General features: G+C 36.5%; 1 protein-coding gene across 1 annotated transcript; it reads left to right on the forward strand.

The window, feature by feature from the left end:
- The first annotated feature begins 4,573 nt into the window (after window positions 1–4,573).
- LOC133336927 (uncharacterized) lies at window positions 4,574–37,999 on the forward strand. Its single transcript, XM_061545195.1, has 9 exons — window positions 4,574–4,708; window positions 6,998–7,182; window positions 31,413–31,592; window positions 31,661–31,830; window positions 31,894–32,573; window positions 32,764–33,203; window positions 33,307–33,634; window positions 33,711–33,812; window positions 37,555–37,999. Exons 1-9 carry the CDS (start codon window positions 4,594–4,596, stop codon window positions 37,995–37,997), a joined length of 2,643 nt encoding a protein of 880 aa, XP_061401179.1. The 5' UTR covers window positions 4,574–4,593; the 3' UTR covers window positions 37,998–37,999.
- Window positions 38,000–63,536: the final 25,537 nt, after the last annotated feature.

Genomic DNA, 63,536 nt, shown 5'->3' on the forward strand with positions numbered 1-63,536 from the left:
AAAAAACAACAAATAGAAAAATTTTTTGGAAACCGAATTGTCTTGTATAGACGCATGAAGCAAGTTCAAAATAGAACGACAAGAATTGCCGCAAGTAAACTCGCCTAATCTAAATCAAGACTAACCCAAAATAAAGAAATATATGCAATTTGATTAAAACATGATCCCAAATTCCGCAAAATACCGATTTTTATTATTTTCAGTGAATAATCAAAATACCAAATTACAGTTGGCATATGGGGGAGAATTGAACCGATATATCACAAAATTTCAAAGCTCTATCATAAATATTAAAAATTCCGAAAAGAGGGATGGCCTGTATATGGAAACCTTCACAAACTATGAACGTATACTGAAATGTCTTACAATAAAAGTTTTTATACTTTGAAAATCTAATATTCCATTTTTGCCAGTTCGATTGGAAAATGCGGATAGGACCTAAATACACTGACAAAAAACAGGTGAAATGATCATTATCGCTCACATTTACATGCTCTCGGCATAACCTGTCGTTTATTTAACATAAATATTTATAAACTTGTTTACAAATATAATTGTTGAATTAGTTTTCGGGTTTGATTTAGGGAGACCCAATTGCCCATACACAAAATTGTATAACAAATTAAATCCTTTCAAATTTATTATCTACCTATAATCTTAATAAATTTCTTCCCCAAAGTCATATCAACAAATAATTTTCTATTAATTTGTAATAATTTCATAATATTCACTACTCAGAATGTTTATATACGTACATCATCACAAACTACAAACCGATTTGCATTCCTTCCCTAGTTGCACAGATTTGTATAGATTAGTGGGCGTTGAAAACAATTCCGATGACACGCAAACTTGGTAATTGTTTTCTGTATTTTTTCTTTCTCTCCTTTTTAATATTCAATAAGAAATCGCCCCTATTGCTAGGAAAAAAAGTTGTAATCAGCAGGATTTGTTTACATCTATAGCAGCGTGTGTCTCTTTACCCTTCTGCAAGCGAAATAATTGTTCTTGGCATTGATTCAGTGTCAGACAGCAGATGCATTTTAATTTATTTTTCTTTTCTGTTTTTTTTTTTTTTAATATAAAGTGAATGTTTTTTTATTAAATAGTCTATTAAGACAATATTGGAGAACAGTTGGGAATAGTTTATTTTATACTCAGGGTATATCATCTATAGAATTTATATGCTATTGAGGCGTATTAACTATATTCAATACTTTTTAAAATTATTTTTTAGCAGTTTCTTAGGCCTGCATTTTTTTACAATTTTTTGAGGATTTATAGGCCTTTTAAAATTGTTTTTGAGTAGTTTCATAGGCGTGGACTTTTTTGAAAATTATTTTTTAAGTACTTTCGTAGATGTAGGTTTTTAAAAATTACTTTTTGAGTAGTTTCATGGGTATGGATTATTTTTAAGTTATATTTTGAAAAGTTTCATAGGCGTGAATTTTTTAAAAACTATTTTTATTAATATAATGTATGCGTGAATTTTTTAAAAACTATTTTTATTAATATAATGTTGGCGTGGATTTTTTAAAAACTATTTTTATTAATATAATGTTGGCGTGGATTTTTTAAAATTACTTTTTTGAGTAGTTCCATAGACGTGGATTTTTTAAAATTATTTTTTATTATTTTTATGAAGGCGTGGATTTTTTTAAAATTATTTTTTATTATTTTTATGAAGGCGTGGATTTTTTATAAAATTTGAACATTTTTTGAAGGCGTGGATTTTTTTTAAAATTATTTTTTTAAAGGCCTTATGAAAGGCGTGGATTTTTTAAAATTATTTTTTATTATTTTTATGAAGGCGTGGATTTTTTTAAATTATTTTTTATTATTTTTATGAAGGCGTGGATTTTTTAAAATTATTTTTTATTATTTTTATGAAGGCGTGGATTTTTTAAAAATATTTTTTGAGTAGTTTCATTGATTTTTCTTCTTATTAAATTAGCATAGGGGTGGATTTTTTTTTAAATCAATTCTTATTAAATTAACATAGGGGTGGATTTTCTTTTAAATTAATTTTTATTAAACATAAGCGTGTTTTTTAATTAATCTTCATTAAATAAACATAGGCGTGGATTATTTAAAAATTAATTTTTATTAAAAAAAATAGGTGTGGAAAAATTTTTTACAAAGTTCTTATAAGTACCACCCGCTGCCTCGCATGTCCGTCTGTCGGTTGTAATCACTATAGCGTCTAAACGAATTGAGATAGATCGCCAAAATTTTGCATAGATTCATCTTTTGTCTGCAGGTCACGTTAGAAGATGGGATACATCGGTCCACGTAGCACATAGCTCCCATTTAAGGGTACCCCCCAATTTTCGGTATTTCGAGGTTCTTGAGCGCGTTTTTCAACTGAATTCGCTGAAATTTGGTACTTTGGGTCCATTCTTTTGGATAGCCCCCATATAAGTGTACCCATAATTTTCGGTATTTTGGGTGTTTTTTATCGCATTTTTCGACGGAATTTGCTGAAATTTGGTACTTTGAGTTCTTATTGGGTAGCAAATCTCCCCACTAAATATTATAAATATAGATACATTTTTTTCGGATAGCCCACATATAAGTGTACACCCAATTTTCGGTATTTTGGGGTTCCGAACGTGTTTTTATCCAAATTCTTTGTAATTTGATTTTTTTTTTTTTTTGTAGTCGTATATGGTAACAAACCCTTCTTCCCAAAAAATATTAATATACGCCCCCTTTTTAGGTGTAGTCCCCATATAACCCCTTTTTATACTCTACACAACTATATTGTCAGGATATTATAGCTTTGTGCAGCCCCAAGAGTTTGTAACGCCGCGAAATATTGGTCCTAGACCCACCTTTAAGTATACCAATCGTCATACCTCGACTAGCTGAGTCGATCTAGACATGTGTGTCCGTCCGTCCGTCTGTCCATTATAATTTGTAAACACGATACAGGCCACAATTATGGACCAATCTTCACGAAATTTTGCATGTAGGATGGGTTCGGGCCAATGAAGACCCCTATTGTTTTTGATAAAGACCGGTTAAGATTTAGGGGATGAAATGGACCAAATACTTAATTTTTGTCGGTTTTTCTGGTCGCCCCAGAGGCCGCAATTATGGCCCAAACATCTCGAGTTTTTACAAGGAAAAGGGGATTGGGCCAAAGAATAAGCATGCCTGTTTTGAAAAAGATCGGTCAATATTAAGCGTCTCAAATGCACCCTGACTTTTGTGTGAAAAATTACAAAATTTGTATTCTATGGCATATATATTTAGTCCTGAAGGACATATATCTTAGAAGTTGAAAGTATATCCAAGAGGAGTGGTTGACCTTTAAATTGATACCAATTATATTCTCGTATGTACTCGGATGCGGCAGTTACACATAAATATTTACAGGTGCTTACGTATTCAGAAGGGAATCTGGACAAGTACTTAGAAGAGCTGTCAATTTGGTCAAGAGGGTGCAAATATCGCGAAATATTGCCCAAGCTAAACTTCGTGGAAGTTGTGTAGGGTGTCACATGTTCGGAACCGTCCGACTATACTGCTCCGCTCACTGGTTATTTAAAAAAATAGGAATAACAATTGTCCGTCATGTAAATTGAAACACTTTATTTTTCAAATTCTGTCTCACATACATAAATCATGTCCGATAATGCTTTTCATATGGTCATTCCTTTCTTTGTATTTTATGTATCGGTGGGTGGTTAAGGGTCGTGGATTTATGAAAACATTGCCAAACGATTGGCGGCTACAATAGAAGCGTCTTCCACATAAAAGACAAAAGAAATTCAGTTCGTGTCAATCTTTTATTTGGCTTTTGTTGAACTATTGCCAAATGAGCAGACATCCGGCAAAAATACTACTAACCCATAAACAATTAAATTTTTATGGTGGCAGAGGATAGTGTGTTTAAATCATAGACATAAAACGTATGTGCACTATTGTAATGAGTCCAATAATTATGTACTAAAATGCAAAAATAGTCGGAGAGTAATGAACAGAATCAAAAAGCAAATTTAAAATGACAGAAATAACCATTGCCTTATTTAGGCAAGACTGGTTCTTTTAGGTATATTAGCCTATTTTCCTAATTAATATCAAATTTCCTCAGTCTTGTTCAATAAGAAAGCGACTCCATCGTCGGATTCGTATAATTTTTTTTTTTTTGATAAAAACCTATTAAATTGAGATATATCATTTATCACATCAATAAATTTCGGATTTTATTTTAGTTCGATAAAAATGATTTGTATTTTAATTTACTTGTGTGTTCCTTTTTATTTAAATTTATAATCTAATTTTATTTCCAAATTAATCTCCAATCCCAAATTACCCTTTCATTTACTTGCAGATTTCATAAACGTATTTCATATCGGATAAACCTAATCGAAAAGAAAAAATCATAAAAACCCGCAAATGATTTGGATGCGTATCAAAGAAATCACTAAATTAAGAACCAAAACTCTTTATACCCTTTAACGAAATCTGTCGTGTGTGTTTGAGCTCGTGTCATCGCTCCTGCACAATTACAACCACAACACCAAAACATCCTTCCTCTTCCACATACGTATATATATAGCCACAGACGAAAAAAACTCGGTCAAAATGCGTGTCGTTGCCATGGTAAGCGGTGGCAAGGATAGCTGCTACAATATGATGCAGTGTGTGGCTGAGGGTCATGAAATTGTTGCATTGGCCAATTTACATCCCAAGGATAGAGGTGAGTAATCAATGTACATATATTTAATAAATATTTGTAGGCAATATTAGGAACTGCAATCGGACTGCTTAATACCTTTGTTATAATTTTTGTAGTAACAGAAGGCAATTGATTCCTCTTGCCCCATATTCAGGAAGGTTGCCAACTATATGGGCTTTGTTTGTAATGAATTTGGAGACAAGTAAGTAGGCTCAGCTAGCCAGTCGAATAATTGCGACATGTCCTGTGCTCCTAGTCTACATAATAGACATGTGTTAAGTTTTGAAACATCAATTCGTGCCCAATTAAAAGTAAGGCAGTTGCACCATCATGGTCTTAGCAGCGATAAGACTACTCGTGAAGATCTATTTGGTCGACTCGGTCAACCAAGGGAACAAACTCAGAGCTGAAATTAGAATTAATGACAGGAGTCAATATTGGCCATTGCAATATCAGGGCATTTACCAGTAAAAAGCACCATGATGTTATTGATTACTGAAGACTCTGTGTTGACGAGGTGGAGACGGAGACAATTGAGCATCTCCTGTGTCGCTGTCCAGTCCTGGCCTACAGATGGCACATACTAGTGGGTGCTCACTTTCCTTTTCAACTGTGGAACCTGCTTTAATCTACAGCATCATTAGAAATCTAAAGTAGTGCATCCTAGCACGTAATATGATTTCCGTCCAATTTCTATAGCCACCGAAACTATTTCCTACCTACCTCCTCATACTTCCTTGTTAGCTTTTTATCATTTCTATCCCCCTTTCTCCCCCACGGTCTCAAAGTGCTGCAGTAACATTAGTGGCTGCACATCTCCAAACCTAACCTAATCTATGGTATTATCTTACTACTTTGAATGCTCTTCAGGACAGTCTGAAAAGACAGTGACTTGCGCATACGACTTGAAAAGGATGTCTATCATATTTCTCAGTCACTAGATCAGCTTTATAGACATTTATCCTCTCGGGTCAAAAATGAGATTCGACGCTATGATCCTACAATCGTTCGCATAAATTACGATATATATGCCGCGCAATGTTTGTAAAATATCAGAAAGTAAGTGGTTGAACAGTTTCAGAAAAATCAGTCTACCTTGAGGTATTTCCCTGTTTTGGTCTTACTTACTTTACTTAACTGGCTTGTGACAGAACATTTGTTCTATAAGCCGAGCTTAAAAAAGATTTCCCGGCGCGTCGGCCTTGCGCGCAGCTTTTCCAATTTGAAAACCATGTTCCCAGATGTTGTCTTCTACTTGATCTTTCCATCGGAGTCGTGGCCTTCCCCTACTGCCTGAACCATCACTTGGCTCGCTTTGATATGCCTTTTGAGTGGGGGAATCCTCATCCATTCTTACAACATGACCTAGCCAACGTAATCGGTGCAGCTCGATACGTCTGACTATGTCGATGTCCGAGAATATATGGTACAACTCATGGTTCATTTGACGGCGATATTAACTGTCGACGCAGATCGGCCCATAGATCTTCCGGAGAATTTTTCTCTCAAACAGTCCAAGAGGTGCCTCATCGGCTTTTGCAAGTTTCCAATGCTTCAAATCCATACAACAGCACAGGCAACCTGCTGCTTTATTTTCTTCAGCCTATTAATTGCTACTCTGGCCTCATCTTGGCTATTTGGCATACAATCTATACCGTCATCTCTTATTGGTTCTGGGGTATCTTCTTCACCGTCACTATTTGATACCAGAAGCTTTTCAAAATGCTCCTTCCAGATTCTCAACACGCTATCTGTAACTGTCATTAGCTTTCCATATTTACCTCTACGGGTGGATATGCCTGCACCAAAGTCTTCGGTTTGATGTTTTAGTCGTTGGTAAAATTTCCGGACTTCATTCTGACTCCTGTACATCTCGATTTGCCCACGCTTACGTTTTTCTTGTTCTTTCTTATTTTTTCTGAAAATACGATTAGCCTCTTTCCTTTTCTCCCGATAATTCTCCATCGTATTACGTGTTGCTACTGTCTGCAGGGTTTCTCTTTATAGTGCGACCAAAATTTTCTGGCATTTTGGAATAAAATGCCGCTCATAGCAAAATTGACTTCCAAATACTTTTTCTATTTGTTGAGGTCAGCCTCTTATCGAAGTCCTCCATTGAGTCAATCATATGGATTTGTGAGCCACCTTGATATAATTGAAAATTTTTATATATATTTATATTCTAGGCTCAAACCCCAACAGGTGTCGTAGTAAATTTTAATCTATTATTGTTTAATTTTTATAACTCTACCTTTGTCTAAGTTTATTATTTCCTTTTTTAATATTCAATTTACTTTTTTCCCATTACAGATGAACTTGATAGCTTTATGTATCAGACCGTTGGTCACATGGGCATTGAAATTCTGGCAAAGGCCATGGGCTTGCCATTGTATCGTCAGGAGACCAAAGGCAAAAGTACACAGACGGGCAAACATTATGTGCCCACGGACAATGATGAGGTGGAGGACTTGTACAATTTACTGGCCACGTGTAAGGTAAGTTTCGATGGCTACTGGCAGGATTTTATATACATGCACATGTTTGTCTAGTATTCCCTTTTAGATGTTAGGGCAAGGAGGACTCCCTTTTTTTATTAAAAGAAAATCAATTGTTGCGTAGCCAATCAAGAAAATATAACCTAACAGAAAATTGCCATAGATGGCATAGCTAATGAAAACATACTTCGTGGAACCCGGCAGTAATTATTAATAATGGCAATTAGATTGTGATTCTATTTTCTTGCTTTATTATTTTTTCTATTTTATTTCTGGGAGAACAAAAAAGGTACTGACTGAAAAGCTATTTCAATGATAATGCATCCGTTGTCGGCTGTCATTTGAAATAGTGCATTTTTCCTCATTGGGCGCCGTCTCCCTCTCTCTCAGCCTCGACATGTGTGACCACAGTTAATATGGGCTAGGTCGCTCATACGTTCTGTTCCGTTCGATCGGTCCATTCCTGATATGGCAATCATTTATTTAGCTATATATGCAGCTCTGTGCTTGCATAACAATATAATATTGCGGTTACCGACAGACAGACAGTCAAACAAACAAACCGAGCAACAACATCTTGAGAGAATCGTTCGAGCTCTCTACATTGTTGCATCACTATTAACACATCTCTATTTGTTTATTCTACTGTCACATGCCATTTTATGGCACGTTTCTAGACACTGGCGCACTGGCTGCTTGGTTGGTAGTATCTTGCTTGTTTGAGTTTGGTATGCATGAATAATTTGTTCTGTTTTTTGTTTTTAATATTTTTCCCACAATCTCTATAAAAATTTTAGATCATTTGTTAATTTTAAAAATACCTTGAAATGTCAGAAAATGGACCGAAGACGATGTCTACAAATATTATGCAGATGTGCATGGTTGCACGGAGAAGAAATTACTTTAACTTTTGGGTTCGCAGCTACGTGGAATTAAAGAAATTAGAACATTGGTATTTTTATTAATGATGAAATTATTCCATCTTAGAGCCATCTATATTTGACGGACCAGGTAGAGAGACACTTGTCCAGAATCTCCTTTTCGTTATAATTATATTGAAGTCGTCAAAGTCGTGATAGGGAAATATGAATCCGTCGGGTCTTACATGATTTTCGCCTTGACGGTTTTAACCATTGTAGATATATGCGTCGACAAACGCTCTTGGTGCAGTCCGCCGGTATCAATTCGAAGATCCACCATAACGGCTTCACTCGAAGACTATCTAAACCTCTGCCTTTCTAAGAGCCAAGCATTTACTTTATAATGCAAATCCTCATTGAGCCATAGCTTTTCCTGCGAACTCTTTGGACTAACCAACAACCACCACATTTCACACAATAGGGGCCAATCCCTAATCTTCAGGCTGAAACATTCAGGGGCTCCTGACATCGGGGGCTGCGGTACTAATAACCCTTTAGGAATATATGTAGTCACTAACTTATCTGTCGTAGAAAATGGCGATTTCCAATCATGTAAATACACCAGTATGTCCAGAGCGCATGGTTCACCAATTTACTGTTTCTCTTAGTCGAAGAGCACATCTTGTTGCTTGGTTAAGTTCCAAGCTGCAAGCAATGATCTAGTACTAGCGATTAAATATTACCTTCAAATTTGCTTGGGGTGTAGTTCTGTTGGTCCCAAGTTATAAGAAGCCATGCCGATCGCTCCACACGATTTAGTTTGTCAAGTACCTACTTCCACACATGACATCTATAGTTAAGTATAGAGAGAACCACCTATGATTTCCCTGATGATTCTGCTTTCCAACATTCCATCAATCCACAAAATTAGAATCGGGGTTTGCCTATGATATAGGTATGATGCTATGAGTTTCTTATTTCAGTGTTCGAAATTCCGAGAAGACCAAGCTCATGGTATTAACGCGCAAGACAGCTTTGAGATAGTCTGAGATAAGGTTAGGTTAAGTTAGGTTTGGGGATGTGCAGTCTCTTATGTGGCTGCAGCACTCTGAGACCGTTAGGTCCGTTGTGATCATCCACGAGAAGAAAAGAGATAAGGACACATCTATAGGGGAGAGAAGATTGGGGAAATAAAGGGAGATGAGAAGCTTATAGAAAGATATAAAAATGTAAGATTGAAGATATATTACAGAAGATATATTACGTGTCAAGGTTGCACTTTCCCAACCACTTTTGGTTTCTAATTATGCTGTAGATTAGAGCAGGTTCGGTGGTTGAGAAGAAGCTAAGACTCGGTAGAAAATGAGCATCCACTAGTCTGTGCCGCCTGTAAGTCAGGGCTGGACAGTGACACAGAAGATGCTCAATGCTAGTCTGAGATAAACAAAACAAACATTCGGAAAAGGAAAGCTTTGGCCAACAAATGACATTATGGTATAAGTTAGCAATTTAGAAACAAGACCACCTCTCGCCAGACCAAACTCACACTCTACAAGACACTGGTACTATCCGTCCTGTTGTATGGATCTGAAGAATGGGTACTCGCGCAAGCAGATGAGGCTGCTCTTGGAGTATTTGAGAGAAAAATTCTCCGAAGAATCTACGGGCCGATCTGCATCGATGAACCACGAGCTATACCATATGTAGACGGACATCAACATAGTCAGACGTATCGAGTTGCAGCGACTACGTTGGCTAGGCCATGTTGTGCGAAGGGATGAGGATGCCCCAGCTCAAAAGGCATATCTTCTGGTTCACGCAGAAGGGGAAGCCCAAGAATAAGATGGAAAGCGAAGATAACATATCGAAACATGGTCTTTAAAATTGGAAAAACTGCGCACAGTATCGACGAGCCTGGAAATCTTTTTTAAACTGTTTTTTACCATCTGATCCTGGAGATTTAAAAATTTAAAAAATGTTATCGCCTATACCAGTTAAAAAGTCAAGCAATCGAATACGTCGATAGCTTCAGAAATAGAATTAATTAAAAGGCTAACAAGCGATGGTTCGGAACAAAGAATCGAATTTTCAACAGAGCACGCCACAAAAAATTATATTAGGTTTCAAATCTTACGACCACCGCCGAACCCCATATACTTTCGAAAGAAGTTTGGTAGACTGATCAAAGATAGGGGTTAGGATGACAGGGGAGATTCGGAACAAAGGAAAAAACCGAAAGCTTTACAACAGAGTACGTCGGAAAAAAATATTTTATACTGAGCCATCTTCCATTGTAAGTGAAAGAGTGAGGTTAGAACAGTTTAACTATGAATGCTTAAATACTAATGACATAGATAGGAATTTCAACAACTTGGCGGAAACAATGAAGAAGAAAGTTGTCGTCTCCGAGAAAGTAAATATGCCTTCGAGTAAACCTGGATGACAGGGGAGATTCGGAACAAAGGAAAACAAAACCCGAAGACTTTACAACAGAGCACGACGTAAAAAAATTATTTTATACTGGGACAACTTCCATGTTAAGCAGGAAGAATGCAACAAAATTACTAGAACCTCCAAATGGAACTTTTGGAAATTCTTTTATAAATAGGAAGATAGAAGATAGGAAGATATACATCTCAAAAATCAAAAGGTTTCTTTAGAAAACTCGTGCTCTCAAACTGAAACAATGGTAGATGATGAGGTTAGTAGGATAGAAACTACTAAAGAAACAATAAGGCTTCTAATGAAAACTCACTTCCCACCGAACACATTGATAACTGAAAATGTAACGTCAATATGGGAGGTAAAATCCGAGGATCCTAAAATTAATGAGTCCGTGGTATGAGATAAATTAAAAACCATTTAAAATGGCAGGGTCGGACAACGCTTTCCCTGCTTTATTATAGACGTAATGCTTCAGAATAGACGTAATTAAAAAGCTAACAAAATCGAGAGCAGCATTCGGCCGACTGCAAGGTGTATGGAGGAGCTCACATATATCCAGGAAATTAATGAATTTAGAATTAAATTTAGCTTCTTCTTGTTTACTCTATAAGTTCTAAAATTCATTCAGTGAGGGTAATTAAAAACTATAGAATTCTTTTAGCTTTATCCAGTTACTACATTCTTGTACAAGTATGGATCGAGGATTTTTGCAATGTCGATACTTGAGGTGCTGAGGGTAAGGAGCGTTTTTAGCAGTTACATTCTTACAATCGATGAGGTTTATCTGCACCAAGTTTCAATGATAAATAAAGATTAGTTTCGAATATAAGAGTCCTGTAAAAATGGTTTCTATTCTATTAGAATTGTTACTCAATGGAAGACTTTAATTTTCCTCCTCTTGTTCTTCCAAGTTTTCTAAACAAAACTTCATGGTCAAAAAGCAACAATAAAATCTTCCTTGTAATAAAAAAAACTTTTCTTATCTTATCACAAAGTCAATTCAGCAAATCATATCCGCTTTCTCAACAAGGACTCATTACAATATATTATGTCCTTAAATGTCTTAAGCATCCCGTCTAGTAGCGATACAATACAAATAGCTGATTATGTACAAAACGAAATAAAACTAACAACAATAATAACAAAAATTAAACAAGAAAATATTCATAGCAACACAATAATGTCAAGCCAACATACGATGTCAACGATAGACAAATTGGATGAAATAGAAATAATATAATGAAGCCACCACCAATGGCGGTAGAAGCGCCTCCCCATCTCTTCCTCGTCCTCCCAAACTATTAAAACAATTAGTTGAATCAATAAACAGTGCCATTTATAAAATAGCATCTTTCAACAGCAGGCTAGCTAGCTGGCTTGATGTCTGACTGCCTTTCTGGCTCTGGCAGGCGATGCATTGTGCACCTTGTTATTTAAACTCATGAACCCACCTGAGACAATGTGTATTAGGGTGTTTTTAAAATCAATTTGGGAAAAAATGTATAGATACAGTTTATTAACTCATCAATATACATGCTGTGCTCCCGCACTTTTTTATTGTAACACTAGAGAAATATGAGAAATATGTCAACATTACTCTGAGATAGGTGTGGGCTAAATTTGCCAAGAAAAAGAGAAGAAGCCACTTTCCTTTAAGTTTTCTTAAATCGAACTAAATAACTTATTTCTGTAGGGCTTTCTTCTAGTAAAAATGACAAATTCCATCAAATTATTATATAATTCTATGTTCTGAAACATAGCTATATTTTTTCAATGATCTCATAAGGTGTAGCAGCAATAAACCTATATGATGTCACTGATACCTCTGTGATAATGTTTAAAACCTGTCAAGGTTTTATGACGCACTCCAGATATGGATGATTCACAATGGTAAAAAAACTACTTCGGAAGATAATCTACTTCAAAATTGTCATTTAATTATTAAGACATTTATTCGAGAGTCCTCTTATGTTTATATCACCTGCAATCTTTGAACTTAGTCATACACCATCCCGATAATATAACATATAACAATAAATTTTATGACCATCACAATATAGGATCTATAGAGAAAGTATAGAACGACTTCCTGACATTGATGGCGAATTAAAAAGGTTTCTTTAATAAAATTCGTGCTCTCAACGCGGAACAATGGTATATGTTGAGGTTAGTAGGATAGAAACAGTAAGGCTTCTTGTGAAAACTCACTTCCCACCGAACAAATTGATAACTGATAATGTAACGGCAATAAGGGAGGTAAGATTCGAGGATCCTAAAATTAATGAGTCCGTTTAAAATAGCGGGGCCAGGCTGACTATGCTTAGCCTTCAACACGTGCATAAGGTTTGCGAGCACCACGAAGTTCTGGCAGGAAGACAGTGTAGTTTTTATACCCAATCTACATTTCTACTCCAAAGTATGGGTTGGACAATCGATACCATGAAAAAACATATCCAACGATATGCTAAAATATGAAATCGGTCTTCGAAGATTGCTTCGCCTTTGGAGCAGATCTTGAAGATTCCTGTGAAGACTTTGTCCGACTTTCGTTTTCTCAATGACAGCCTTCCCACTCAGGCATTGGGATATCATCCCATATGTCAGCTGGAATGCTCTCCTGGCTTAGGCGGAAGCTGTTGTATTCCTCAATGAGGCTGAAGTGGTATTCACTTTGTGGGGTCAAATTTTCGTTTATGTCCCGTTGCGACATGTGAACATACGCTCATTGATTTGATAGTAGAGTCCGAAGAATCCGAGTTCATATTCCGAGTATTTGCGATTGTGACATTTAAGTTTGAGGGTGTATGAAGCGTCAAAAACCCTTCGCCTCGTCGGTCCAGAAGATCATTAGCATTTCATCTGAGACCCTCCCTTTGAACCCGCTATGACTTTCCGCGACTTTTTATTCAATTCACAGCTACCCAATAAATAGTATTGGGGTTTTCACTATCCTCAACCTGTTGAGGCTCCGTTCGAATACAGTCGAAACCATGAATGCTAGCTTGACACTGATTGACACGAGTTCTCATAACATCACAGCGTTGGGGAGTCATCCGTTAGGGAAAGAGACTAGAAACCCGTAAGTTTGGTTAATTATAGGAGCGCCAAAAACACTTCAGCTCGTCGGTCCAGAAGATAATTGACAATCGATAATTTCCACCGAGACCCTAACTTTGAAGCCGCTGTCCGTGACTGTTTATTCAATTCAGAGCTATCTTATAAACAGTATTGGGCTTTCCATTATCCGCATCCGATAGTATTCAGCTTTGATTCTGATCGAAGGTATAATCTTAAGTAGCACTGTATCAGTGTTTTAATACTACATCCGTGATCGGTGGAATGCAGGGTTGAGATCAGTGGAAATCACTTTACACGAGGTAGTACACCACATTGAAGGCAACTTCCGCACAATGTACGCTTTAGTTATATACATTGAAATTGATGGTGGCTTGAACAATTTCGGCACTGAAAAGCTATCCAATTCTTAGAAGTCATATGACCCTACAACACATAACTATCAAGGACTATATGTCACCACTCCTGTGGGTCACCACTATTAATAATAGTCTCCTAGTTCTAGAAGGGATTTGAACCAGTTCCATATGTTATGCACAGACGTTATACGGCTTCTTAGGGGAAAGTAGCTAATGTTAAACGTCGCCTTTAATTGTTACGGGTCTTAACGTGAATTCTGATGTTTTTTTCATCAGAAAGACAAAAATAGGACAGTATTAAGGAGCCCATCTTCCAAAACAAAGAGTCGTCCTAGACCGGAAACATTAATGGAAATACCACAGGACTGAATCAACACCGGACACAACATGCCTCACAAAAATATAATACAGGTTACAATTGGATCCTCAATCCTCAGATTTGAATCAGAGACAGAGACTTATGGGATAGCGGAACACTATCACAAATGACCTCTGTAAACTGACACAGATGGAAAGACGAGGCTATGAGTTTTTGTTGAAGAACCATGGACCGAAATTTCACTTTACTTGCCAGATTACAGTAAGGTCCTACGGGCAGGGGTTAAAGCTATAAGTGAGTGTCTAAATAACGCCAAACTTTTTTAAGGGGTGATCCGGACTTATAGCATAGTACAGCAACGGATCGATAAAGCTCACATATGCTGGTATAAATGGGGTTTCAATTCAAAGATGATGCGACAGTAGTCTGTTGGACAGCAATGCAGAAAAATCTAATAAAAATCACGACAGAAAGTCTAGAGAACATGCTACAATGCGGACAACACCAACTAGGGTTATGGAGGCTATAAAATATGAAACGGGCGCCGCTATTAGACTTAAAGCAATGAACGAGTGGATCGACATCGGATACTCTGGCAACTGTTGTTGCACAGATCCGCCTCCCGGCAAGCAGAAAAGACGGGACTGGACTTTCTATTGAAGAACCGGATTACCATACGCCCGCTAAATTACCATACGATCCTACTGGCAGACAAACTTTTTAGTGCAACACATCGAGAAATGAGATCATGGGCTAAACAAAAACCCAGATAATTATTTGGTATAACGGGGAGACTGGAATTTTATGGGGATACCCGCATATATCGATTGATGATCGAAGGACCAAAATATCTTGATTTTTATTGAAACGCATCTAGAAATGAGATCATGGTCTAAAAAGACCCTCAAAAATTTATTGACATAACGTGGAGATGGGAATTTAATGGGCGAGACCCGGACATATACGCATATATCAATTGATGATCGAAGGACCAAAATATCTTGATTTTTATTGAAACGCATCTAGAAATGAGATCATGGCCTAAAAAGACCCACAAAAATTTAATTTTTAATGGGCGATACCCAGACTTATACGCATACATCAATTGATGATCGAAGGACCAAAATATCTTGTTTTATTGTTACACTGTGTAAAGTTGTTTTTTCTACTATTATCGTATTCTCAAACATGTGGAACAATGTCCACTATATTCGTATGGATGTACGCGATATGTATGTAACAGCATACATTGAATATTTCTTTATTAAACATATTGTCGCCATTCGCCTCCCGCTCGCTCCCTCCTTTCCTCTCCATCCTTAATATACACACCGATGGCAAATAAGAAATCTTTTGAAATATCTCACATACTTTTTTATCTTTCTTTCTATCATTTTGTTGAACAAACAAAACAATTTATTTTGACGCCTTTCCATCCATCCCCCCACAGCCGATAAAGTTGCGGATGCTGTGGTGGCGGACGGGCATAGCATAGATGCTGAGTAGACGCCAGTATTTAAAAGATGACAGCAGCTAATTCTATTCATAGCTCAAATTTATTCATTATTTCTTCTTTTAATTTTTGGGTTGGCGGGGGAGATTAGTTTATTGTTTGATATTGTCTTGTTGTTTTTTGTTTGATGTTGTTGTCGTGGTTGTGGGCATAACTTGTGCGGAGGATTAATTAAACATGAACATATATAACTGGTAATACTAGGCATGTGGATGACAAAATTTTATTAAACCAATCCACAGAAATATTTTGAATTTATGAAAGGATTCTATGAAAATAATTTCAGTTATTCAATGACGGGTCGGTCACCCGAAGAGGCTAGCGAGTTATTTTGAAAGCCAGTTTGTAGAGCACCCAAAAAGTGACAGGGCGAAAATGAGTGTGCTTTCTCGTACGAATGAAGAAGCTGCAGATGTCATCTTAATTGCTCAGTTATCCAAAGGTTAGGGTACGGTCGGAATATCTATGGTAATGCTGAAGGAACTGGCTGAATGGGAGGTGAGGTATTTGACATCAGGTCTCAAATTGTCGTTATCCACCACCTACATAGTTCTTTAGCTTTTCCTGTCGTCTTTTTGATGAGATCTTGAGTTATCCCATTAGCTTTCTTCTGAAGTTCTGCCATTTCTAGTACTTACTTAGTTAGCTGGCTTTTGACAGAACTTTCGTTCCATAAGCCGAGCTTAGAAAAGATTTCCAGGCGCGTCGGTCTTTTGCGCAGTTTTTCCAATTTGAAAGACCATTTTCGACAATGTTGTCTTCGACTTGGTCTTTCGATCGTATTCGTGACCTTCCCCTTCTGTGTGAACCATCAGCTGGTTCGCTTTTATATACCTTCTGGGCTGGGGCATATTCATCCATTCTCACAACATGACCTAGCCAACGTAGTCGCTGCAGCTCAATACGTCTAACAATGTCGATGTCCGAGAATAGCTGGTACAACTCATGGTTCATTCGACGGCGATATTCACCGTCAACGAGGATCGGCCCATAGATCTTTCGGAGAATTTTTCTCTAAAACACTCCAAGAGCTGCCTCATCTGCTTGCGTAAGTACCCATGCTTCAGATCCATATAACAGCACGGGTAGTATCAGCGTCTTGTAGAGTGTTAGTTTGATCTGGCAGAGGTGGCATTGCTTTTAAGTTGTTTGCTCAGACCATAGTAACATCTGTTGGCCATCACAATCCTTCTCCGAATTTCAAAACTGATGTCATTCGTTTTGTTTATGGCGGTACCAAGGTATATAAAATCTTTGACTACCTCGAAGCTGTAGTTCTCAAGTTCCACAGTTGGTCCGAGTCTACTGGACGTCTTGCGCGTTGATACCATCAGCATGGTCTTCTCGCCGTTTACTGCTAGACCCACTTTGCCAGACTCCTTCTGAATTTGTTCAAAGGTGGCTGTTACCGCTTTCAATGTTCGACACATTATGTCGTTGTCATCGGAGTAACATGTGTTGTTTGGTGTACAGATTGCAATTTCTGTTCACTCTTGCCTCTCGTATGACCTTTTCCACCTTGTCTGAATCCTCGTTCGGTATTAAAGTGTTCCGAGAGGCCCTTTCCGACTTTAACTTCTGATCTTGTGCCTGTTAAAGTTATCCTGCATAGCCGAATTAATTTTGCAGGAATGACAAACGCAGACATGGCTTCTGAACGGATAGGACTGTCGAATGCGGCTTTATAGTCGACGATTAGGTGGAATGTGTGTATGTGTTTTTCGTGGGTTTTTTCCAGGATGCATGCATTCTTCTAGCCAAATTGTACTAATCAGCAGGTGAATGCTCCTTGCCAGCATCTGAATACCAGTCTCGAATAGTTCGGCTTGTAACCACTTCAATGCTACTATTTGATACCAGAAGTTTTTCAAAATGCTCCTTCCAGATCCTCAGCAAGCTGTCTGTATCTGTCACCAGGTTTCCTTCTTTATCTCTACAGGAGGATGTACCTGCACCAAAGCCTTCGGTTTGGTGTTTTACCCGTTGGTAAAATTTTCGGACTTCATTCTAAATCCTGTACATCTCGATTTGCTCACGCTCACGTCTTTCTTGCTCTTTCTTTTTTCTGAAAATACGTTTATCCTCTCTCCTTTTCTCCCGATAGTTCTCCATCGCATTACGCGTTGCTACTGTCCGCAGGGTTGCCCTATACGCTATACGCGTTTTTCATATCAGTAGCATTACGACACTCCAGATCGTACCACGGATTTCTTGATGGTGGTCTTTGGTACCCAAGTGTTACCTTTGCTGCAGTTTGTAGGGAGTGGGCAATTCTCTGTCATAGTGCCTGTTAACCATAAATCCGCAGCCAAATTCATGTCTCGTTTCATGACAGCTATAATACAAGGCGTAATCATCTGATTTACTTACCCCAGTCCCTTTCCATCGCATTTCCTGTAAGGCAATAATATCGGCTTTGTACTTCTTGAGTACATCCGCCAAAGCGAACACTGCGCCTGTTCTGTACTGCGCCATTTCTAGGCGCTTCATTAAACTGAAATCTAGGAAATCGCTGCCGATTGCTAGTGAAACCTCTTCGTTATAATACAAAAAACGATAATATAACCTCACTATTTAACCCTCTACCTAATCGTAATGGAATTTTTCCACACTCATTACACCTTAATTATCACAATTATCATGTTAATTATATCTTACCTTGAACTTTAACCCTGTTTTATTGCCATTGTTTTTACTGCCGGATCTCCTGTCTTAATTGTGTTATTTTTTTCGGCTTCTGCCAAAAATAATATTTTACCAGTAATTGAACGTTTTTCATCGTCTACCCTTCTTAGCCACCACCAATGGCGTAAAAATGGTCAAATATTTGCCAAATACACAAAATGAAAATTATCTAATTGTCAAATCTCATGTGGCTACAACCGCGAAATGTGTTAATAATATAGACATACAGTCAGCTTGGGATAATTGGAATATTAATAAAGGCTAGAGGAAAGCTGACCTTACATAGACATGAAAAAATATTTTTTAAAAAATCCACATTTTATATAGACCCTTGAAAAATATTTCTTAAAAATTCACGCTTTATATAGACCCTTGAAAAATATTTAAAAAAAATCCACGCCTATTATAGACCTATGAAAAAACATTTGAAAAATCCACGCCTTATATAGACTTATAAAAATATTTAAAAAATCCAGTCCTTATATAGACCTACTCAAGACTTTAGAAGGGTTACTAGACTCGGAAATTAGAAACACTATTGATAAAAGTAAACTTAGCAACTCACAGCATGCATACATCAAAAGCAGATCAGTGGATACAGCCTTATATGAGGTGGTTGGATGCATCGAGACGAATATAGAGTCCTCTGGCTACAGTTTGGCAGCATTCTTCGACATTGAAGAAGCTTTCAACAATGTGAAGCTGGATGCCATCCATTCTGCTGTCGTAAGCACAGGTATCCCCTCAATCCATACGGAATGGATTGATAGAATACTGGAGAGCAGAATTATCAACACATCTTTAGGAGAGAGTTCCGTGAGAAAATTTGTCAACAGAGGCACACCACGGGGAGGAGTACTATCTACCCTTCTGTGGCTTCAGGTGATAAATGAGATACTTCTGAAATTCAATCATCTCAGGATAAAGGTTGTAGCCTATGCTGATAATGTAGTCCTGCTGTTTGGGGGTAAGTTTCTAATGACATTTGCAGACATCCTCGATGGCGCCCTTTCAACCCTGTCTAACTGGGCATACGCCAAAGGTCTTGGTGTAAACCCCACTAAGACAGCCATCACTGGGAGAAGTGACTCTAACCCAAACTAACGTGAAATAGGAATGTTGAGGAACACCATAGGTAAGAGAACTCCATAGGAAAGAGCTGGGGATTAAGACCCGAGATAATACACTGGTTGTATGTGACGATCGTCCTACCCATTCTTACTTATAGTTGCCTTGTTTGGTGGCAGGGGGTCAACGAAAAGATGCTGCTGACAAAATTAAGTTTAGTACAGCGATCGACTTCAGTTCTGATAACCGGAGCGTTAAGAAGTTCACCACAGGCAGCCTTGAATGCAATCCTGAATCTACTGGTTATTCTGATTAAATTCCTGGCGGCCAGGTGTGTCCTGAGGCTCTGGGAAACGGATGCCTTGAAATCGCTGAACTCTGGCCATGCTAGCATCCTAAACATAACGCCAGGTTGTGACCTCTTGAGGGGGAATAGTCATATTAGTGACTATGTTCCATCTCACAGAGACTTCAATGACATCAAAGTAGAGTTTCCTTGTAGGAAATCCTGGACTAGTGACTCCTTACCTCTGTCAGGTCTGTCATTCTTTACAGACGGTGACTATATATGTCGATAGTCAGTCCCTTAAAGCGGTGAAGTCGCGTACTATAAACTCAAAAGCAGGTCCGTCCTGAATGATATACGACAGATAGTTTCTGTTGGGTTCCAGGACATAGTGACATTGAAGGGAATGAGATAGCCGACGAGCTTGCTCGAGGGGGCTTACAGTCGTCCAATCTTCCGATTGAGAGATCTGTGAAACCTCACATTGGCTATTTCATTGGCAGAATCTCAAAATCTATCTGGTCTGAAGTCTTACGCAAAATAACGTCTTCGCTGCTGGCACACAATAAGAGGGAGATCAAAATCGTTGTGGGGATCATAATAGGTCACTGCAAGATTAGATCTATCACTTCGAAGTGGGACTCCAGTGGAGAGGATTACTGTCGTTTATGTGAGGACGAAGAAGAACTGGAAACAATTGAGTACATCCTCTGTAAGTGTCCTTCGCTGATTAGCAGAAGACATAAACAGTTTGGAAGATATGAAATTGATAATCTAGCCATCTTCTCTAAAATAGACCCAAACCAGATCCTAGGTTTTGTCGAAAATTTGACATGGCAAAAATAACCTTTTCTCGATCTTCTTCTCTCGCTATCTTTTCTCCTTGCTCTCCCACTCCCTCTTGTCTTTTTATTTCTTTCACAATGGACATAGTCTCCGAGTGGACGGTTGTTAATAACAACCGTACATCCCTAACCTAACCTATATAGACCTATGAAAAAATATTTTTAAAAAATCCATGATTGATATAGGCCTTTGAAAAAAATATGTTTTAAAAATCCACGCCATACATGGATCTATGAAAAAATATTTTTAAAAAATCCACGCCATACTTCACTCTTTATATAGACCTATCAACAAAATGTTTTTTAAAAAATCCACGCTTTTTATAGACCCTTGAAATATTTTTTTTTTAAATCATCCATTTCACTTATATGGCTGTGACTGTAGGATTTTTACAATCTACCTACAAATCCTTTCTCTTGCCTCTGGCCATATTTGTAATAGAATTTATAGTCTAAGTGCTGTTTGCCAAAAGCAGGACGGCATTGAAAGTTAAACGAAAGAAAAAAAATGTTACTACAAATGACTAATTTCGATGGCCTTCTTGCAGAGCGCTTTGCCACATTAGACAGACAACCAGCCAGTTTGCTTAGACTTAGACGCCATGTTAAGGCCACATCGATGAAGTGCTAAATTCTTGTAAGTCCAAACAAGTAACTGAAAACCGACTAAAGTAGGCGTTTTACGAGCGCCGAGGGAATACTACTGAATATGAATACTAAACACAAGTGGAGTTTGAACACCAAACTTTAATGGCCTTAAATTGTTGTTATACTTGGAATATTAATTGCGACGAAGTCAATTAATGATCTAAGGAAAGTTGTTGATAATGAAACAATGTAATGTAATTAAGAAGATGTAAATTTGGATCTAAGAGCTTGAAATCTAAATTTAATGTGGAACAAGAAATAAATATGGATTTATATCTTAGTCGGGACCTTTTTCACAAGTGCATGAGTAAGATTATACCCTGTACCTATTCATAACATTATACCATGTGTGGTTCGGATTTAGCACCCAAATAGATGTTGCATGCTGATGTCATGCTGATGCACTATGAAGATTTTCGTTCCAGTCCTGATGTGGCGAAAATTTTAAAATGTGGTTCAATTATTGTTCTGAGAAAATTAGTATAAAGGAAAAGGTTTTCATAGGCACATCAGGGAAAATATATGAAAAAATCCACGTTTGATTAAGACCTATAAAATATATTTTTAAAAATGACATTGAGATAGACCCATGAAAAAATATTTTTTTTTTTAAATCCACGTTTCATGCCTTACATAGACCTATAATAACATATTACATCCGTGTGAATATGATTCAAGAAATAGGCCCACACCTCCAGATATATTGACATGCCTACCATTAGGTAACGGTTTGGATTTTTTTTCGACAACAACTTGTTGTGTTGACGCGCAGGAAGGATCTTCGTCTCCTCATGTAAGTGGTCTATTGGGGTCATGAGGAGACACCCTGTTGCAGTCATCAGGGCGGCATTCTGGCAGGATTGAAGACTTTTCCACTGCGTTGCACTGACGTTAGCGGACCACACTGGCGCAACATAGTTTACCACAGACCGTCCTATTGCTGTATAAGTCGTTAACAAGGTTTCCTTGTTAGCTCCCCAAGTGCTGCCGGCGCAAGCGACTTGAGAACCTTGTTTCTGCTCCTGACTTTATCACAAATAGCTGTGGCATGCGCGGACGACTTGTAGAGACTATCGAATGTGGCCACTAGAACCTTGTGGTAATTAGTGGTCGGAAATGTGGACCACTCGACCTGAACATTCAAAGATAACCGCATCTCCGCTGTCCATGTGGTAAACAGGTTGGCCGTTGACTTAATGGCGGATATTTCCATATTCCTCGACCGGAAAAATTCTGCGATATCCACGAGATAGTGGTTCAGCCTCTCGCAAATTTCATCAATTTTAGGTCCTGACGCCATAATCGTACAATCACCCGCATATGTTACCAATTTAATGCCGTCCGGTGGGCGTGGAATTCCATAGAGGTAGAGGTTAACATTTCCGGAGATATCACCTCTCCTTGGGGAACTCCCTGTTTAACTCTACGGGCCTTCGACTTCCTGTCTCTGAATTCCACGTACGACTGGCATCCACACATATAGATCATGATTCAACGTTTGGCTGGAGGGTTGTTCTCTCGACGTCCTCGAACAGCTTGGCGTGACTGACAGTATCAAATGGCTTTGATAGGTCCAGCGCCACTATGACTGTCCTGTTACACGGCCTGTTCTGGTTGAGTCCTTCCGCTATGTGTGTGGAAATTGCGTGCAAATCTGTTGTTGTGCTATGCTGCTTCCGGAACCCATGTAGATGATCAGCAACTGAGTACCATTCACGAATGTTAGGGAGTAGTAAAGCCTCAAGTGTCTTAGCTACTGGCGACAAAAGTGAGATCGGCCTGTATGGCTTCAATAGCTAGGGTGGCTATCGACAAGTTGAGGACTTTAGTAAGGAATTCAACTCCTGGCCCATCAAGCTGCTTCAACATCACCATGGAGATTCCATATGGACCAAGCGCCTTGGATGATTTCGCGTTTCTGATGGCACTTGCAACATCCTCCAACGTAAATTGTGGAGAGCGTATACGACGCTATACTCTTCTCTTCGCCCGGTCACTCTCGGGGTGCTTTATAAACTGCCGGTTGAAATAACATCGGATCTGTCACCTCAACGCCGATGAATGAGACCGATCATTCTTCTTTCCAGGGTTCGAGGGCGACTTAACCGTTGCCCACAATTTATTCACTCCGGCACTGATGTTGCAACACTTCAGATGTTCTAGCAACTTTTTCCGCTTATGATTGTCGACTAACCTGTTCATCTCCAACGTCAGTTCTCCGACTCTGGGCTTAGTAGGGTTAGTACGACGAACCTCATTCGCCAATCCCACTGCCTCTCTGCTGAAAAATTTGGTCTTAGTTCGGGTATACGACCCGCAGGTATATAAAGAGCGGCTGCAGCAGTGTCCCAGAAATTCCTTTCTGCTACCCGAGCATCAGAAGGATTGGGCAGTTCTCTGAAGCGACGATTGGTGAAATTTCTGAACTCTTGCAAATTGGCTTTGCCATGATTAAGGAAAGTACGGCGTTCAGAAGTTATGAAGTTCGATGGTCTGTTGATGGATATGATAATAGGGAGGTGATCTGACCCCAATGATATGACGGGTTGCCAAGCCACGTCATTCGTCAGACCCGGAGACACCATGGAGATGTCCGGTGAGCTTTGGCAGTCTCTCCTTATCCTGGTGGGTATGTCCTCATTCACCGTGCAAAACTTTAAGCTATCAAGTAAATGTAATTTTATGTAGCCAACAGGGGTGTAAATTTTTTAAAAATATTTTTTTCAGTAGCCAAAAGAGGCGTGGAGTTTTTAAAAATATATTTTCAAGTAGCCAACTGTTGAAATTTATTTCTAAAATTATCCAGCGATATGTAAAAAAATAAGTTCGTCATTATATACCATTGAAAAGTTGAACGAAACAAACTATGAGTCCTGGAGTTTTACGATGAGAGCAGTGTTTGTCTACCAGGAGTGTTGGGACATAGTCGATGGCAGCAAAAAAATTTAAATTTCCAACAGGTTATGGGCCCCCAGACGAGCTCTGAAGGGTAAAGAGTTACCCAGGAAGCTCTGGATGAAGTACTGCCCAGTCGAGTTCTTAAAAATAAAGTGTTGTTCCAGAAAGTAAATTAAATTTCCAACACCAGCAATGATGTGGATTTTTCAAAAATATTTCTTTAAGTTTTAAAAATATTTTTTCAAGTGGCCAACGGAGGCATGGATTTTTAAGAATAGAAATTTAGAATTTCTCAGTGTATTTTCTTTCTGAAATTGTAGGTACATGTTCCATCATGGCCCCATATACAAATCCAGCCACTATTTACTTATTTTGGAGGTCCTTGGCGCGTTTTGCAATCGTGGTGGCCTTAATCTGCCATTTCTTTGTAAGGGGATAATAAATTTCCTGGTAGAAATAGTTCAATAAAGGCATTTTGTATATCTCCCGACCTCTTTTAAGCATTTAAAAGGTGCTAGACACATTTTCACTATATTTATCATTTCAAGTTGTCAAAGGCCTCCATATAACGGTTTAGGCCCATTATAGGTATTTTAAATATAGGTTTATGTACTCACGAACTATAATTTTGAAGATCCCATAAAAAATTCTGCCCATTCGAACTTTTAGCCGTTTCTAATTGCCTTCTTTTTTGCATTTTCATTGTAAGCGTTTTTGAAATGAATTTTTTTAATCCCTTAAACAATGTTGACATTTGCCAAAAACAATAAAGTTTAATTACTTCTTTTGTCAATGTTGATAATCCTCCGCAGCTCCGCAAACTTTTACTTTTTGTGGAAAATTACAAACATAAATGAACAAACAATGTCTGTGTGTAGTCAATGTTCTCTTATGCTATTAAATAAAATAAATATTTATTTCACTTTGACCCATTTTCAAAGCATTGTGGCGTTGGAGATTCTAGAGGAATTTTCCGATAGAAATTCAAATAAATTTTCCATATTAGGAAATTATTTTACATTGAATCCCATTAAACAGGGATCAGAATAAACGTGAAAAGAGATACCTTCTTTTTTTCTAGACCCCCATCAATGAAGAACATACTTAACAATCGGGATGGTGAAATTTATTACAGTGGAAAAGATTTATATTTTGGTCACAGGAATGATGAATTTCAAGTGTGTCTTATTTTTATTATTACCCCTAGTGTTAATCCAATATTATTTGTTCCGGGTATAATCGTATTTTATTGACTTGTCGATGTTTGTCATCTGCCATCGATGGGCAAGTGCATATTTATTATCTGCTGTTGTTGTTTGTTTATTTTTTTTTCACACATATATGTGATAAGAGGAAGAATTATAATAATATATTTTTAGTACATAATTTTCACATTTACAATTTTTTTTCCATTTGTGTGGAAACAACAGCAACAAAACGTTGAAAGCAATAGTGACTTATATTGCAAAATCATGTTAACACAAATTAAGTGAAAAGGGAAAGGGATGGGGTCTTATGGATAATAACAATAATATTAATAATTTGGCCAATTTCTGAAAACAAACATAATTTTTGTTAAACCCCCAAATCTGCGATAAGGTTAAAAAGTCATGCCGCCATACGCCGAAAAAAGCCCATGGCAAATAGTGCTGACTTTTCTCTTTAACACCCAAACCACATTCATTATTAACATTATTTAACCAAATTGTTTTTTATTATTATTTATAAAAAAATTCTTTGAAAAATATTATTTATTGGCCCAAAAGATAACAAATAAAGTAATCCCTCCGGCCCCATTTTATTGTTCACAAAGAAAAAGGAGGGAGACTTTAGTTTAATTAACATTTGATTGCAAATAAATCATGCCGTCGTCCGTCTTCATAGTCGCTCGCTCGTTCGCTAACCGTCGTCGTCTCGTAAATAGTCCGTCCCCACATGCCAACCAAACCAGAAAGAAAAGCACGCCAATATGATGATGAATTTCATAGTAAATATTATTAAATGCTTAAATAAATATTTGACCAATTAAATTGAAAATAAAAACAACTAAAAAACCAGTAAGGAAAGCAGTAAAGTCGGACGGGGCCGACTACATGATACCCTTCACCACTATGGGTATATTAAACAGGACTATTAGCATGAAATTGGATGAAATAAAATATGCGATATTTATCGTAATGTGAATCTACGTATATCTATCCATAAAGTATGTACATCGACTTCAAACAAATATAAATAGGTCAACCGATGGGCTATGTCTGTAATTCTAGAAAACGCAACTACATAATGCTAATCTCAATTTTGTACGTTGTGCAAAACTTGATGTCAAACTGACTATCATGAGGAGTTTAATGCCCAATATACTTGAAATCGGGCGAAAATATATATATGAAAGCTCTATCCAAATATTAAGCGATTTCAAACAAACTTGTCACAGGTTAGGTTATACTAATTTCAGAACGTTTTGTTCCTATTGGTTCCTTGGTGCGTCAATTACTTAAAATCAAACTATAATAAAAGGGAGCTATATCTAAATATGGACAGATTTTCACGAAACAACGCAGACATCACCCTAGGTTCAATTCAGTACGTTATGCCAAATTTTGTGCAAATCAAAAGATATATAGGGACTTTGGTGCACCATTTACATGAAATCGGACGAAAAAATATGTGGGAGCTATATCTAAATCAGGACCGATATTCATGAAACTTAGCAGACATCATTCTAGACTCAATTAAGTACGTTATGCCAAATTTCGTGCAAATCGAAGGATATATAGGGGCTTTGGTGCACCATTTACATGAAATCGGACGAAACTATATATCGGAGCTATATGTAAATCTTGACCTATTTTCACGACACTTGGCAGGCATCATTCTAGACTCAATTCAGTACGTTATGCCAAATTTCGTGCAAATCGCAAGATATATGTGGTGCACCATTTACATGAAATCGAAGGAACTATTTATGGGACCTATATCTAAATCTGTACCGATTTTCACGAAACATGGCAGACATCATTCTAGACTCAATTCAGTACGTTATGCCAAATTTCGTGCAAATCGAAAGATATATAGGGACTTTGGGGCACCATTTACATGAAATCGGACGAAACTATATATGGGAGCTATATCTAAATCTGGACCGATTTTCTCGAAACTTGGCAGACATCACTCTAGGCTTAATTCAGTACGTTGTGCCAAATTTCGTGCAAATCAAAATATATATAGGGATTTTGGGGCACCATTTACATGAAATCGGACGAAACTATATATGGGAGCTATATCTAAATCTGGACCGATTTTCACGAAACTCATCATTTTAGGCCTAAATGATTAGCCTGTACCAAATTTCGTGCAAATCGAAAGATATATAGGGACCGTTTACATTAAATCGGTTAAATATATATATGGGAGCTATATCTAAATCTGAACCGATTTTTCCCAATTTCAATAGGGTTCGTCCTTGGGCCGAATAAGTGCCCTATGCCAAATTTCATTCAATTCGGATCATAAATGCGACCTGTACTTTGTTTACAATTTAACATGGACAGACAGACGGACGGACGGACATGCATAAATCGACTTAGAAAGTGATTCTATGCATATTCTCAAAAGGAACCATGGGTCTATCTCGATTATTTTTGCCTGTTACAAACATATGCACAAAGACATAATACCCTGTACCACAGTGTGGTGAAGGGTATAACAACAGCGCCACAGAAGAAAAGACGACACAGATATTATCACTGTTGTTACTCAAGCGAAACTGTGATACGCAAAAAAAAATATTTTTTCATATATAAAAAATAAAATTATATTGAAAGCAAAATATGAAGTTCGACCTCTGAATTTCTCCTGGAAAAAATATGAGGCGTGGATTTAAATATATTTTTTAAGCGTGGATTTAAAAAAAAAAATTAAATTAATTAAAAAAAACATTTTTTAAGTATTCTCCTCTGTTGCTTACTTACTTAGCTGGCTTGTGACAGAACTTTCGTTCCATAAGCCGAGCTTAGAAAAATATTTCCAGGCGCGTCGGTCTTTTGCGCAATTGGTCTTTCCAATTGGAAAGACAATTTTCGGCAATGTTGTCCTCCACTTGATCTTTCCATCGTATTCTTGGCCTTCCCCTTCTGCGTGAACCATCAGCTGGTTTGTCTTTATATGCCTTCTGGGATGGGGCATCGTCATTCATTCTCACAACATGATCTAGCCAACGTAGTCGCTGCAGGCCAATACGTCTAAAAATGTCGATTTCCTAGAATAGCTGGTACAACTCATGGTTCATTCGACGGCGTTATTCACCGTCAATGCAGATCGGCCAATAGATCTTTCGGAGAATTTTTCTCTCAAACACTCCAAGAGCTGCTTCATCTGCTTGCGTAAGTACCCATGCTTCAGATCCGTATAACAGCACGGGTAGTGTCAGCGTCTTGTAGAAAGCTTGCTTATGAGTTGCTTACTTCTCCAAATTTCTAAACTGATGCCATTAGTTTTATTTATGGCAGTACCAGGGTATATAAAATCGTTGACTACCTCGAAGTTGTAGTTCTCTAGTTTCACAGTTGGTCCGAGTCTACTGGACGTCTTGTGCGTTGATACCATCAGCTTGGTCTTAATGCCAGACCCACTTTGGCAGACTCCTCAATTTGTTCAAAGGTGGCTGTTACCGCTCTCAATGTTCGACCCATTATGTCGATGTCATCGGCGTAGGTGAGTAACATGTGTTGTTTGGTGTACAGAGTGCCATTTCTGTTCACTTTTGCCTCTCGTATGACCTTTTCCAGCAGATGTTAAAAAGGTCACACGACAAACTATCTCCTTGTATGAATCCTCGTTCGGTATTAAAGGGCTCCGAGAGGCCCTTTCCGACTTTAACTGCTGATTTGTGCCACTTAAAGTTATCCTGCATAGCCGAATTAATTTTGCAGGAGTGCCAAACGCAGACATGACTTTACACACCTCTGAACGGATAGGGCTGTCGAATGCAATATTATAGTCGACGAATAGGTGGAATGTGTCGTTGTGTTTTTCGTGGGTTTTTTTCCAGGATTTGGCGCGGAGCGAATGTGGTCAATGGTGGATTTGCCAGGTCTGAAGCCACATTGGTATGGTCCAATAATGTCATTGACACTTTATATGCGAGGGGAAGGAAACTTATTCCTCTATAGTTGGCACATATCGTCTTGTCTCTTTTTTTGTGCACGGGACACAGGATGCTGAGGTTAAAATCATTGGACATGCATTCCTCTATCCAAATTGTACTAATCAGCTGGTGTATGCTCCTGACCAGCATCTCACCATCAGTCTTGAATAGTTCGGCTGGTAACCTATCTGCTACTGCTGCTTTACTATTCTTCAGCCGATTGATTGCTATTTTGAACTCATCTAGATGGTATACACTCTATACCATCAATTCTTATTGGTTCTGAGGTATCTTCTTTACCGCCACTATTTGATACCAGAAGCTTTTCAAAATGCTCCTTCCAGATTCTCAGCACGCTGTCTGTATCTGTCACCAGGTTTCCTTCTTTACCTCTACAGGAGGATGTGCCTGCACCAAAGCTTTCGGTTTGGTGTTTTACCCATTGGTAGAATTTTCGGACTTCATTCTAACTCCTGTACATATCGATTTGCCACGCTCACGTTTTTCTTGCTCTTTCTTCTTTTTTCTCAAAATACGTTTCTTCTCTCTCCTTTCCTCCCGATATTTCTCCATCGCATTACGTGTTGCTACTGTCTGCAGGTTTGTCCTATACGCTGCGTTTTTCATATCAGTAGTATTACGACACTCCTGATCGTGGCACGGATTTCTTGATGGTGGTCTTTGGTACCCAAGTGTTGCTTTTGCTGCAGTTTGTAGGGAGTGAGAAATTCTCTGCCATTGTGCTTCTATATTATTATCGAGACAAGGGGTGCTTTCGTCAAGCAGTTGGGTAAGTTGAGTGGGTAGGCTTCTGCTATCTGTTGTGTTTGCAGATTTTCGACATCGAGTTTCCGTGTTACATTAGATCGCAACTTTGCTGCTACATTAAGACGAGTGTGAACCTTGGCTGCTACAAGGTAATGGTCCGAGTTGATATTCTTTGCTTGGATAAATCGAACGTCTAAAACACTGGAAGAATACCTTCCATCTATCATAACATGATCGATTTGATTTCTCGTTGTTCGATCGGGAGAAATCCAAGTGGCCTTGTGTATATCGAAATGCTTGAATCTGGTGCTGCTAACTACCATGTTTTTTGCTGCCGCGAAGTCAGTGAACCTCATGTCGTTGTCGAATGTTTCTTCATGGAGGCTGAATTTTCCGACGGTTGGACCAAAAATATTTTCCCTTCCGATTTTTGCATTAAAATCTCCTAGCAGAGATTTTAATATCATGGCCAGGGCAGCGGTCATATGCTGTTTCTAGGCGCTCGTAATATGTGTCTTTGGTCTGCAAGTGAGACTGATGTAGAAGAACTTCACTTTTATAGGGATTATAGCAATTCGCTTATCTACTGTAGTGAATCTGGAGACGAGGTCTTTTATTCTCCTGTTAACCATAAATCCGCAGCCAAATTCATGTCTCGTTTCATGACAGCTATAATACAGGGCGTAATCATTTGATTTACTTACGCCAGTCACTTTCCACAGCATTTCCGATAAGGCAATAATATCGGCTTTGTACTTCTTCAGTACATCCGCCAAAGCCAACACTGCGCCTGTTCTGTACAACGTGCGCATATTCCAAGTGCAGATTCGCAGATCGTGGTCCTTTATACGTTTGCAGGTTTGGTTTTCTTTTTCTTAGCTTTTTCATAGTAGTTGGGTTTTCCGAGAGTGGGCAACTAACCAGTTCTTATGGGTGAACTAGCGGCACATATTAGCTAACTATTCATCGGGTGATGAAAAAAACCCCACAGAACAAAATTTAGGAGTGGAGTGGAGGCTTTGAGGCCTTCCTGCTATAAAGATCTATCTGAACTGTCAACTGAAGGCCACAAGAAATTTATAGGGAACCTCCAGAAGCCCATCGAAGACCTCATAATATATTTTATATGTAGAAAGCTTTCTAGAAACCTCCTAGAAGAATTTATTGCCCTAGGAGACCTCCTACAATATCTTCTATATCTAGGAGGACCTTTAATTGTGTTCAAAATCTTCTCAATTGGGTTTTCGGCTAACATTTTAACCAAAGCTAATTCTTCTAAAAGTTACTAATAATTTTCTGTTCTCCTTTGCAGGAAGAAGTACAAGCCGAAGCTGTTGCCGTTGGTGCCATACTCTCCGATTATCAGCGGGTTCGTGTGGAAAATGTTTGCAGTCGCTTAAATTTGGTATCACTAGCCTATCTATGGAGGAGAGATCAGACTGAACTGCTACAGGAAATGATTGATTGTCAAGTACATGCCATATTAATAAAGGTGGGTATACCGCACAATTTCTAAAAATCCGAATCTATTCCACTTTTCTTTCCTTTACCACCATATAGGTAGCAACATTAGGTTTAGTTCCTGATCGTCATTTAGGGAAATCTCTCAGAGAGATACAACCACATTTATTAAAAATGCGTGATAAATACGGTTTGAATGTGTGCGGTGAGGGTGGTGAATATGAAACATTCACCCTAGACTGTCCGCTATTCAAGCAACGTATTGTGGTGTAAGTTGTGAGGTTACATTTAATTTTTATTATTTTAACAATATTACTGTTTTGCTTTTGTAGAGAAGATGTTCAAACTGTTATTAGCTCAGCCGATCCGATCTGCCCTGTGGGCTATATAAATTTCACCAAATTATCGCTACAACCCAAAGAACCGCAACAGAGCTGTGATGTATTTGTGAAAAAATCTCTGGACTATATAAGTGACCTCAATGAATCGACATACAGTGACCTCAGTGATCCAGATCTCAGTGAAACTGAATTGGAATTAATCGAAAAGGAGACACGCATGCGTGAATCTCTCAGCCAGAATGAATTGATATCGCGCAGCAATTCATTTGGTCGACATTTGGCCACCTCATCATCACCCATACCGATTGTGACGAAGAGCGCAAGCGTTGATGAACAGACACCATCTTCGTTGCTCTCCTCGTCGGCTGCTCTGTGTGCTGCCTCATTGCAGGCCGGTAGTTTTGGTCCGCCACGTCCGTTGGGCAGTAGCACAGCAGCAGTTTGTGGTAGTTTGTCATTGGCCATATCGTCAATGGCGCTAACGACTACAGGCGGTTTGGCGGGTGGTAATGCTGGTAGCGGGATGTCATCATTGGCTGGCGGTGGTGGTGGATTGTTGGGAACACAGCCACCGAGTCCATTGAAATATGAAAGAGAATTCCGTCCATTGAATAATCGACCAATGGTATCGATAAATAATAAAGGCTGGATGTGGGTTGCTGGTATACAGGGTAGGTTGATATGTGGAATCTTATTAATAATTTATCCTACAAGTGAAGTATCACCTGTAGGGAAACCTATTTCTTGAGAGACGTTTGAAGGAGTACCTACCCAAAGGGAATTCTTTTTTTACATTTGCAATTCTTTTTTTAATAACCTAGTTTGCCTTTTAATTTACCTTTGTTTCTCTTTTTCTTCCAGGCTGTGCTCCCACCCTAGAAGAAGGCATGCAAACTGCCATCGACTCCCTACGTTCCTTGGCTATCGAACACAATTATGAAATGACTAATTATTGTTATATAACTCTCTATGTGCGTTCCATTAGTGAATATAAAATCTTGAATCGTATTTACGGCCAGGCTGTAAATTTCCAAAATCCACCAACTCGCGTCTGTGTCGAATGTCCATTGCCAGAAGAGTGTCATGTTATAATTGAGGCCATAGCTTTTAAATCGCCACAACGTCGTCGTGCCACCATTTCCATACAAGAATCCGAGACGGCGGAGTCCGCTGATGTTATGAACAGCAGTTGTAGCAGTAGTTCAAATGAGTCCTCGCTCTGTAAACGGAATACAATGCATGTACAAAGTATATCACATTGGGCGCCAGCCAACATTGGACCATACAGTCAATCCACCAAGGTAACAGTGTCAATGGAATATTGTTCTATTGGTTTTACTTACTCCCCCCATTTCTGTGTTCTTTCTTTCATTTGGTTTTGTTTTTGTTTTTTTCTGTTTACAGATTGGTGAGATAACCTATATATCTGGTCAAATTGCTTTAGTACCTGGCAGTATGACAATCATTGAAGGTGGCATACGCCCTCAATGTAAGTTAGCTCTACGCCATATCTCACGTATTGCCAAGGCAATGAATGCCCAGGGCCAGCTACGTGATGTCGTCCATGGCATATGCTTTGTAACACATCCAGCCTTTATTGCCGAGGCCCGACGCCAATGGGAACGCCGTACCACAAATGCCATAATGGATTATATTGTGGTGCCAGCATTGCCACGTGAGGCATTGGTGGAATGGCAAGTGTGGGCACATACACACAATGATCGTTTTGAATGTAAGTAGTAATAGATTACTTTCATTGGGATTAATAATGTTCATGGAGTCTATTTCATTCATTTTCTGTTTTGCAGATGAAGAGACTGGTTGCTCAATTAGTGATTACACGATATCAATAAGAAGACGTTGGAATTATGAAAATAATTGTGCTGCTATTGTTTGTTATGTATCAACAGGTAAGTAAAAATAGAGGATTACGAAAATGAAGCAGTATTAAGAAATGGGGAATTACCACCGTGGCTACAAATAAAAGAATATCAGTAAAATATCCTTTAGGGATTAGAATATGCTCAGGGGAATATTATGGTTCAGAAAAAATTATGTTTTGATTTCAATTTAGTCACAGAAGAAAATCTAGAAATGACAACCACGAAAATTCTTTTGAAAGAACGTGGCTCTCCATTTTGTTCGTCAGGAATATTAATAATAATATTAATAATATTCGCTCATATTCATTCAGGGAGGGTCTCGAGAAGTAAATGATCGAGAGCCAATGATCTACTGGTCTAATAACCCTAATGGTTGACTACCTAATGCTGGGGTTTTAAGTGGCCTCGTGCTTATCAGTGTAAATTTGTAGTCAGGTCTGCATTCGAGCCTCGGGTTTAGATCTTTGCTAGAATCCTTGCAATCGGCCGTCATTGGAAAGACGAAGATCGGATCAATTGGCAAGTTATTCGCAGAAACCTTCAGCGTGTGCTCCAAAGGCAGTTTCGGTAGTGTCTACGGTTGAAGAATCAGTGTGAGTCTTTTTACTTTGCACATATATATTTGAAGATTTAAAATAGAAGAAAAATAATTTACAACAAAATTTTGTTGTTGTTTTCTGTAATTAAAGAAAAGTCCTTATTTTTGATGGCGGGCACGATAACTCCTCACTGGAACATCGGAATCCGAAAACGGTGTTAGAAAGAGTACATGTCTGGCTCTCGTATGAACTAGGATTATTGACTTCGCTCTAAAATTAACAAAATGGTGGACCTTTGAAAAAATATTTTTGGAAAATCGCCGATTTTTTACCAAAAACCAAGTTAAAAAATAAGGAAGATCTTCACCGATTGGCTTTATCCTAGTTCATACGATAGCTATACACTCACAGAGAAACGTGTACAAATTTGAAATCGATTGGGTTATTAGTTTTTGAGTTATCGTGACCGCCATTCGCAAAAAAATGTTTAGAGAAAAACGCGTTTAAAGTTTGAGAAACCCTTTAGCCGTCACTTGATGCTGACACAATAAATCGGCTATATCTTCAAGAGTTCTTGAGATTTTCATTTGAAATATTGTAGGCACATTCTATAATTAGTGTAGATTCGAATTATATAAACATAATTTTTGACCCCGAGTCGCTACTCGTCTGAATCACGAACGGCAACAAATTTATGCGATTATCCTGTATTAAGGGGTCAGAGGGAGTAATCAACTGTGAAATGAAGGAAACTGCTGATTATCTTATTAAGGCTTGGGACACGATATATTGCCTTGGAAAAGTAGGACATGGGCACTTTTATGCGCCAAAAATATGCCTCATAGAAATAATATTGGTTTTAGACCCCATGTTTCTTTGGACCATATCCGTTTCAGATAAATTGGAGTCTGTCTGTTCGGCTTAAAGTTGGAAGTTGGGAGCCGCCGGCCACTCCCACAAAAACAGGCAAAATTGTTTGTTACATATTTTAGCTGGATTTTTCGCATTTCCTGAAGGGTATATGTTTTGACATATACACGTCACGACTCCATACCCATAGAGGTATTTTCATGGTCTGATTTTCCATTCAAAGAGGCTGTAGTTTGACATTCCTTGTTCTGGGTGGATCAAAACATCTTTCACTATTTGAAATTACCACGTGTGCAAAATGTCCCATCCCTCGTTCGGTATGAGAGACGAAACGTATTTTCAGAAAAAAGAACAAAAAAACATGAGCAAGACTAAATCGTGATGTACCGAGTCAGAACAAAGTCCGAAAATTTTAGCAACGAGTAAAACACATAACCGAAGGCTTTGGTGCAAATACATCTTTTTGTACAGATGAAGATGGAAACCTGGTGACAGATACAGATAGCGTGTTGAGGATCTGGAAGGATAATTTTTCAAAGGTTATGATATCAAATAGTAACGGTGAAGAAGATACCCCAGAACCAATAAGTCTATACCATCTAGCAAAGATGAGTTCAGAATAGCAATCTATCGGCTAAAGAATAATAAGGCAGCAAGTGCCGAGGGGTTACCAACCGAACTATTCAAGACGGTGGTCCCTGAGCATGAACCAGCTGATTAGTTCAAATGGGCTAGAGAAATGCATTCCCAACATTTGGAACCTCAGCATCCTGTGTCCCGAGCACAAAAAAGGAGACAAGACAATGTGTGCCAACTAGAGAGAATTAAATCTCCTTCCCATCGCATATAAAGTGCTATCCAGCGTACTGTGTGAACAACTGAAGCCAATGGTCAATTATTTGGACCTGGCAAATCCACAATAGACCAGATTTTCACCCGGCGCCAAATCCTGGAAAAGACCCACGAAAAATATATAAAACCGCATTCGACAGCATTCAGAGGTGTTTAAAGCCATTCCTGCGTTCGACATTCCTGCAAAATTAAGGCGGCTAGTCAGGATAACTTTAAGTGGCACAAGATCAGCAGTCAGTTAACGTCAGAAAGAACCTCTCGGAGCCCTTCAATATCGAACGAGGATTCAGACAAGGTGACAGCCTCTCGTGTGAACTTTTTAACATTCTACTGGAAAAGGTCATACGAGAGGCAAAGGTGAACAGAAATGGCACTCTGTACACCAAACAACACATGTTACTCGTCTACGCCGATGACATCGACATAATGGATCGAACATTGCGAGCGGTAACAGGCAAAAGTTGCTACTATGGTATAAGTACGCAGGTTAGAAGCAAGGCCACCTCTCGCCAGACCAAACTCACACCCTACAAGTCACTGATACTACCTGTGCTGGTGTATGGATCAGAAGCCAGCTCTTGGAGTGTTTGATAGAAAAATTTACTGGCCGATCTGCGTCGACGGTGAATATCGGCGTCGAATGAACCAAGAGCTTTTCCATCTATACACGGACATCGACATAGTCAGTCGTATCGAGCTGCAGCGACTACGGTGGCTAGGCCATGTTGTGCGATTGGATGAGGATGCTCAAAAAGTCATATAAAAGCGAGCCTACTGATGTTTCACGCAATAGGGAAAGATCACGAATTCGATAAAAAGATCAAATAGAGGACGATATATCAAAGCATGACCTTTCAAATTGGAAAAACTGCGCATATGATCGACGCGCCTGGAAATCTTTTTTAAGTCCGGCCTATAGAACAAATGTTCTGTCTCGAGTCTGCTATGGAAGGAAGTAAATTCGGGAATTGTTTATCAATTATTTAAAACGAATACGAATTCAAAATGCTGTAATGCCTGAGCTAATGATACGACATCGATCGAATTTAAAGGTTAGGGGTTAGATTTTACACCAGCAGCGTCATTCATCTATGTGCCAGACTGTGGTCTTTTCAATTGTCCTGTTCATTTTATTTGAGAATCTCTCAAAATGTATTCTCATAAATTTTCTTAAAAGGGCATCAATTGAAATTTTACCCTGGTAATTATTTGTCCTGAAATTATTTTTAGTAGTGGTGGCGGGTTATTTGGATACCATTTTTGTTTTGTTATTGCAAAGTAGTCAGGGGTAATGCCAGTTTGTTGTTTTTTTATAAAAGCAACTATTTATTAGTGGGGAAAGTATGACACTGTCCACCAGATGGTAAGGCAGGGATGACTATAGTTTCGGATATCGCCACTGATCTTCATCAGATCCCTTTGTTTTTGGTGGGAATTTTCTCCCCCGAAAGACATAAAAACTTCTTTTTACTTATTTAAACATTTTTTCTTTTTGTTTCCCATTTTAGGTATGGCCTCCTCGACCACCCAACTAACCCAATTATCCGATGATGTCCTCACTAGCCATTGTCGTTTGGCACAAAATTTAACCGCTGAAAATATTGAAGATATTGTTACGTACGTTGTTAATCGTCTGCTGAAAGACTATCCCTTGGCGAAGAGCAATGAAAATTTAAATGTTGCCAACGCCAATTCCACATCTTTGAATAATGGCTCACCGATAAATGCTGCCGCCGGTAATAGTCCACCAACCATTGCCGTACCAGCTATACACCTAAAAGTGTTCTATCAAGTAACGGCAACGCCATCTATTGATTTACTATTGACAACCCTTAATGATTTTCGTGATAAATATTGTAAAACGGCCAATATAGCTTTTACGGTTATACCAGCATGCAGTTTAAATAATTTCAGTACTTTTCTGTCCATTTGTGGTGTGAGACATGAATAGAAGAGTAAAGAAACAAAATAAAGAGTAAGAAAATAATTTTGAACCATGAAAATGAAACAACAGCAGCAAGCCAACAACATTGATGGGGAGGATTCAGAAACAAGTCTCTTTGTTACAAGTTTTTTTTATAATTATAATTATTATTAAATTATTTCTATTATTGTTTTTTGTTTGTAATTTTTAATAGCCTATTAGGATAATAAGCGATTGTTTTTTGTTGCTAATTTTTTCGGACCAAAATCAAAGTTGAAAAGAATCTTAAAAAAAAACAAACAAAACCGTAAGATTATATGAGGACTTGAACATGTTTCAAATATAAAAGAATAAATGGAAAATAAAAAAAAAATGAAAAAAAAATAAAACCAAACACATTTTGATATAAACAATTTATTAAGTTGCTTTATTTTGTATACAACCTTATCTTTTTTGTAATTTTTGCCTCCACAATTTACAAATTTCTCTACAAATGTTTTTTCTAGGAAATATTTTATTTGCTTTCAAAAAAATATTTAAAAAATAAAGCAAAAACTCTCATATTTAAATTTTGGGCTTAACAACAACTAAACTAAACTCTATACTATTGCCTATGTGTCATAAAAAATTTAATACTCCTGATAAGAAAAAAAAAAACAAAGAAATTAAAAAATAAAATAAAACACAAAACCCTTTCACCATTGTACTTCAAAACGATATTACTATTCTATACATAACTATGCATGTAATTATTATATTCTATATATAGATTCTTAGAAATCTTAACAAATACCACATACCTATATATATAAAAATATATATATTTTTGTGCTGCACTTTAATAATACAAACATGTACACCCTAGTCTAATGTCTTGAGACTATCAAAAATTCAAAACTTTTTGTTGAACATGAAGAGAACAACAACAACAATTTACAAATACTATACATTTATCCTAATTTTTTTACAAAACAAAAAAACAACTCACCTGAACGTAATGGATTACAAACAAACATGCATACATAGCTATTGTATAGTTGTAAGTTCAATCAATGAAAACGAAACGGCAAAAGATGAAGAAGAACATAACGCAAAATAATAAAAAAACTTTAATTGTTATAATAATAATAAACAAACAAATATTACAAACTAATTCATTGTGTTCCCACTATTTTCAGTTATATTTAATATTTCAAACCCTGAATAAGTTGTTGTTGTTGTAGCAGCCCTATTGCTTTTACACAACGGGCTGAGGTAACAGACGTTGGCCGAGTAAGACTCGGGTCGTTTCGGATCGTGGAAAGTAGAACAAATCGGTGTTATTTTCAAACGCCCACATGTGGAAATACACTTTTCTAATAATACTGGCCATGTTGAAGCATGCAGATAATGGTGTATAGGGGATTTTTAGGGCTTGTCTCATTTTATCGTACATACCAAATTTATAAAAGATGTGTTGAGGATCTGGAAGGAGCATTTTGCCAAGCTTCTGGTATCAAATAGTGGCGTTGAAGAAGATACATCAGAACCTAGCCAAGATGAGGTCAGAATATCAATCATTCTGCTAAAGAATAATAAAGCAGCAGGAGCCGTCGGGTTACCAACGAACTATTTAAGACAGGTGGTCAGATGCTGGTCAGGAGTATGCATCAACAGATTAGTACACATTTTCACACGGCGCCAAATCCTGGAAAAAAGCCACAAGATCGACGCGCATGGAAATTGGTTTTTAAGTTCGGCTTATGGAACAAATTTTCTGTCTCGAGTCAGCAAAGTAATTAAGTCAATTTGAACAAGATTAGCAAATCCCAATACCACCGTTAAAGGCAAAACTGTGGATACTGCCTTACATGAGGGCGTCGGACACATTGAGAAGAATAAGGAAAAATCCGGTAACACATTGGCTACATTACTCGACATTGAAGAAGACTTCAGTAATGTGAAGCTGCAATTTGCCAACAAATGGTGAAAAGTTAGTTACTGGTGAAATTCGGCAATCTTATGATAAAGGTTGTAGCCGATGATGTGTACGGTTAGTCAGCGGAAAATTTATGTCGACTATCTCTGATATAATGCAGGGTGCCTCATCAACTCTGTCTATCTGCGACCAGGCTAATGGTCCTGTGGTAAACCCCCCAAAGACAGAAATGGTACTCTTCATTAAGAAACATAAAATCCCAATCTTCCGTGTGACATCTTTGAGTGGAGTACCCATAAACCATTCCTTTGAAGCAAAATACCGTTCTCGCTAATATGGAAAAGGAAGGTTGAGGACCGCATCAAGAAAGGTTTATTAGCATTCTACTCTTGCAAGAACTCCATAGGTAAGAGTTGGACACTAAAACCCGAGATCGTACACTGGTTGTACGTAACGGTTGTCCTATCCATATTAAGAAAGGTCTTATAGCGCTCTACTCCTGCAAGAACTCTATATGTAAGAGTTGGTGACTAAAACCGGCTGTATATAACGGTGTACACCCCATTCTTACTGCTGGCCAAAATGAGTACTGTGCAGTGGTTGCGGTGATTCTGATTACTGGAGCGCTAAGAAGCACACCACAGGCAGCCCTGAATACAAACCTGAATCTCCAACAACTGAATTCTCTAATTAAATTCCAGGCTGCAAGATGTGCCCTAAGGCTCCGGGAAACGGATGCCTGGAAGTCGCTGAACTTTGGCCATGCTACTATCCTAAACACAGCGTCAGTTTGTGACCTTCTAGAGAGAAGTGCTCACATCAGTGACTATCCTCCCTATCATAACGACATTAGAGTAGAGTTTCCGACTCATGTAACTCAACGAAATCGGCTGAGATAATCAAAACACTTATTGGCAACAACATTGGACCGGTGACTATATATGTCGATAGTCAGGCGGCCCTTAAGTGCCTTAAGTTGTGTACTTTATAATTTGAAAAGCGGTTCTTAACAGCAAAGATACTCTACATGACATACGACAGAATGTTGATTTGTGTTGGGTTGCAGGACATAGTGTCGTAGATGGGAATGAAATAGCTGACCAACATGTTCGAGAGGGTTCGCAGTCGTTCAGTCTACCGAGTGAGAAATTTGTACTACCTCCTATTGGGTATTTAATTAGCAAAATCGGAAAGAGCTACTGTCAGAATGACGGTAGCAGATGGTCAGCGGAACATGGATTCAGTATTTCAAAAATATCTGGCCTGAGTTGTCACGTCGTAGAACTACTTCGCTGCTTTCTCATAGTAAGAGAGAGATAAGAGTTACTATAAGGATCATAACAGGTCACTGCAGGACTAGATCACTCACTTCCAAATTGGGCATTAATGAAGTGGATTATTGCCGTTTATGTGATTTCGAGGAAGAGCTGGAAACAATTTATCAAATAATCTGTAGATGTCTATCGCTAAGTAGCAGAATACATCGACTGTTTGGAAAATATGAAAATGATACTCTAACATTCTTATTCGGAAGCGGAAATTTTTAGCTTTGTCCAGATCTTGGCACAACAAAATGAACCAACAATTCTACCCTTTATCAACTTCTATTACCCCAACCTATCTGCTTTTTTCCACTCCTTATTTTTCAGGTACCTAGGATGAGCACAATGGACAATACGGTACCATAAATGTGGGTCAAATACTTTTTCCTTTATTATTTATTAAAAAATTCTCTAAATATCAATTTCAAATTAACGCTTTTAATTAATGAACGCCTACAGATATGCAACAACTTTTATTGCAAAAGTGCATTCTGTTCTCTTCTTCTTCCTGTTAGTATAGCTTTACTGCTATTCACTGAAAAATAATAACACAGCTACCAACCACTCGTGGCACGACTACTCGTAATTGTCAAACAAAGTAATCAATCTGCGTTAGAGAACGACACACACATCGTTCATCTCCGCTGTTTGTGTAAATAAACAAATAGTTAATTGATATTTTCTGATAAAATAAAAATCAAGTCTTCCTTATTGCAATAATCGCGGATAATTGAATGTAAGTAATGTGAAAAAAATATAAAAAATTGCAAATACCAATAATAGAATAAGGAGAGCGTTTTTGCCAACGCGTTGTGTTATGTGGACATGGACATTTGCTTTGTTTACCTTCATTCAATTGCAATGTTTTGGTCGTTCTTACACTGTAAGGGGTCAGCTCATATAAACAATCGTAAGCGTAAATATTTTGATAAAATTTGGTTGGTGGTTGAATTATTTGTAATTTTTCGAATTGGCGTAACTTCCTCAAAAATCGTCATATCGGAATGAAATAAAAAGCGTGGCGAAGCTTTTAAAATATTGTTTGGGAGGTTTTTCTCAAAATATATATTGTAACGGAAACGTATCGTCGACCAGCATATACATTAGAATTTTTACCCGGTTAAACTAATTTATGAGGATGTATTTGACATAAATGTAATCGAATTGACGACAATTTAAACCCACTGGGTTAACGAAATCTAGTATGTACAATGTAAAGGAACAAGTTGGGGGTCACATCTCGTATTTTTCTGAAAATTTTACCACGAAATATGGACCAAATCCCTTTCTCGGGATGTGTAGTTGGTTTTTGGAAACTAGGATATATTCTCCATAAATGGATATCTGGAAAACAGTAATTTGTTTTATGGGGCATCGTAATTGAAATATTTCACATAGGTTGCTACTTACTTAGTTGGCCCGAGACAGAACTTTTGTTCCATAAGCCGAACTAAAATAAGATTTCCGAGTCGATCTTGTGCGCAGTTTTTCCAATTTGAAAGACCATTCTTTGATATGTCATCCTCCACTTGACCTTTCCATTGAATTCGTGGCCTTCCCCTTCTGCATGAACCATCAATAGGCTCTCTTTTATATGCCTTTTGTATCTCTTTTAAGATGATACAACCCATGGTTCATGCGACGCCAATATTCACCGTCGACGCAGATTGGCTCGACCAGTTTTGTTTATGGCTGTACCGAGGTATATAAAATCGTTCACTACCTCGAAGCTGTAGCTTTCCATTTCCACAGTTGGTCCGAGTCTACTGGACGTCTTGCGCGTTTATACCATCAGCTTGGTCTTTTCGTCATTTAATGCCAGACCCACATTGGCAGACTCCTCAATTTGTTCAAAGATGGCTGTTACCGTTCCCAATGTTCGGCCCATTATGTCCATGTCATCGTCGTAGGCGAGTAACATGTGTTGTTTGGTGTCATTTCTGTTCACCTTTGCCACTCCTTAGACCTTTTCCAGCAGGATGTTAAAAAGGTCACACGACAAACTGTCAACTTGTCTGAATCGTCGTTGGTATTAAAGGCTCCTAGAGGTCCTTTCCGACTTTAACTACTGATCTTGTGCCAATTAGAGTTATTCTGTATAGCCGTATAAAAATTTTGCAGGAATGCCGAACGCAGACATGGCTTTAATAACCTCTGAGCCGATAGGGCTGTCAAAAGAGGCATTTTAGTCGACGAATAGGTTGTATGTGTCGATGTGTTTTTCGTGGATCTTTTCCAGAGTGAAATTCTGATCAATGGTGGATTTATGGTCCAATAATATCAACCATTGGGTTCAGCCGTTCACACAGCACGCTGGATAGCACTTTATATGCGATATGAAGAAGACCTTTTCCTCTATAGTTGGCACATATCGTCTTGTCTCCTTTTTTGTGCACGTGACAGAGGATTCTGATGTTCCAAACATTGGGCATGCATTCCTCCAACCAAATTTAATAATTAGTTCATATAGGCTCATGTTTTGATTTTTACACTACATAAAGGCCCCAGCACCATAATTTCTAATTTTAAATTTCTTTACAGATACCTGTTCCTAGTCAAGAAATCTCATAAATAACAAAAAAAAAAATATGCCACAAAAATGTGTAATGGGTTGTAAAGAATTCAAAGAGCTATTTAATTTTCCAATCAATGAAAATGAAAAACAAAAATGGTGTAAATTTTTGGAAATCACTTCGCCCATTAACCGCAATGAGGATAAGTTGTGTGAAGCACATTTTGATCCGCAACACAAAACCCTAAGGAAAAGTCTCAAACGCAAAGACGTAATCGAAAGGAATAAGAAAATAGATGAAATAATTAACTCGGTGAATTTGGAGCCGGTAAAAACCACATTTGAAACACCACCCAAACGTACGTATGGCCAAAAGGGCAGTACAGCCAGCAAATCGCCAAAACCTCCACCACAACTTGACATCACAATGACCTGTTATTGTCGTTGTCACAACAAGGAGAAGGAACAAAATCAAGAACTTTTAAAATCCATCGATGATATGCAAAACAAAATCTCCCATCAACGTGAAGAAATAAATGTGCTCCAGTCACAAAATAAAATTAGCGAACATTTGCTAAAAACAAAAACCAAACGAATTGCTGAATTGGTGGCAGCGGAAAATTATTTACGTAGAGAATTGGAATCGCTGCAAAACATTGTAGCCGAACAGAATCGGGTACACATAAAAGCGGCACCAAATGCAAATGAGAACAGTATTGCCTTCGCCCGTATGGTCTGTGCTAAACGTAAAGTTTATACCAGAAATGAAGTTCAATTGGCACAGAAAATCTTCTCCGTATCTAGTCGCTGTTATCACTTTATGCGTAGTGTATTACATTTGAATTTACCACATCCGTCTACACTGAAGAGACAACGTGAAATCAATGCAGCACGTAGTGAATTAAATAATACATATGATGATTGTGTCATAGATTTGGATATGGAATCGATTGGTGATCAGGAACACAATATAGATTTAGAACCTATAGAATATCCAGATACAGATAATGCTGTAATTTAATGTTTATATTTTTTTGTAAGTTGTTTATTTATTTACTTGTAGTAATAACTATAGATATGGAATATTTTTTAATATGAAATTTGTTACAATAAAAATTTAATTTTGAAAACACTAAACATTTTATCGTTTTTATATACTGCTACTAATGGGTCCTTTTTAATCTACAATTAAAATTGAAATGTGAAGTTATATAAGAATTTAAAATGGAAAGAAACTTTTTCAAAAAGCGTATATATTACAGTGTAGAATAAATTGACTTAGACAGCGGTTCGTTGTCGTGCCGTTTTTCTTAAAGGGTTCTACGATTTCATCAAATGCAATAATAATCTTTGATCAACACCCATCTCCACCCTTTATTCGTTTTTGTCTTATTTCTGAATTATGGCAAGTGCATGTGCAACATGATGCATTTCTGGCCTTCTTTATATTAGGTCATACTGTTTTCTCTCATAACACCTTATTGGTTTCAGGACTTGTAAATTATTTTCCTGGGAAGGTAGCAATATGTTGAATATACTACTATGGGTACTATTACTGTTAATATCAACATACTAACATACTTTTTTAGAGTTATAAAGGGGACATAAAGCACTCACTAAAATAGTGAGGAGAGCCCTGGGATCTGCAAAATACAAAATTTATGAATATGATAATATGACTATCATTATTCTTACATACTTTTCCAGAGTACTCAATTTTTTGGACATATTGCAAAGCATTTGTGAGCCTTTCTATTTCCCTATGTAATGTCAATAGCTGCGGCCATCTTGTCCCAAACTGATGAGCGTGGCCAGACATGTCTTTCATGTTAATTTTGGACACAATTTGACATTAAAGTTTTTCTTGTCGTGGTCGTAAACCGCTACTATTGTATCATTCTTAATGTGATAACCATCCACTTTGAATCCTTTAGAAAATCAATAATTCCTTAGAGATTTAAAAAGGTGAGAAAAGGCTATCCGTGATTGGTATCCACAATAATTTCCATTTTAGCATCATGCACTCACTAAAATAATGAGGAGAGCCGTGTAATCTGCAAAATAAAATTTGTTAATATGGTAATAAGAATATCTCTATACTTACATACATTTCCAGAGTTATAAAGCGGAGATCGATAAGAAATTTTTATGCAAATCCAATGTGGACCTATCATGTTTCCACTAATTAGTAGACAATCTATTTCTGGTATCCACAATAACTTCCATTTTGACATCATGCTCGCACTAAAATAGTGAGATAGTGAGTGAGTGAGTGGTGGGAACTGCAAGCAACAAATTTATTAATATGGTAATAAGAATATCATAATACTTACATACTTATTTCAGTGTGATAAAGGAAATCGAGAATAAATTTCGATATAAGTCCATATCGCCACTAAATTGTAGACTATCCATGATTAGTATCCACAAAAATTTCCATTTCCAGTATATACATCAGAAAATGAAAAAAAAATATTCTTTAAAGAAGTGTTGTTGTTGTTGTAGCAGCCCTATTGCTTTTACACAATGGGCTGAGGTGACAGACGTTGGCCGAGTAAGACTCGGGTCGTTTCGGATCGTAGACCCCTCTGTCGTGGAAAAGTGTAGTATTTGTCATGTGCTAAAATGACACATACCAATATTTGGAGAATTTGCTAATGTATAAAAATGACAATATATACGATACTTACGAAATTTGTGAATTTATGTTAATTTCCAACAGATTATTGGATAATCTACGATCGGATATCTGCAGCAAATATTTCTCTGAAAAGAAAATGATGTGTATAATTATTGCAATATGTTGAAAAATGTTGTAAACTCAAGGAACTTACTTTATCAGTTGCAATTATTTTGTTATTCTTGATAGCTATGTTAAGCTTTCGTTTTTTAGAATTTGCTATTCGCTTTTGAGTACAATCCAGTGATAATATTCTTGAAACCACATTGATTTTTTTAATTAAAAGGTTTTTCAATGTTCTTCGGATTTTCCATTTTTGAAAAACCAGGGGAATGTGTTCTTTTATTTGAAATAGCATCTAAAAATTTTCATATTTTTTATACCAGTAAATTATAAACTGGTACACTAGGGATGTTGTATCATCTGGATTTTGTAACTACAAATTATGGTTGTGGTAATTTTTCATTTTTATAAACATTTCCGATATGTCGCTGCTATTTTTTCATTATAATGTAACCCAGCACATATCTTTCTGCCTACATTTCTATGGTATAAGTTTGAATGGCGTTGAAGTCTTCCAGGAATTTTCAACAACGGTTGTGTATTTTTTATTAATTGTAGTAGATTTGAAGGTCGACCTCGCAGTTTTTCAAAGAGCTACCCCGAGCAGTAGCTAGAAATTTTTGTGAGGAGTATCTTGCAATATATTGTCTCAACTCACGAACGGATGGTTCGCTGTTATTTCCTCCAAAGCATCCTGGCTGACCTTTCCCGTTAAAATATAATGAACATCATTCCAGCTATCGAACACCTCTTTTGAAAGCGTTATCATACCATGGATAGTTTGTGCAAGCCATGTTTGGTGTCCATAATAATTTCCATTTTGACATCATACACACACTAGAATAGTGGGGAGAACCGTGGGAACTGCAAAATACTAATTTAATAATATGATGATAAGAATATCATTATATTTACATACTTCTTCATAGTTATACACTGGACATCGAGTAGAAATTTTGATATAAATCCAATATGGTACTACCAAGTCGCCACTAAATAGTAGATGGATCCATGATTGGTATCAATAATAATCCATTTTGACATCATCCACTCATTAAAATAGTGAGGAGAGCCGGGAAAACTGCAAAATACAAATTTATTAATATGGTAATACGAAATATCATTATACTTTCATACTTTTTCGGAGTAATAAAGGGGAAATCGAGAAGAAATGTCGCACTTAATATTTTCCATTTACATATATCTGAAAATGAAAAAAAAATAAAGAAAAAAAATAATTTTTTGAAGAAGTATGACAATTGCATCGGCTAAAATTTCAATATTTTAAAAATTTGTTAGTAAATATGTACTAAAATGACAATATATATAATACTTACGAAATGTTAATTTTTAGATAATCTCCGAACGGATATCAGCAGCAAATATTTCACTGAAAAAAATATACCCATAGTTATTGAAATATGTTCAAAAATATTTTTAGTCATGAAACTTACCTAATCAGTTTTAATTCATTTGTTGTTTTTGCTTGCTAAGTTTGCGTTTTTTGGAATTTGCTATTCGCTTTTGACTATAATTTTCTTGAAATCCACATTGAATTTTTAAAATTAAAGGGCGCAAAAGGTACTGCATGTGATTTTTCTGATGTTTTCCGCATTTTTCATGTTTGAAAAACGAGGGAATATGGTGGTGATTTTATTTGAAATAGTCTCGTATGTTATTTCCTTTAAATTTGGTACATATGAACATTTTTTAAATATATTTGTATACCAGAAAAAATTATAAGCTGGTATACCAGGAATGTTGTATCATCTGGATTTTGTAAAAATAAATTATGGTTGGGTGTGTGTGTGTTTTTTTTTCATTTTTATAAACATTTCCGATATGTCTTTTTCAGCTGCTGATTTTTCATGCTATATAGTATGCATTTCGGCTTTATTATTAAACTTTCCCATATAGTGTAACCCAGCACATATCTCTCTAACTGCATTTCAATGGTACATATAGCTTAAAACCGCGTTGAAGTCTTCCAGCATTTTTTCAAAAACGGTTCTTGATGGAAGTAGCTTTTTATCATAATAGATATCTGGCATTGCCGTCCTCATTATTTTTCAAAAAGCTACCCCGAGCAGCAGCTATAAATTTTTGTGAGGAGTATCTAGCAATATATAGTCTCAACTCACGTACGGATGGGTGACTGTTATTTCCCTGGGCCCGAAATCTTGAAACGCGTTCTCCAAATCATCCTGGCTGAGCTTTCCCGTTAAAATACAATTTACATCATTGCAGCTATCGAACACCTCTTTTGATAGCATTATCATACCACGGATAGTTTGTGCAATTCCATCAACACATTTGACGATGATGTTTGTCTCAATTTCATGGACATATTTCAAAGCATTTGTGAGGCTTTATATTTTGACATTCCACTCCCTATGTATTGGCTTAATATTAGGGTTCGATATGTGCAATTTTTTAACATTCAGCTCATCGAATTGTATATTAAACTCGCACGTGGGCTTTGCACAATTGTTAAGTGTGCCACTGAACACTTGTATTGCCCTGGAACGTTCATCTTGTCCTAACTTGACATATATTTCCGTTCATTTTGGGCACAAATTGACATTAATGTTTTCTTTTTCGTGCTTGTAAACGGCTTCTATTGGCTCCTTTTTAATGTGATAAACATCCACTTTGAATCCTTTAGAAAATAAATTGTACCTTAGAGATTTAAAAAGGTGAGGAAAGTCCCATCGAAACACTATTCTCGCATCTTGGTAGAGAAAGAAATATTCGCTTTCCGTACAGATCTCTCTGTGCTGTCTTCAATTGAATGCGCCTTAGTCAAAAACTATGCCTCTCACCACTACAGGAAAGTCTCAACGAAACACTATTGTCGCATCTTGGTAGAGGAAGAAATGTTCGCTTTCCGTACAGATCTCTCTGTACAGTCTTAAATTGGATGCGCCTTGGTCGCAAACTATGCCTCTCACCACTAGATCAACTTCGGTAGCAGCGTCTATGTTTTCAAACAATAGCTTTTTTAGTTGATCTGCATGTGCGGCATTTGAAAAGGCATAAAAACTCATTATATATTTCCAGTTGCTGCAGCAACCTTTTACCATGAACACTAAGGCTTTTGAGGCAATATCTCCATTTCTACAGCCACCTCCAAAATCTTGGTACCCATCCACAACGTCGTCCGCTTTTTTAAATTCCGATTCCTTGCGTCATTATTTGACGTTCACGTTGAGAAAGTGTTGCGATAATTCTTAAATTCTCTTTAAGGTGTAGATCAACACCCATCTCTAGGCTTTTTATGAGACGCCAATTCAATAAAATTTCAAGATGTGGAAAGTTAAAATTCATTTCTCATAAAATTGTAGATTTTTTAGGAATTGAGATAGAGCAACCGATCAATATTTTTTGAAGTTACATTGTACTGCATTGCATTTTAAAGAAATTATCTGATTCTTTATCTTCCACATTGTAAATTATTTTCCGGACAATGAAGCAGTATGTTGGATGGCGGGAATCCAATAACATTGTTGGCAATTCCAGACTCAATGTTATTTAAGTGTCCTGTTCGGTACTTCTGAAATATGTATTCAACATGCAAACATTACAGATAATTATTATTCTTATTATAGATAAATTGACCTAATAAAGAATACAAAAATGTATTTTCTAAAAATAAATTTACTTTTATTCAAACACCATCCTGTAACACTTGAACCAGTGCATTTTATTTTATCTCCTTAAGGGAGATTTCATTGATTTTTTATTGAAAGATCTCTTCCAGTTTTACACGCTCTTTTACTTTTTACAGTATCATGAATTGTTTTATCAACTTCCAATCTGTTTTTCAGCCTCTCTATTTCCATTTTCAAGTTCTTGTTACTAATTGATTGCTAATTTACATATACATAATACTGTTTTCTGATACATACTTCCAGAATTCTGTAATTTATTTCATATCCTTTCCTCTCATAGCACTTTATTGGTTTCAGGACTTAAAAATTATTTTCCTGACAAGGTAGCAGTATGTTGGCTGATGCGAGTTGTTGAAAATATTCCTGGTGGGAAACCAATAACAATGGATTCCAGATTCAACGTTATTGAAGTGTCCTATTCGGTACTTGTGAAATAATAAATATGCAGATACAGATTATTATTCCTATTATAAATAAATTGGCGTAATAAAAAAAATGATATTATTATTTTATTGAAATTATATTATAATAAAATATTTGAGTGTAATTACAGTCGTTACCGCCCACTTTTTAAAGACATAATCCCATCTCTTAATTCCATAAAAAATTGTAACATTGTTTTTTACGCCTTTGTATTTTGTAAGGTAGTTTTCTGTTCCGAATTAGCATCAATTTAAGAAAAAATCATGTTTCGTGATTTAATATAGGCATTCAGCCCAATCATAAATATTTTTCTCTTCTCCTTTTTCTATCTATTATGAAGAAAAAATTTGGTATCATGAACGCTCTCAAACTTGGTATCAATTTAAAGGTCAAGCACTCATCTTGGATATATTATCAACTCTTCGGGTCTATGCACTTCAGGTGTAAATATATTCGCCATAGAAACCTAAATTTTTCATTTTTCACACAAGACTGGATCCATTTGCCCCGCTAAATATCGACCGATCTTAATCAAAACACTCATGCTTATTCTTTGGCCAAATTCCCTTTTTTTGTGTAAAATTTCGTGATGTTCCGGTCATTAAAGGTGGATCTAAGACCAATTTCGCGGCGTTACCAAGACTTGGGGCTGCACAAAGCTATTATACCTCACACCATAGAAAAGCTCTTATTGGCTCTAGAAAGGCTCTTATGATGCCGTATTTATTTTTATGTTATTCATGATCGGAGGATCCAATCCGCGAGAAAAATATTTTTCTTGGGGATCCTGAGGGCTGATTGTTCCCACCAACATTGGGTGAATTTTTCAACCGAAATGCCAATAGTTTGAAACCTTTCTCCTCAGCGGGAAAAGAGAATGTATGTGTAAATCAATTCGAATTGCAATGTAATTTGTGATTTTGTCATAAATAAGTCTTTATATTTCAGATAAAAAAAATAGTTTTGAAAATATTTATGGGAAACACATGAAGTATTTTAAAAAGATTCGCTTGTTTGTTGTTATCATGCATACATAGACATTCAAGTTCCACTTAGTTGACTCATTTTGATACACACACAAGTAAAATAAAGACTAATGAAGATACTCAAATTCATAGAAACTTGAGTGCATTCACTGGCACAAGATGCGCTTTTACATAATATCATGGACAAAATAATTTACAGACACCAGAATGCATCTCAAATTGAGTTAACTAACAGGTATTTTTCTTTTTAAATTGAATTCATAAACTTTTTAAGGTGGAAGACAATAAATACAGTTAGATGTTTGAAAAATCTATCGCATAGGATAAATATTTTATATAAAATCTTTATACTTTTGCTACATATTGGCTTTGGGTTTTTTGCTTTGAGTCGCTTCACTATCACTTTTTTGAGCACTATTGTATCCATACATTTATTTATCTATGATAACATTTTGTTAAGCAAACAGAGACATCAAAGAATTTTAAATATTTTGTATTTACCAAAGTAAGTAGTATAAAATATACACGTGTTGCTTTTGCTGCTTGTATTCCCTTTTATGTTATTATTAAATATACATACAATTTACCTTAATCTATACAATTGTTCCAAATACTAAAGTCTAGTACCCACTGACCAACATGAGTGACTGCAATTATATGTTTCTTATATCAATTGATAAAGGAATAATTACCATGTTATGCTATGTTATCAATATTTTCTCGTGAATTTAAACTATTTTCTTATTAAAGTTATTGTAAAATTTCAGGAAATACCTTTGTTGTAAATATAGCCGTAATCAATTGTTGGTTACAGCATTTGAATATATTTATTTTTGACGTCGTAAGGATGTAGGGATATTAATATTACGTCGCAAACTTCCAAAAAAACAAGCAAGAAAAAAGTGAACGGAATTAAAATGCAAAGTATCGTGAAAAGTATCATTGAATGCATTACATATCTTAACACAGTTCTTTTTGAACTGCCAAACAACCAATAGCCATGAAATTGTCCCTTAATGCATGATAAATGACTAATACGATGGCGTGACCGTCAGACAAGAAGTGAACCGAAGTGTTTTCAATATTCAAGCTCATTCTCATACTTGAAGCATGAAAATCTTTCGCGTATGGTCTAGCGTACTTTGTTATCTTACGCCGCGTAACACTTCTGTCGTACGACCTAACTATTTACTAAACATGTTCTCATCCGTTTTTCTAACTATACATCCCTATTGCCATGAGTATCAAAGACATAAAAGTATAAAGATAGGACAATTGAATTTCCAAGTTGGCCGTTAGATGGCTTTTGCTCTGTTGTTACGATATCGTAACAACATTTTCTGTTAATTACAAAGAGAACAACATTTTTTAATCTCTGAAATGCAATGGAATAATGACAGAAAAAACCTAGAGAGTTTAAAAACAATTTATATGGCTGGCAACATTCTGCAAATATATATGATGTGTTCCACAATGTACAAGGCGAATTTTTGTCGCTGCTACATAAATGTATTAAATATACAATAAGAAGAGAGTATGTACATATGATATATAATTATTATTATATATAACCAAAAATAACATAGAATTTTAGGATTTTAGTAATTTGAAGACTTTCTCCTACGCCATAGAATCGTTTTAAACGACAACTTATTAAACTTTGTATACACATGTGGTGTTGTGTGATTATTGTAAACCCCCGATGCAATGAAAACACAATGTAAATAGTGAAAGACCGCGAAAAAGAAGGTGGTACAAATACAGGATATTATGTCTTTTGCTTATGTTTGTAACAGGCAAAAGGAAACGAGATGGACACATGGTTTTAGGTAAATTGTGTACCAAAGTCCCTATATATCTTTCGATTTGTACGAATTTTGACATAGCGTACTGAATTAAGTGTCGAACGATTCAGATTTCAGATTTAGATATAGTTCCCTTATATAGTTTTGTCAGATTTAATGTAAAAGGTACACCAACGTCCCCCATACTCTTGAAGATATAGCCGATTTATTGCGGCAGCATCAAGTGACGGTAAGAGTAATTCTCAAACTTTTTTAACGCATTTTTCTCGAAGCAGTGTTTCGTGAATGGCGGGCAAGATAACTCAAATACTAATGATCCAATCGGTTCCAACTTTTGACACGTTTCTCTGAGCTTGAGCAATATTTGCACCCTCTTGACCAACTAGAGGTCAACAAATATTACAAATATTCAGTACAGCCCTTCTAATTACTTGCCCAGATTCCCTTCACCGTTGGTTGTGCTGTGATGCGGCCTATAGACTCCAAAAACACAACAAATTAAGTTTTCGGTCATCCCAATATTATTATCTGACCATCACCGAAAATTATCGGCGTTGTCCTTGGCCATAACTGGAACCTCATGGAACATTTCAAAGCGATCACCGCTATATTTCCGACCTCAAGTGTGGTAATGGCTTACTAAATAATATTTGAATACCTAAACACTTGTTAATACCTAAGTATATATATACGACAATATAATTGGTATCAATTTAAAGGTCAACCACTCTATTCGCTATGGAACACAAATATTGTAATTTTTCACACAAAAGCCAGGGTCCATTTGACCCGCCAAATATTGACCGGTCCTTAATAAAACTGGCATTTTTATTCTTTACCCCGATCCCATTCTCCGTGTAAAAATTCGCAATGTTGGGGTCAGAATTGCGGCCTCTGGAGCGACCAAAAAACCGACAAAAATAAAGTGTTTGGTCCATTAGATCTTCATTGACCAGAGCCCATCCTACATGCAAAATTTCGTGAAGATTGGTCCATAACTGTGGCCTGTATCGTGTTTCCAAATAATAATGGACAGACTGACGGACGGCCACACATGTCTAGATGGACTCAGCTAGTCGAGATATGACGACCGGTATACTTAACGGTGGGTCTAGGACCAACATTTCGCGGCGTTACAAACTCTTGGGGCTGCACAAAGCTATAATACCCTGACATACCCTGAAAGCATTGTTGTTTTTGTATTCATGGGTCATTATTTGAATCCGCATCATAATTTTGAGGCATTCACATCAGCAGGAAATAAATATATTGCAAAAAAATTAAAAATTTATAAACAATTTATAAAATTTGGAAAACTTTCTTCAGTTCAAGCATTAGAGCTCAATCAGCCTTAATTAAATCATCACGGAAGTAATCCTTGCAAGCATCGAGACTTTGACCGACATATCATCAGCTTCAAAATGACGGCCAAACGTTTTTGGTGATTCACCGGGTAATGTGTTCAATTTTAACCCAAATCTCTTGACCTTTGCGAGCCGTTTCCAATTCTTTGTGATTTGATTTGATTGAGCTGACAATGTCTATATCGACAAACTCCTTGCCCGGCACACAAATCGGTGTACCAACTTTCACAATACCATTTTCGACCATTACACCCATGACAATGGGGTCACGACTGTTAAAGATAAACTGGGGCAGGGGAAGACGGCAATTGATTGAAATTTTTCAAATAAACCACGCAAAAAGAAAAATAAAATTAAAATAAAAAAAATTATAATAATAATTTCATACAATCTCAAACTTAACTTTTTTTTCAAAATAATTAACATTACTGTTAAGTATTTTTTTGGTGAGAGAACTTCAAAAAGTGAATTTTCCATTAAAATGTGTAGCCCTCTATAACACAAATTTGACACTAATATTGGAAAATGCGTTTTGTCCAGTCTTTACGATTGTATGTCTTTGTGAGTATTCACATTTTTTTATTTAATGGCGACTGCCGACATCATTTTTATAACTTGTTGAACTTTACTAATCTATTTTTCTTTTTTCAGATTTTGATCAAATGAACATTAATAAGCCGACGCCCTTCCAGCTTTAGATATTTAACAAATAATGTGCTGGCGGCGTCGCATTGTTGGATTTTGAGAACTGGGGTGGGAGAAGTATAATCCCTCCAAAGCAACGCACCCCAGTCTCCAATAATATTAATATTGTAGTTGGTTTTCTGGCCAACCGCAAAAGCTACCAAAGTTCTTTCCAGTGGATGGAAAATTAAGAAGCCGATGCCCTTCCAGCTTTTGATAATGTGCTGGCGGCGTCGCATCGTTGGATTTTGAGAACTGGGATGGGAGAAGTATAATACCTCCAAAGCAACGCACCCCAGTCTCCAATAATATTAATATTGTAGTTGGTTTTATGGCCAACCGCAAAAGCTACCGAAGTGGATGGAACATTAAGAAACCGATGCCCTTCCAGCTTTTTGTAATGTGCTGGCGGTGTCGCATCGTTGGATCTTGAGAACTGGGGTGGGAGAAGTTCAATCCCTCCACAGCAATGCACCCCAGTCTCCAATAATATTAATATTGTAGTTGGTTTTATGGCCAACCGCAAAAGCTACCGAAGTGGATGGAACATTAAGAAACCGATGCCCTTCCAGCTTTTTGTAATGTGCTGGCGGTGTCGCATCGTTGGATCTTGAGAACTGGGGTGGGAGAAGTTCAATCCCTCCACAGCAATGCACCCCAGTCTCCAATAATATTTAATATTGTAGTTGGTTTTGTGGCATCCACTAGAAAAAAACGGGGCCCCAATAATTTCGAATTGAGCGCTTGTATCTGCCAAAAGATATCGCATTTGTTGATAAAGCGATATCAAATAAGGTCCAGATACTAGGAAGTGATTTCGACTGAACGTGTCTGGGTAGGTCGGAAATGTAATTATAAGCGATATCAAATAAGGTCCAGTTACTAGGAAGCGATTTCGACTGAACTTGTCTAGGTAGGTCGGAGATGTAATCTACCATCCCATTCCAAGATGTAAATTTCATGTGAAGTTCAATTTCAAAGAATTCAGTGCTAGCTACTGTTCCACTGACGGACGGAGAATGTTGTAAATCTGGAATTTAGTATGTAGCATTACTTACGATAGATTTATCTGAAAGACGTTTAAAAAATATAAATGAACATCATAGGAACCTAATGAAATGGCATATAAAAACTTATTGAAAATGGTTGGAACGCGTTCATGAAACTCTTTAAGGAACACAATACAAAATGTGTGAACTTCAGCAATTTGGGGATAATTGATAGCATTCAAAAAATCAGACTCCATATTACCTGAATCCATCCATTATCAAATATTGAAACTGAAATCTTATATTGCGTTTGAAATTTTGTTTTAATTTATTAAAAGAAAAAATATATACTGGAAAAAATAATGCATTTGTAGCAAAACTACTAATTGTAGTGCACAATAATAAATTTATTTCAATTTGACATTTTAATCTTTTAAAATAATATAAAGGAAAATATAGTTTACATTATCAAAATTATTAAGGGAAAACGAATCTCAATTCATAGAATATTCTTGCAGTTTCTGTAACAGATCATATACAAATACCATATAGTACCAATCCATGATTGGTATCAATATGCATTTTCCATTTTGGCATCATACACTCACTAAAATAGTGAGGAGAGCCGCGGAAACCAATCCATGATTGGTATCAATATGCATTTTCCATATTGGCATCATACACTCACTAAAATAGTGAGGAGAGCCGTGGAAACTGTAAAAAAACAAATGTATTAATATGGTAATAAGAATATCATTATACTTACATACATTTTCAAAATTATGTTGGGCAAACAAGGTGAAATTTGGATATAAATCCATTGTGGCACTTCCATGTCGCCACCAAATAGTGACCAATCCATGATTGGTATCCATATGCATTTTCCATATTGGCATCATACACTCACTAAAATAGTGAGGAGAGCCGCGGAAACTGTAAAATACAAATGTATTAATATGGTAATAAGAATATCATTATATTTACATACCTTTCCAAAATTATGATGGGAAAATTATGACAAAATTTGGATATAAATCCATTCCATGTCTCTACCAAATAGTGACCAATCCATGATTGGTATCCATATGCATTTTCCATATTGGCATCATACACTCACTAAAATAGTGAGGAGAGCCGCGGAAACTGTAAAATACAAATGTATTAATATGCTGATAAGAATATCATTATATTTACATACATTTTCAAAATTATGTTGGGCAAACAAGGTGAAATTTGGATATAAATCCATTGTGGCACTTCCATGTCGCCACCAAATAGTGACCAATCCATGATTGGTATCCATATGCATTTTCCATTTTGGCATCAATATGTTACGATAATGCTTTAGCATTAAACAAATAACTATAAAAATGATTGTAATATAAATGTAAAATACATATGTATATATTATGAGTTTGTATGTAAATAAGGATAGTACCTTTAATCAAGTCAATGATTACACAAAATTTATTTATTGTCGGAAAAAAATCTTTTACACGACTGTTGCTGAGTTTATCCCTGGCAGAGTTGGTCGTTCCGAAGCGTAGATCCGATTGACCTTGGAACATAGTTTTTAGTTAAACTATTGCAATACTGTTAGAAGAAGAAAACATGTTAAAATAATATTTGATTTAGTAAAGCTGTAGTAAAACTTACCAAACTATACTGCATTGTTCCGTAACAGGTAATAAGTGTTCTGGCATAGATAACATTATACCTATAAAACGGCATGTACATTATAATTTTGTTCCGGGTAAACTCCTCTATGATGATAAATTCGACATTTATGCAATGTAATGTGAATTTTAGATTTACTATGTGTATTAAATGTAGTACATTGATCTGTAAATAAAGAATAAAAATACATATATTTGTATATGATTATATATATTTATATTGTATTGCCAATTTTTTAACATAGCTGAAGACGAGAATAACCCTTTTATCAATCAGGATTTATTAAATTACATATATGAGAAAAATATAATAGTTTTAGATTTATTGATCATTACAAACTTTTCATGATATTTATATACGTAGATGCTGTTTCTACTTTAATGCAAAAAATGTTTAAAAACAGGGCGAGGTGAGAAATTATATTGAGGATTAAGCGATTTAGACGCAAATTAAAATGTATGTTTCATATAATACAGTTTTAGTTTAAGATTATTACCTATTTATAGAACCCCAAGATTTGTTGTTATAATCCGCATGGTGTGTTTTTATACACAAGTTGTGATTATTTTTATTATATATTTACATTTTTCGGCGAAATTTAGTAAAGTAGTAGAAAAACTTCAACATTTATATTTTATACAATTTCTTGTATAAAATTAAAAAAATAAATGTGTCGCATTATTTCTTTGAAGTAAAAAATAAATAACTATCCCCAAATATCTTGTTTTGTTGTTGCTGTTATTTACATAACGCTACCCAGACCTGTGTGATTTTCACATCATTTACAGTGGTCAATATAATAAAAAAGGATAATTTTACAAGTTTTTTCTTAAGACCAAAATGAAAACCTCTATAACCACCAAGCAAATTGATCTCGAATGGATAACAGAAATCATTGATTTAGTACGATAACATTGATTTAGTACGATTAGTATAGGTATATACTTACGGAATTTGTGAATTTATGTTGTTAATTGACATTTGATTTTGGCATAATCTTCGATCAGATATCGGTAGCAAATATTTAACTAAAAAGGAAATTTTACACATAGTTATTGAAATATGTCCAAACATATTATTGAATCAAGGAACTTACTTAATCAGTCTTTACTCTTTTGTTACTGTTGATAGCTATGTTAAGCTTTCGTTTTTTGGAATTAGATATTCGATTTTGAGTATAATCCAGTGTTAAATGTCTGGAAAGCCACATCGAATTTTTCAAAATTAAAGAGCCGCAAGAGGTACTGCAAGTGGTGTTTTCTGTGTTCCCCGCAGTTTCCATTTTGGAAGAACCAGGGGAATGTGATATTGATTTTATTTGTAATAGCCTCGTATATTATTTCTTTCAAATTGGGTATGTATGAAAAATTTTCAAATATATTTTTATACCAAAAAATAACGAATTGATATACCAGAAATGTTGTATCATCTGGATTTTTTAGATATAAATTGTGATCGTTATAATTTTTCATTTTTATAAACATTTCCGAAATGTCATTTTCAGCCGCTGATTTTGTCATGCTATTTATGCATGATGTGCATTTCGCCTTTTTTATTACACTCTTCAATATTGTGTAACCCAGCACATATCTTTCTGCCTGCATTTCAATGTCATTGGTTTGAACCGTGTTGAGGTCTTTCAGGAATTGTTCAACAACATTTCTTTGTGCATTTTTATTAATACTTGTAGCTTTGAATGTAGTTGCTTTTTCGCATAATATATATTGAGCATTGTCGTCCTCGCAATTTTTCAATGAGCTACCCCGAGCAGTAGCTAGAAATTTTTGTGAGGAGTATCTCGCAATATAGAGCCTCAACTCACGAACGGATGGGTGGCTGTTGTTTCCCTGGGCACGAAATCTTGAGAACGCGTTCTCCAAAGCATCCTGGCTGAGCTTTCCCGTTAAAACATAACTCACATCATCACAGCTATCGAACACCTCTTCAGAAAGCAGTACCATACCGCGGACAGTTTGTGCAAGCCCATTGACACATTTCACCATGTTGGTTGTCTCAATTTTTTGGACATATTCCAAAGCATTTTTGAGCCTTTCTGTTTTAGCATTGCATCCCTTGTGAATCGGCTTATTATTTGGGTTCGATGTGTGCAAATTTTTCACATTAAGCTCGTCGAATATGTCATTAATTTTTTTAAGGAACTCGCTCGTGGGCTTTGCACTATCATTGAGTTTGCCATTTGATATGAGGGTGTCAATAGCTGCGGCCACAGTGCGGCTGAAAACTTGAATTGCCCTGGCCACGTTCATTTTGTCCCAATTTGACAAATATACATGTCTTTCGGTTAATTTTGGGCACAATTTGACATTTAAGTTTTTCTTGTCATGCTCATAGACCGCTACTATTGGTTCCTTATTAATGCTGTATCCATCCACTTTGAAACCTTTCGAAAATAAATTGTTTCTTAGGGACTTAAAAAGGTGAGGAAAGTCCCAAAGAAATACAATTTTCGCGTCTTTGTAGATGAAGAAATGGTCGCTCTCCGTACAGATCTCTCTGTTCAGTCTCAAATTGGATGAGCCTTGGTCACAAACTATGCCCCTCACTATGAGACCAATATCAGTAGCAGCATCAATGTTTTCGAGCAATAGGCTTTTTAGTTGATCCGCATGTACGGCATTTGAAGAGGCATAAAAGCTCATTATGTACTTCCAGTTGCTGCAGCACCCTTTCACCATGAATACTAAGGCTTTTGAGGCAATAGCTCCATTCCTGCAGCCACGTCCAAAATCTTGGTACCCATCCACAACGTCGTCCGCTTTGTTAAATTCCAATACCTTGCGTACTTCCACTTCGTCATAAGCTATCATTATTTGACGTTCACGTTGAGAAAGTGTTGCGATAATTCTTCTTAAATTCTCTTTAAGGAGTAGATCAACACCCATCTCAAGCCTTTTTAAGACGCCAATTCAATAAACTTTAAGTTCATTTCTCACAAAATTGTAGATTTTTCGGGAATTGAGATAGAGCAACCGGTCAATATTTTTTGACGTTATACTGTACTGCATTGCATTTTAGAGAAATTATCTGATTCTTTATCTTCCACATTGTAATTTATTTTCCTGACAATGAAGCAGTATGTTGGCTGGCGGGAATCCAATAACATTGTTGGCAATTCCAGACTCAATGTTATTTAAGTGTCCTGTTCGGTACTTCTGAAATATGTATTAAACATGTAAACAGATACAGATAATTATTATTCTTAATACAAATAAATTGACCTAATGAAGAATAAATAAATGAATTTTCTAAAAATAAATTTACTTTTATTCAAACACCATCCTGTAACACTTGAACCAGTGCATTTTATTTTATCTCCTTGAGGGAGATTTCATTGATTTTTTATTGAAAGATCTCTTCCAGTTTTACACGCTCTTTTACTTTTTACAGTATCATGAATTGTTTTATCAACTTCCAATCTGTTTTTCAGCCTCTCTATTTCCATTTTCAAGTTCTTGTTACTAATTGATTGCTAATTTACATATACATAATACTGTTTTCTGATACATACTTCCAGAATTCTGTAATTTATTTCATATCCTTTCCTCTCATAGCACTTTATTGGTTTCAGGACTTAAAAATTATTTTCCTGACAAGGTAGCAGTATGTTGGCTGATGCGAGTTGTTGAAAATATTCCTGGTGGGAAACCAATAACAATGGATTCCAGATTCAACGTTATTGAAGTGTCCTATTCGGTACTTGTGAAATAATAAATATGCAGGTACAGATTATTATTCCTATTATAAATAAATTGGCGTAATAAAAAAATTATATTATTTTATTGAAATTATATTATAATAAAATATTTGAGTGTAATTACAGTCGTTACCGCCCACTTTTTAAAGACATAATCCCATCTCTTAATTCCATAAAAAATTGTAACATTGTTTTTTACGCCTTTGTATTTTGTAAGGTAGTTTTCTGTTCCGAATTAGCATCAATTTAAGAAAAAATCATGTTTCGTGATTTAATATAGGCATTCAGCCCAATCATAAATATTTTTCTCTTCTCCTTTTTCTATCTATTATGAAGAAAAAATTTGGTATCATGAACGCTCTCAAACTTGGTATCAATTTAAAGGTCAAGCACTCATCTTGGATATATTATCAACTCTTCGGGTCTATGCACTTCAGGTGTAAATATATTCGCCATAGAAACATAAATTTTTAATTTTTCACACAAGTCTGGGTCCATTTTCCCCGCTAAATATTGACCGATCTTCATCAAAACAATCAATGCGAATTACAATGTAACGGCAATTCATTACTATTTTAAGTTAAACTCCTTGTACATTAGAACTTTTTACCGGGTTAACCTACTTTATGAGGATTTATTTGACATATATGCAAAGGAAATGACAATTGAAACCCACTGGGTTAACGAAATCCGGTTAAATGTAAACGTACTGTTATGCCCTCTTTCACATATTTGATGTGATTTTGTCATAAAAAAGGTTTATATTTCAGATAAAAAACGTAGTTTTGAAAATATTTTTATATGGGAAACATACATAAAATTATTTAAATATCAAATTATGCCACTATTTCCACAATTTACGTCAGAAATGCATAGCTGTTGCAATATTTCGAAAATCTTCATAACGGAAGAAAAAACCCTACAATCTGGCAAAATCGCGAAACTAAGAGAATATCTTCAAGAGAAACACGTATACCATTGGAATCGTTGACAACAATATGACGTGGCCCAATCAGAATATCAACTCTCTACGTCTCTCGCGCTGTGTGGCCTTTTGAATTGAAAATGTTTACAAGTGCGCGCGCTCTCAATGCACACAAATCCCCCAATTCCTCCTCGAAAACAAACACCCCTCCACAATTATCTCTTCCATTTAAAAAATACACGTCACTTTATGTGTGATAAGAAAGAGAACCACTGGCATTTTGGGAGATTATTTCCCATTTGGGGGAAATGAAAACTCCAACAACAAAAAGAGCCAAGCAAAAAATTACACGTCAGTTATATGGGACATTAAAAGCCGCAACATTGCAAGTCTCCTCAGTCAGTTACTAAAACACAAAGCAAGAGAAAACAACGTGTGAATAAAGAACAACAAGAACAAGAAAAAACAAAACAAGCATTTTACTGCATATTGTGTGAATTTTTTAAACAAAACACAAATAATTGTTAAGAAAACAAAAAAAGACAACAATTAATAAATAAAACATAAAATATATTAATTAAATAATAAGTATTATTACAAAGTAAGTAAATCCCGAATAAAAGTGAAAATAAAAAAACTAATCTAAAAATACCAAAGAAGAAAAAATTGTTGGTCGGTGGTTAATACAGGCATTTTTTGCAAACTCTGTGTGTATATATATAAATAAAATATCTATGGAAATTGCAATATGTGAAAATGTTAAGAAAAATATTATAAAATAAGAGGAAATCCTTGTAAAATATATAAATAGTTTAAAAAAAAAAGATATTGG

This window comes from Musca vetustissima, unplaced genomic scaffold, assembly GCF_032173495.1.
Source record: "Musca vetustissima isolate MV318-11 ecotype Yass unplaced genomic scaffold, APGP_CSIRO_Mvet_v1 utg62662, whole genome shotgun sequence".
Taxonomy (NCBI): Eukaryota; Metazoa; Arthropoda; class Insecta; order Diptera; family Muscidae; genus Musca; species Musca vetustissima.

What these genes read in the sequence shown, in the direction of transcription:
- LOC133336927 (XM_061545195.1), top strand. Translation starts at nt 4,594, where the DNA reads ATGCGTGTCGTTGCCATGGTAAGCGGTGGCAAGGATAGCTGCTACAAT. An exon ending in TACATGCCATATTAATAAAG is followed by an intron (nt 31,593 to 31,660) that starts GTGGGTATACCG and finishes ACCACCATATAG; the next exon opens with GTAGCAACATTAGGTTTAGT. An exon ending in GTGGGTTGCTGGTATACAGG is followed by an intron (nt 32,574 to 32,763) that starts GTAGGTTGATAT and finishes TTTTTCTTCCAG; the next exon opens with GCTGTGCTCCCACCCTAGAA.